The sequence below is a fragment of the Phalacrocorax aristotelis genome, chromosome 1, assembly GCF_949628215.1.
Source record: "Phalacrocorax aristotelis chromosome 1, bGulAri2.1, whole genome shotgun sequence".
Taxonomy (NCBI): Eukaryota; Metazoa; Chordata; class Aves; order Suliformes; family Phalacrocoracidae; genus Phalacrocorax; species Phalacrocorax aristotelis.
In genome coordinates this window covers 31686916-31758441 of record NC_134276.1, presented here as the reverse complement: position 1 = coordinate 31758441, position 71526 = coordinate 31686916, and the positions used below count along the sequence as shown (strand labels likewise).

General features: G+C 42.3%; 2 protein-coding genes across 3 annotated transcripts; one reads left to right on the top strand and one right to left on the bottom strand.

Moving 5' to 3' along the window:
* Positions 1-1744: 1744 nt before the first annotated feature.
* MED4 (mediator complex subunit 4) lies at positions 1745-10845 on the bottom strand. Its single transcript, XM_075086944.1, has 8 exons — positions 10692-10845; positions 8268-8334; positions 7752-7922; positions 7333-7390; positions 6290-6376; positions 5390-5521; positions 2329-2501; positions 1745-2219 (listed from the first exon to the last, which is right to left on the bottom strand). Exons 1-7 carry the CDS (start codon positions 10778-10780, stop codon positions 2329-2331), a joined length of 777 nt encoding a protein of 258 aa, XP_074943045.1. The 5' UTR covers positions 10781-10845; the 3' UTR covers positions 1745-2219.
* A 32250-nt stretch (positions 10846-43095) lies between these two features.
* ITM2B (integral membrane protein 2B) lies at positions 43096-71160 on the top strand. 2 transcript variants are annotated; one of them, XM_075086935.1, is made up of 6 exons: positions 43096-43565; positions 60707-60835; positions 62953-63159; positions 65185-65295; positions 69005-69155; positions 70430-71160. In XM_075086935.1, exons 1-6 carry the CDS (start codon positions 43470-43472, stop codon positions 70516-70518), a joined length of 783 nt encoding a protein of 260 aa, XP_074943036.1. In that variant the 5' UTR covers positions 43096-43469; the 3' UTR covers positions 70519-71160. The 2 variants fall into 2 exon arrangements, with proteins under 2 accessions (XP_074943036.1, XP_074943037.1); XM_075086936.1 differs by having other exon boundaries at positions 43331-43565; positions 62956-63159.
* The last annotated feature ends 366 nt before the right edge of the window (positions 71161-71526 follow it).

Sequence of the window (71526 nt, the reverse complement as noted above, 5' to 3'; positions counted from 1 at the left end):
CAGTTACAGCTTTGTGGTTTGCTAAATGGCTTATAATAAACAGAATTTACCTAAAATGGCATTAGTTACCCAGCTGTGAGAAAAATACTCCTGAACAGCATATAGTTTGGAGCACTGATGTAAAAAAAATTGTTAGGATGCATCTTACGCCCAGAGTCTGATTTTATGCTAGGTGAACAGTGGGCAGAGCTGTCTTCTGACCTATTTCTTAGATGTAACTCATTGGTCTCATTTAATCCTTTAATACACGAGCAAACTATCCAGAAGAAGCAGCAGTCATTGCTTCTGTTCGCCCTTATTTAAGTCTGGAAACAATCGCCCACCTCCATGATATTTCAGTTAGTGAATCACATGATATACCCACGTAAGAGTTCTGGGCAAACTGTATAGTAGTCACGGAAAGTGTAATAATCATCTCTATTTGTATTTTGTTCTAATAAAAGAATGTCCTTATAAATGAGAAGATGAAAGACTAGTAAGCTGTGGCTGCATTGTAAAATGCATTAAGAGAGGGTCCTTTAGAGAAGAAAATACTAATCCTGTGTTACAAAGCATTAAGAAACTGCACTTTGCAATATTGTGTATGATTCTGATCACACATGTTTAAGAAAAAACAATGTGAGCTAGAACAGGCCGGCAAGGTTAACTAGGACGATTGAAAGAGGCCGGGTGTATTGGGATTAACAAGAATTGAAGAGGAAAGAGTTTTCTGTGAAGACATTGGGGGTAAGCAACAAAGAGGAAAAGATGATACTGAATAAAGGTTAAAATATAAAGGTATATGAATCACTTCAGACTGCAAAATAGAGGTGAAATTTTAAATAACTCTGAAGATACTTCCAAAAGGAACAGCTGAGACAAACCCAAATTTCCCATTTCTCTTTTAAAACAAAAAAAACCACTGCCCCATATTATGTGATTGAACCTGACTGCAGAGGTCCTTTTCACTTCTGTATCCTCATGGGATTTATATATATTATTGGTCATATGTGGCAGCATTACTTACAGCAATATTTGAAAGATTGTCTGAGCAAATGAGGAAGTACCCAATTTATCAAATACTTCCTGCAAGGAATGTACGAAATGGAGAAGTGGAGAGAATTGGGATCTGTGCTTCAGGAAACTGGTTGTAGGGCAGAAACATGTAACTGCTACGAACAACAATTCACATAAGTCACCCTTTGATGGTACCAGAAAACTAAAGAGAGAAGTAGCCATCATAAAATGACTACTTAAGCAAAACAGAACAAGGAAAGGAAAGCCAAGGGAAGTGCCTTTGGAAAGATGAAAGAACTTTGTAGCTGAGGCAAGAAATGCAAGGGATGAAATAAACAAATTAGCAGGTTCAAAGAACTGAAAAAAAATATAGATGGCAATAATAAAGAATCTGTGAGCACTGTGAACTGAAAGGAGTTGAACCTGCAGCGTGCCCTGAAGTGTGCCATCCCCCAGGTTGCTTAATCAAAGTACTGGTGAAATCATGCGAATGGGCACTCTACATCACTGCCTCAGGGTCTGCCCAGTTCTGTGTGTACCTGGTAAAGCTCAGCTGAAAAGGACAGACTTCCAGTTCCTGACTGCTCAGCTGCTTCTAAATACTGACTTGGCATTTTGCAGAGGGGAAGATGGAGTACAAATTTCTGAAACTGAATCAGAATTCAACCACATACTAGGATAAAGTGTGCTGAGTACTCAAGTTACGCAATAACTCATCCAAGATTTAAGTTTGCAAAATGAAACAAAGTTACATCAAAGCTGAGTTTATTTATGACAAATCATTATATATTACAATAATTACAAATTAATTTTTTAACACCTTATTGCCATATTTTTGTTCTCGGCATACACAAGATGATCAAGAACATGGATTTAGGCAGTAACAAAAAAAAGATACTAAAATTACAAATTTCATGCCTCATTTCTGTGCCATAGAAAAGGCTATCATCAAAAAAGTAAAGTTACTAACAAACATACGAGGGGATTCCCCTTACACCTTTTTTCCCAGGAACTTTGTCATCTAATGTATAGTAAATATATAGATATATATACACGCGTGTCTCTTGCAAACATACGCATTCACATAATCACTGGAAATTTGACATCTCTCCTCCAGCAGAAAGCTCCCAGTCATTTTACTTGAACATCTAATGGAAAACAAATTCTAATGTCCATGGTTTTAAATTAGTCACCCCATTTCTGAGCCAGCTGTTATCTTCTCCCTACACAGGGACACCAGCAAAACAAAAGGGTGTTGCAGTTTGTGAGGAACAGCATCCAACCTACCTTCACCACAGGAAAGGTCTACTAGGCATACTGTCCCTCTTGTACCTAGTCCGAGTCACTGCTGCTGCTTGAGGAATCTGTTGACATAACTTCTACATCATCTTCATTCTCTTTATTGTGTCCTGGAGGCTCCAACATGAAGTCATTACTATGATTAGGAGGTAGCATGTTCATTGACATATCACTTGACTGCCAAGGATACTGAGGAGCGAGCACATCTGGAAAAAAGGGGCATAATCAAACTATTAGCTTTGTATATCAACAAATTAAACAAGACAGGTCAACCAGAACTCCCTTTTAAAATTAAATCTTAAAATCCTTCCTGAATTTCAGACAGATGAAACCCTCCAGTAACAGCTGGAAAACATACCATGATGGAGCCATTCTATCACTGTGAAAGCCTACTCTGCCAGACAGGCCCATTTATGTAGGTGGCTCTTGATCTGTCATCACTCCACTTCAAAACAGTGTATATTCATACAGAGCTTTTCATCTTCAAAGCACAGTTTGAAGTGGCTTAACATTAACAACCACCACCGGCAGTAATGAAAATGGTCACCCTCTGTCAGTATGCAAGACTACATGAAAAGATTAGATCAAAAAAAAAATACTCAAGGTAGGCCATAGAAATTCAGAGTAAAAGTTTGATCCAAATTTGGTGCTGAAACACCTTGGTTATCATTTTTCCAACAGCAAATACAGTGCATCAAGTGCAAAGGACAAGAGTGTCCTACTACAAAAACCAGGGCCACCGAGATATTCAAGAGGCGGGAATGCCCCACTGTGCCCCAGCCAGGCCAGCCTCAGTTGCCTCTGACTTCTCTCAGCTCTTGCTGTTTCTTCTCTTCTACTTCCAAAGCCATCCCATACTGTACTCCCTACCAACTTGCCCACCCCCTGCAAGACTTCCTAGTCTCTACCTTCCTTGCCCCCAAAATGGCTCCCATTTCAAAGCTGCAGTACACATCTATATGCCATTTCTGCTCAGTTTTAATTTATGCTCCTACTGCTGTGCTTCAGTTATTCTCCACTTATTACCAGGCCCTGTAGCCAAGTCTCCCCCACAGAAGAAAACAGCTATCTCCCACTTGCAGCAAGAATTAAAAATAATTAGGCAGAATCAGAAGTGAACAAAAGCCCACGCACGTGGGACTTTGAGCACAGAAAAAGAGGGCACTGTCTAAGCAGGAGGTCACATAGACTGACTTATTCTCACTCAGGTGCTGACTAACTCTGAAGCACCCAGACTCCACAAACATTGTAGCTCTATATCTAAGTCTGCAGACACCTGACATTCCATGTATGAAATACATCCACAGTCCCCTAACACCAGATGCATTACCTAGCTGTACAAATCCAACCCCCCAGCAGGTGCCAGGACATAATGCAGCCTTTTTGCCAGTTCTGGGCCCACTCTGGAAGACCAGCGATAGTACCAGGTGGTCTCATCCCAGCTGTGGTGAAGTTAACCAACTCTATTTGAATCAGCTGAGAACGTAAGCCAGTGTTTAACATTCTGTGGCAATGCCTCAATGCTGGAACCAGTCCACTATTAAACCAGGTTGAATACATGTGTTGAGCAGCCTCAAAATTTTGGGGCTACCAAGCAGCCCAGCGGCTGCCTTGCAGACTCAGTCAGGACTCAGTAACTGGACATCTCTCTGCAGATGTCTCTAAAAGGACTAGATCCCATAATTAGCATTCTCAGGACATGCCTCCACACGCCAACAGATTCAGGATCTCTACACAAAATGCTGAGGCAGGCTCTACTTTCTTTAAAACAAAGTTTTGATGTTTCCCTGTTACCTGACAGTCTAATAATTAGAGGATTTCCTCTAACATTGGAGGCCCAGATGCAATTAACAACTCTGAGGAGTTTAAATTCCATGCTTTCCAGCTTCTCAAGGAAAAGTCCTAAGGAGTGGGCTTTGAGTTCTTACAGAGACAGCACTCAAAACTAAAAGGAGCAAGTTTGCATCCCCTAAGGCAGGAGCCAGCCAGAACAGGCTCTACTGAAACAAATCCATGAGGAAGACACAACCTTGACATGTCTTGTGACCATATTTCAAAGGAACAGAAAAGATACACAGGCCCACCCTCAGCACTTCCCTGGTGGGTTGCTATGGACAGGTGTCAGGGTCCCACTCTTACTCAGCTCACTGACCCATTCTATCCAAGGCCAGAAGTTTAGAAAGTGAGATGATGCAGAACTTTAAGTCACATCCTAAGAAGTGACAAGAGGATTAGACAGATGATTGGAAACACAAAATCCAAGTTTGCTATTTCTCCAGTGGAGTTGCAATACAGGATTTTTAATATATTCAGTATAATTTTTGAAAACAGTATAATTTTCCCTAACATCTGCAAATGGCTTAACAGACATGTAAGAACTGTTACAAATCCCCTATGAACCCAAACTAAGAATTTTTCCACAATTCAGTCTAGCCATGAGAGATCAATGCTGCACAGGTACAGAACCACAGAATTCTTGATTCAGTGACTGTGATTTACTGCTAAGTTTTATTTTAGCATGAATGAATGAATCCCATTGAAGTCATTGGAAGTGCCCATTTCATTAAGCGATTAAGGGATTAAAGCTCAATTCCTACACTCAAGGTACTACCTCACCAGCTGTCCTTTGCATGTTTTCTCAATTCAGAACTCCTAAGCAAACAGTCTTGCTATATAGAGCATAGACTTAAAAGAAAGGTAGGGAATGACAATAGACCCCTTTTCTTCTGAATACAGCTTTCACAGTTCCATACTTTGTCACCACTGCTAAGAAAAGTTTGCTTTGAAAGTTATTCTTTTCAATATGATTTGATATTACTTAATTTACAGCAATTTCAAGTAAGTTAATTGAGGGGTAACAGTGAGTTTTGTTTATATTGACTTAGTTGTAGTGTCTGCAGTATGATTTAGCATGAATTAAATTTATGCAATTTCCAGTTGTTAACTTTATTTACTAGATCTTCACTGCTAGGGAACAATGTTAGCCATAACTTTCATTATTTTAACTCTGATTTGCCTTTGCTAAGGGAAACACAAAATTGCTATGACTGTACAAAGAATAAAGAAAAGCAAAACAAAACCGAATTTCTCTTACCTGGCAGTCTGCCTGCTGCAAGTGCATCCCCTGGTAAGTGTCCATTAACTCCATTGGTGGATGGGTTGTTCATCTGACCCAAGAGACCACTCCTCATTTCCAGATCAGTAGGATATGGCCTACGTGGATCCCCTTTAAGAAAAAACACCAAAGAAATGTTTTTAAATATTTAACAATTGCCTTGCAGACATTAACTTTTTCTTCAGTGCCTCGCTTCCAGACCAAAAAACCCCCATACCTTGATTGTCTGGATCATCAATGAGCATCACACTTGTTTTGTTAAAATCCAAGTCTGCCTCTTTCACTTAGACTTTCTTTATGCATTCAAACTTGGCAGAAAAAGCACATTAAAAAAAAGAAAGAAAACACAAAGGGAAAAAACCCAGGTTTAGAAGGTATCTTTGCTCTCCCTGCTACCTCACAGCTGAAAAGCATGGACAGGAATTAGAAAAAACACATTCTCGTTTTGGACAAGGAAGATAGTTCCCAAAATTGAAACCTGACATAATGAAAACGCTGTTTCTGACTACACTGATTATAATATTCTTTACAGAGAATGTTAGTAAAGGGCAGGAAGGAACACAACCAAGCATGTGGAAAAGTCTTTAACATACTTGGTTCTAACTTATAATTCGGGCCAACATTCAGGGGAAAGAAAGCAAACAAAGGAGAGCAGAGGAGGCCAGTCAAGTAATGGAAGCATGCAGTTTCATAGCCTCTTGAAGATGTACATAAAGGGCTTTGAATATCTATTTTTCTTGAAAATATTAGATGTAACAGCTGAAAATAATGTTACTCTGATAAACTGCAGTGTTTTTCACTATATAAAAACATTATAAGAACAGACACTAATCATACCTTTTTATTAAAAAGATCTATTGTCACAAACATGATAGTTACCTGGTACCCATGTCAGAGGGGCACAAACAGCATTGCTAGCACTGATCCTATGGGCGTATTTAATTATTTCTTCAGAGGAAATGGCACCTGGAAAAATGGAAATAAATTTACTATATTCTCAAGAGATCGCATCATTCAATTATTTTGGAATATTGGACACTAATATCAAAAAGGTTGGGAATGCCCTTTTGTCAAACATTAAGAGCATGCTTCAAATGCAATGACTGCTTAGAGAATTCTTATATTATGTAAGGATGAGCTTCGCAGTGAACTGATTTTACACCCATGGCTTCAGTACACCTTCAACAGCAACAGTTCTTCAATCTTGTGAAAAACACAAACCAATCTCTTAAGCTGTACACTTGACAAGTACAATTTGTAAAACAACTTCAGCACCCACTATGTTACAGAGTTTTCTGTAGTAAAGAATTTTTGTTTGTTTGTTTAGTAATTGCAGAGCACACATGTAATAGTCCTTCTACATACGTGCCTGTATTACAGTAACAGAAACTTTATTAAATTATTTGATTTTATAGATGAAAGAGGTGTAACAAAAGAAGACATTGTAAAAAAACAAAAAAGAAAAAGAAAATGCCTCCCACAAAAAAAGAGAGTCAGTTTAGCTTGGGAAGTGCCACAGAGTAGCAGAAATTGCTACAAATACAAACGAGTATCACCAGCTAGTCAGTGTTTCAAAAACCATGCATATGCACACAAACATTCTCTCCCATTCCTCCATAGAGCTACTGAAGCAATTTGGTGAGACTTTCAGGTAATCAGATATTGTAGTATCAGTCCAAGAACAGTGTTGAGACACTTGAATTTAATATTAAGATATGTTTGCGAGAAAAAGTAATTCATTCCTGCCTTTATTCTGAGGAAATGGTTACAGGTTCACAATTAAATGGAAATTTGTTCACACACAAAGCATCCAAGATCTGTGACAGTAGAATTAGAAGAAAAACCACCAACCCTAACTTGAGCTCACTAGCAACTTTCTTTACAACTGCATTTATGTGGTATGTACAATCGTGGATACTCACCTTTTCGTGCCTTTTCAATTGATTTCAGTTTTTCCTTTGCTTGATAAACAGCTGTTGCCTAGATGTAAAAAAGCAACAAACCAAACCTTCAATGCATCTTTACTTTGTAAACTTCTACATAAAATCAGCTCTGTGAATAAGCCCTTGCATTTAATTCCATTTTAAGAGAGAATCTATTCAGTGTACATTTCAAAATATACAGAAGTCAAGTAGATTTGGAAGAAAATTAGCATTATAAAACAAAACTGAATACCATGAGAACTAAACAATATTTGACGACTAAAAAAAACCCCAAACCTCCAAGCTCTTATGAAGTTTTAAATACTTAAATCTTCTCAAACTAACACAACACCACTTTCTCCAGAAGCACCTTTTTCACAAGTAGATGCTCAAAAGCAAACGCATCATTACAAACTTACCAGTATGTGCTCTGCTTCTTTTAGTTGCTTCTGCAGCTGCTGAATATCATTATCTCTCTTTTCTACTACTTTTTCTAAAAGCTGCATTTCATGATGGATTTTCCCCTGATCAACTGCCAACTTCATTAGCTCTTGAAACTCTCCATCTCTCTGAATCAGCAGTTCCAGAATCTATTGAACAAGAGTTTTGTAGAACTTTCAGTATAACTAGAATAACAGCACACACTCAAATCATGCTGCAAAGAGCAACTGACATCCATAGAAGTACTTCTGTTTCCATGAGAAACTAAACAAAATTTCTCCCTCTTTTTGCAGAAACAGCCTTAGAAGCATGCAGCAAATGAACAAACAAACAACATGAGGACCACGAATGCCTTTGTAGTGGGGCCAGAACCTCATCATCACCATTAGCCTGAGCATAGGCAATGACAAAGGGAGAAAGAAAAAAAAAACGAAAACATTAGAAGTAAAGCATTGTGCTTTCCCAAAGAAATACAGTTTAGAAAGTCGGCTTACCTGGCTCTCCTCTCCTGGTTGTGGAAGCTTCTGATTTCTTGAAATTGCCAAAATTTCAATTAGTTCCCTGAAAGGGAAACTGTGTTTGCACAATTTTCTAGGGCATTATTTGTAAATCACATCAAGTCATCCCAAAATTGTCAGAGTACTGATATCATTACAAAAGTGTTCATGGGATTCAGTATTTTATAGTTTTATAGTACAATGTTGGCAGGGATTTTTCAACTAAGAGTAATTCTATGAATAGTCTCATGATTGGAGCATGTTTTCTTCCTCGTTCTTTGAGCTCATGAAGTGCTAGTGTTGTATTTGTACTCATGAAATGTGCTAAGCTCCTGCTGAACTACATAAGACAAGCTGAGAGAAGAAACAGCACAATGAAATGCATTCATATCCTACTTCTGCTGCCTTTGTTTGTTGCAGGAAGCATTAAAGTTCTCTTTGCTATTTTACTTCTCTACTTTTCCTCCATGTTTTTCCCCAACAGAGCAACTTTCACACTTGGGTTTAGAGCAATTAAGTCTACGCTTTCAAACTCTTTAAGAGTTTGTTGTGAAACTACTTTTATAACACGTATTTCCACAATCGTGTATCAGTTGTATATCAAACACACACAAATACAAAAAAAGCTAATAATATTCTGATGCTAGGTTAGAAGCTCTTCTCAAAGAAGCCTCTTGATCACACTTCCAGGTACCCATTTACTTTAGCACCATTCTGAAAAGCTGTGAAGAACCTCAGAGGGACTCACTAAACAACCAGATCATGATGCAAAAAGGCATTTTCTGTAAATTCAGCAAATTCATTTGGCTTCTAAGACTATGGATGGCAGTTCAACGCTACGCATGAGTAACTGTCTATCTGAAGATGCTGTCCTTGGAAGAGCGCTGATTCTTTGCTTGGTCCAGTGCAAGCAGCTCAAGTGGGATGTACAACCCATACAACAGCAGGGCCAGAAACTTAAAATGAAAACTGGTACTTTTCAAAATGTCTGAAAAAGCCCCTAGCCAGCAAAGCTCTAAGTAGCACCTTGGTCTACATCTCTTGTCCACTCCTGAACACTAAAATAATTTAAAGCAATTAGAGAATAAAGAAACTTGTCATTATCACTAAAGCATTATTATCCCTGACCAACACTGAGCAGTAGTAGCAAATAAGATCTGTTGCAAATAGGTCAACTACTACCATGAAGGCTGATGTCATGGAGGATGTAATTCTGTCCTGTGATAGCTGGATAACACACAGATGCAGATTCAAAACTATGCAAGGGCTACAGATTAGACATGTTGCTTAATTTTTGCCTTTACCACCAAACCAGCACCACGATTGTGAAAGGCCTAGATCCACAGTGCTGCAAGTTTGCTGATCAACAGGAAGATTCTCTAAACACTGCTGAGGGTTGCTCTGGATTCATTATGGTAGAATATTAGTCCCAAGATTTTTTTTTAAAAAAAGTTTAGATAAAGAGCAAGTCTTTTTTTTTTTCTCCAAAAACACATGCTTTCCAGCAACCCATAAGTCACAATAAAATCTAAAACTTAAATTAAAACCTAACCAGAAGAAACATGAGCAACTGACCAATATATTCCTTGTCCTACCAGTTGTAATCACACAGAGTGAGCCAGCCACATACATAGTATGGGTTATTCCCTCTGAAAAAGTTTTCCTAAACTCCTGTTCTCCTCGAGCCGAGGAAAATAATTAGGAACCAGTTTAACTGCACTAGCAGCTGTGCCTCTACAACATGGTGGACAACTTGGACGAGGGTTATCGCTCCAGCCTCAAGAGCATGGGACGAAGTATCCGAGCGTTTACATCACTCCAAAGTCGAGCTCTGCAGCCAGCTTTGAGTGAGTTTAACACTAATACAGGCAACGACCAGAACGGCTTAAGTCATGCAACACCGTCTACAAATCTCTGACTTAAACATAATTTTAAGCGAATAAAAAAAAGCCTAAAATCGGTGTGTGCGCATTTCACAGGAAATACAGGTGTCAGCCAGGGAAGAAAGGCAAGTGGAAGAATAAGGAAGCTCTCCTTCTGCTCTGGAAATAGGAAATAACGCGCCGCCGCCGCTGCTCTCCTACTCGGGGGAGAGCTGCGGGGCACCGGCAGGACCGGACCCGGCCCCCCGCCGCGGCACCAGCCCCATTCCCGCCGGAGCCGGCCCGGGGGCGGGAAGAGAGACGGGAGACGCGAGTGCCCGGGCCGAGCCGGGCCCTCCTGCCGCCCCGCAGCTCAGCGAGGGCTCGCGTCAGGCCAATCCCGACCCCAGGGCCACCCGCTCCTCTGGCCGCCCCCGCCGGAGGCTCCGCGGACGTGCAGCGCCGAGCACCCTCTCCCCACGCCCCGGATCCCCGCCGCCGCCCGGGGCCGTCCCATCCAGGCACCGAGGGGGGGGAGCAGGGAGGTAGAGCACAGTACCTGGCCAAAAGCTCGAGATCCTCCAGCGCCGCCAGGAGCCGGTCCCGGGTGCTGCTCCGCTCCCCACCTCCCCCGGTCGCCGCCGCCATCACGATGGCGGGCGCGGACCCGAGCGAGAACCACCTCCCGGCGGCGGCGGGGGCGGGGCCAGGCGCGGGCGGGCGGACGGGCAGCAGCGCCCCTGCCGGCGGAGGTGCGAGCTGCGGCCGCCCCGCGCATGCGTAGCTCCGACCCTCCCCTCCCCGTGCGGCGCGCGGCGGGGGCGGGAAGTTGCTGAGGGCTAACGGCCGCTGTGAGGCGCGGGGGGATCAGGCGGCCCTGGCTCGTGGCGGAAAGCTGTGGGTGTGAGGGGAAAGGAGGTCACGTCTGCCTCGGCGAGGCCAGATGGGTGTTTGTAAACGCCTTCTCCTGGAGCTGGGTCGTTACACAAGGATCTGCGCTTGTTGCTTTTCTGAACGCGTTTCCAGTCCCCGGATTTGCATAGAAGAGCCTCTAAATGAGATTTAGATGTATGCTAAAGACACTGAAAACAAGCGGCAGAGAACGGGCTTGCGACTGAATTACGTCTTAACTTCTTTAACTCAATGTCTAAGGGTCCAGATGTCCTAAAATCCTTCAGGTACTTTTTTTATCAGGTCGAGGAAGAAACGTTCCTTTACTAAAGGCTGAAGGAAGTTACGTGGCTGATACTGAAAATGTAACAAAAACCCGAGCTTGAAATCGGGCAGAGCCAAGAGGTCCTTCTACCTGGGCTGTCTGTCCCATAAGTGACAGGACTCAGCAGTGACCTGCCTGACCTGCCGATGCTACCTGTGCAGACACATCTACCCAAGGAGGCTAAGGGCAGCTTTTGCATCCATTACAGAGGTCTGCACATGATGGTTGGGGCAGGTAACAGATGTGCATCCTGCCACCAATCATGCCAGCAGTCGAGCTATAATTTAAAAATATTGGGTTTTTTTTTTAAATGTTGCTGTATACGGGCTGGTGCTGTGAACAGGCCTCTAGCTCTGGGTGGGGTCACAGTGAAGCCAGTGGAATTTTTTATATTCATGAAACTTTCAGTAATGTGAAGAGATTGAGAGAGAGCGGGGGTGGAGGACAGATGAGGGAGCACAGAGTGAAAGCTAATCTGGGGCCAGGGTTTATAAACAGGGCAAGTGCTTCCACAGAAGAGCAGGGAGTCCCCAGACCCCACATCCATCTGCTGTCAGCAAGCAGCTGCAAAACCTGCCAGCACAGTACTTGTCTTCTCTCCTGATTAGAGAAAGCACTAGATGAATGATAACATCCCTGATACTTCTGGTATTTGCTCTGATTATCTTTTTACCTTCAGCAATAAGTGTGTCCCTGAGAAATTTACACTTATAAAAAAGAAGGCAAGAAACTCATTAGTCAGTGATTCTTTGAATTGTGGTTTAAATAAGCAATTCAGCATTACGAGATTTGTGATAAAGCAATGAGATTTGGCAACCCTGAGAAGAAGATAACTCTGCTAACAGGCGTTATTTAAAATTCATTTACAATATGCAACAACCTTCTGCGTTCTGACTGGGAATAGTTTGGGAATTCTCTTTAAACTACATAGCAGATAAAACCTCATCAAATAGTTCTGCCCTTTAAATAACTTTTGGTTGGTTTTTTTCCCCCCAGTATTTCCCTAATTTTGCTCAGGGAAAGATCTAATTAGTGATGCTGTCTAGTTGTGCATCCACTTCACTGATTTGTTAGAGTGTCTGATGGGTGCATAAACAGAAAGAAATAGCAACTTCGAAAACAAAGCAATCCTTCCGCTAAATCATTTTCTTCCTCATATTTATTTTGACATCTGAATTATTTAGACCTGAAGTAGTTTCTGATATATTTCAGAGCCATAATACTAGTTTCACTAGTGCTAAAAGCTTGGAGCATTAAGAGGACACCCAAACTTGACAGGCCAAGGAGTGAATATCGGTTATAGGAGGTTCCTGGAGGCTGATCTTTCCCTCTCCTTGTGTCCAGGAGCTTGTTCCCCCTCTTCCTTTTGACAGCAGTACAACTCCCACCCAATGAGGCCAATACCACCAGTCTTCCACTGGAGCAGCCACCCTTCTCACTTCTCCAGCTGCCACCCCTCTTCCAGGCAACATGGACATCTGCCTGCTTTCTACTGCCCAGTCCTAACCCTCTCCTTGCCCCGGGGATGCAGCAGTGACTGGGAAGTGCAGGTTTGTAGGCAGAGCTCCTTGTGTTCCTGTCTCTACATGGGAGGACAGGGTGCGACTGGAGGTGTCAGGGAATTCCTGTGTGTGCCGGGATGCAGAAGGTCATTCAGACTATGTCAGAGGGGTCATCTCCTTCAGGACAAAGGGAAAGTCTGGGTGAAACGGGCTCGTGCCCCAGACTTGCGCTGTGGGCCCGTTGCTTTAAGACCAAGTGGATAATTTGCTGAATAGACTTCTGAAACACTTGCCCGTAGAAAACAACAGAGCCTCTGTTTCCCCAGTGTTGGTTCCTCTGTTTCCTCAGTTCTTCAGTGCTTTTGGCCTTCTTTCCCCTGAGTAAACTTTTTTTCATAGTTGTGTTGGTTTTGAGCCAGATCTGCTTCTTTACAGCTCATGCCCCTCCTGAATAACTAAGCATTGTTCCCAATTTTTTTCAGTAGTCTGAGAACATTTTAGGTTGAATGGCCATGAACGTATCTTTCTGTCCACAGTGACACTGTTGTTAGACATTTCAGAGCTCTCTCATTTCAGATGGTCTTTTGAATGGCATATGGAATGTATTATGAAGAACCAGTTAGCACAAGCAAAACCAGCTTTTTTTATCCTGTTCAGTTGAGTCTTGTGCCTTCCAGAACGGGCCTTTAAGTGATGATCTGCAGAACAAACTGATTCCTGTAGACAGATCCATGAGTAGCTGAGCTGATCCAATAGTTCACCAATGCTGAGAAGCTGAGATGTTGCTGACTCCTCATCTCCCAGCTGCAGATTTCCACCTTCCCTCAGCTCCCCCTTGGTGTTTGCCATATGCTTCCATGAGCCACTTCAACTCAATAATAAGACTGAGGAATATTTCATTTGGGAGGGGGTGTTCATTTCCTGCTGGGTGAGTGAAAACTAACCTCATCGTATGGAACCATGCCTTCAGAGTGTGGTTTTATGTTACAACCAATTCAGTATGGCTGTGGGCTAATGCTGACAAGTGCAGTCTTCTCCATCTATCTCCAGCCATGTGTTCCGTCTCGCTCCCCCATACGTGAGGTCCAGTGACTCTGAGACTGCAGAACAAATCAGGTGAACAAACGAGTTCAATGGAAAACCATTGTTTTTCTGGTGGATTTCTTTTCTGCCAGATGAGCTCGTTAAAGCAGTTGACTTCAGGCTGACCGTTGCTAGGTCACTAGACACAAGGGAATGTGTGGCCAGGGGTGGGAATGAGGGATGCTGCTCTTATTCCTAGTTAAGTGAAATTCAGGCCTCAGATTCCTCTGGTGCAAAGCCTTTTCTTCCAACTTACTTACCATTGTGATTTCTCAACTCCTGGTGTTCCTATCTTACTTTTTGAAGTCAACTATGGTGATTGCGACTGCTCTATCGAATACCTCTGGGTTAAAGTCAAAGGGGTCATCTCCAAGCAGGACCTCACAGTGGGCATCTGCTATCGACCTCCTAACCACGGTGACAAAGCCGACGAAGCGATATTTGGGGCACTAAAGCAAGCTTCTGGCCAACAGAACCTGGTCCTGATGGGTGACTTCAACTACCCAGACATCTGCTGGAAGAACAATACGGCAGCTTGCATGTCATCCACCAAGTTCCTGGAATGTATAGAGGACTGTTTCCTGATACAAATGCTAGATGTGCCAACCAGGAAGGAGGCACTGCTGGACTTGCTATTCACAAAACAAGAAAGCCTGCTTTGTAATATCTCGGTTAGTGATAGCCTTGGCTGCAGTGACTACAATATTGTGAAGTTCAGGATCCTGCTGAGTGTGCTGAAGGTCAGCTCTAAGACAAGCATTCTGTATTTTAGAGGAGCAAACTTCAGTGCACTCAGGGCTCAGTTGGGAGGGATTTGATGGGAAGCTTCCATGGAATACAAAGGAGCTAGTGAGTGCTGGGAATTCTTCAAGAACTCTATTGGGAGCACAAAGCCAATTTATCCCCTACAAAGGAAAAGGAATTAAGCGGAGCAAGAGGCCCCCATGGCTCAACCATGACCTCCTGGGTCTACTCAAATCCAAAAGGGAAGCACACCAGAAATGGAGAAGTGGCGGATTATCCACCAAGAACTACAAGGGCATAGCCAGAGAGTGCAGAGACGCAGTCAGAAAAGCAAAAGCCCAATTTGAATTGAAACTGGCTGTAGACATAAAAAATAACAAGAAAGGGTTCTTCAGACATGTCAACCACAAGCAGAAAAAGAAGGAAAACATAGGCCCACTGTTAAACAGAAAAGGAGAATCAATCACCAATGATGCAGAAAAGGCAGAGGCCCTCAACACCTTCTTCACCTCGGTCTTTACCAGCACTGTTGGGTCCCAGGCTTTGGGAACAAAATTGCCAATTGAACCAAACACCAACTCACCATCGGTGAAGGAAGAGTTAGTATATGAACTACTACAGGAGCTTGACCCCACAAATCAATGGGCCCTGATGCCATCTACCCAAGGGTGTTGAGAGAGCTTGCTGACATCAGCAAGGCTGCTCTCCATAATCTTTGAGAAGTCATGGAGAACAGGGGATGTCCCAATGGACTGGAGGAAGGCAAATGTTACCCCTATCTACAAGAAGGGCTCGAGGGAGGATCCGGGTAAATATAGGCCCATCAGCCTTACTTCAATCCCTGGGAAAGTTATGGAACGAATCCTCCTGGGGGTGATCACAAGTCAAATGAAGCACGTGATTGGGAAAAGCCAACATGGCTTCACTAAAGGCAGATCATGCTTGACAAACCTGGTGGCCTTCTATGACAAAGTGACTTGCCTGGTTGACATGGGGCAGGCGGTGGACATTGTTTACCTGGACTTCTCCAAGGCCCCCTTGGAGATATGGTCCCCTATAGTCTCCTCCTGGAGAAATTGATGTGTTATGGCCTAGACAAGTGGTCTGTACAGTGGGTGGGGAACTGGCTGACAGGCTGTACCCAAAGGGTGGTGATAAATAGCTCCTTTTCCAAGAGGCAACCTGTCACAAGTGGAGTCCCCCAGGGATCGATATTGGGCCCAATGTTATTCAACATCTTTATAAGTGATCTGGATACCGGCATCAAGTGTAGCCTGATGAAGTTTGCTGATGACACCAAGTTGAGTGGGGAAGTAGACACTCTAGAAGGGAGAACTGCTCTGCAGGGAGATCTGGATATGCTGGAGGAGTGGGCCAGCAAGAACCTTATGAAGTTCAACAAGGAAAAGTATAAGGTCATGCACCTGGGAGAACATAATCCAGGAGTGCAGCACAGACTGGGACCCACCTGACTGGAGAGCAGCTCTGTGGAAAGGGACCTGGGGGTCCTGGTGGACAGAAAGCTCAACATGAGTGAACAGTGTGGTGCTGCAGCCAAGAAGGCCAACAGGGTGCTGGGTTGCATCAAAAAGGGCATCGCCAGCAGAGAGAAAGAAATAAGAAGTAACTATCCCACTCTACTCAGCGCTTGTCAGGCCACACCTGGAGTACTGCATACAGTTCTGGTCCCCACTGTACAAAAAGGATATGGACAGGCTGGAAGGGGTCCAGAGAAGGGCCACCAAGATGATCAAAGGACTGGGAAGCTGCCATATGAGGATAGGCTGGGAGAACTGGGTTTGTTCAGTCTTGAGAAAAGGAGGCTCAGAGGGGATGTCATCATCGTGTACCAGTACTTAAGGGGTAGTTACGAAGAAGATGGAGACTCCCTTTTTACATGGAGTCACATGGAGAGGACAAGGGGGAATGGACACAAGTTGCTCTTGGGGAGATTCCAGCTGGACACCAGAGGGAAATTTTTCACAGTGAGGACAGTCAACCACTGGAATAATCTCCCCAGGGAAGTGGTTGACTCGGCCATGTTGGGCACCTTCAAGAGTCATCTGGACAGGGTGCTGGGCCATCTTGTCTAGACTCTGCTCTTCCTAGAAAGGTTGGACTAGATGATCCCTGAGGTCCCTTCCAACCTGTTATTCTGTGATTCTGTGATTTTCATGAACTAGAGGATCACTTTGGAACTTGGAAGTTTTGCTGTAGAGAACCTCATCTAAGAAGCCCAAAGCAGATACATGTTTCAGTTTCAGCCTGTATCTTTTCCAGGCCACAGTGCTTCTTAGCTATCTCCTTATTTATACATCCCAGACACTAAACATCAAGTGTTCAGTTGGTAAGTGTTCAGTGTACGACGCCTTAAAATAGTAATGGAAAATATGGGCTACGGAAGATACGTAACTCCTGAAGGCTCTCAGGTGTCTGACCATGTGTAATAAAACATTGCAAACAGTACCAATAAAAAAGCAGGAGGATAAGCAAGGAGAACAAGTAGGAAAAAGGACAGAACAAATACTCACTTCCACTTCCCCTAGATAATGTAAAAATAAAATCCTTTCTGTTAAATATCAACTAAAATAGAAATCAAACATCTTGAGCACTGCTTGGAAGGATGCCACAGCTGTACTTTGGCCTGTGGAGATAAGAATAATCATCCCTTATTTGCCAAGCTGTCTTTACACCATTAATATTTTTAAATGACCCTGATAAATCATCCATTTCTTATTGCAATTTAAAAAGAAAAAAAAAATTTATTTCCCACTCGCTTATGTTGGATAGCGATTTTTAACAGATGAGATGAGAAAGAAAAAAAAGGTGGTTTTGCTTAGCTGGTGTAATTCTAGAATAGGTTAAAGATGAGGTAAAAATAGATAATACTATGAGCCAAAACTTATTTTTTATGGAAGAAGTGTGAAACACTAGTACATATGGCCAAAACCAGAGTTTGGTACGCCATTCCAGACTTTTCCAGCCCAAAATTAGCTCTGCTTTGAGCTATATTAAACCTGAGTTACACTGATTTCTGCTGGTGTAAATCTGGGCACAGAGCCCTCCAGACAGGAAGTCACCCAGGCAGAAAGTAGTCGTGGCTTTCAGTCTGCTGGAGGGCTTGTTGGGACCAGTGCTGCCTATGAACTAGGAGGTGTTGAGTGGGAGTGAGAACCAAAACTGGCCCCGGATAGTGAGGGGAGAAATAAAAAAAAAAAAAGTCCTTTGAAAAGGGAAAGCTTGTTTGACAGCTTGGCCACTAGAGATGTTCACAGTCCTGCCAAATGTTCCCAGGAATGAAAGAAAATTTGGAGGCAATTAAATATGAGATCTTTTTCCTCACCAAGTTAAAAGTTAACACTGACTACTTCATGAAATAAAACATCCAATTAGGGATAATGAGGCTCCTGGGGTAGCCCCCCAACACAATAATTTTAAGTCTTCATTAAGTTAAACTTGTTTATTTGGGAAAAAAAAAATCTTATTTTCCTTGTGGCTCCTGTAACTGTTTACCAAACACTATGGGGACACCCACAGAAGATTCTCTAGAAGCCAGGCTGAAATTTTGAGTTGTTTACTTCCCCTAACAAAAAAAAATATCCAAGGGCAGTTATGACAGCAGCAGTCCCAGCTCTCCCACATGCTGAATTCCAGCTAGGCTGATAGAAGTTGTCATTTACTTAGAATGAATCTCTTCCCACACCTCCCTCATCCTTTTATTGTGCCCCTTTGCCTGCTAAAGATAAAGCTGTAATCTCTTCCTGTTTAGACTAGGTCACCTGTCTTTTAACTGGGTGAGTTCATGTGATCGCCAAGATGCTACTCAGATTTTTACCTGCTTCACAGTAACGGCACTTCCAGACAGGTTTGCAGATACCTGCAACTGACATCAGCTCCTGCCCAAGATGCAGAAAGGGTGGAACACCAGCCAGAAAAAGAGGTAGCTGGCTTAAATTAGCTGTGAGGACCAAGTTCTAGGGCGAAAATAAAAAGGAAGACTTATTTAGAAACTTACAAGAGCAAAAATAAAAAAAAGTGGTTTCTCTCCTAGCAGTTGGAGATGAGTAGAGGTAAAACTCCTTGTGAAAGATGAGTCTTGGGAGAAGTGAGGCAAGCTTTTATTGGCAGCTGAGAATACAGTATGATAAACTATTCCAACAGCAATTACAGAATGACTTGTACTCAGCAGCCAAGTAGGACCCTATGGGAGATTCTGAAATCTAACAAAGTACTAATAATGCTGGTTCCATGTGGAATGAGGGGAGAGTTCATAGCTATTAAGCCTGGGAAAGGATATTACGATCAGTAGTGGTCTGTCCCGTGTGAAGCGAGCCGTACAATTACATGCATGGATCCCTACTTCAGCCATTTATTTGGACATTAGCATACCACACAGAAAGAAAGCCCACTCTTCATTTAAGTGCTGGCAGATTTATTATGTCGGTAGATCATAGAATCATAGAATGGTTTAGTAGGTTGGAAGGGATCTTTAAAGGTCATCTAGTCCAACCCCCCTGCAGTGAGAAGGGACATCTCCAACTAGATCAGGTCGCTCAGAGCCCCACCCAACCTGACCTTGAACATTTCCAGGGATGGGGCATCTACCACCTCCCTGGGCAACCTGCGCCAGTGTTTCACCACCCTCATTGTAAAAAATGTCTCCCTTATATCCAGTCTGAATCTACCCTCCTTTCATTTAAAACCATTACCCCTTGTCCTGTCACAGCAGGCCTTGCTAATGAGATTGCCCCCACCCTTCCTATAGTCCCCCTTTAAGTACTGGAAGGCAACAATAAGGTCTCCCTGGAGCCTCCTCTTCTCCAGGCTGAACAACCCCAGCTCTCTCAGCCTGTCCTCATAGGAGAGGTGTTCCAGCCCTCGGATCATTTTTGTGGCCCTCCTCTGGACCTGCTCCAACAGGTCCATATCCTCCCTGTGCTGAGGGCCGTAGAGCTGGATGCAGTACTCCAGGTGGGGTCTTACCAGGGTGGAACAGAGGGGCAAAATCACCTCCTTCGACCTGCTGGCCATGCTGCTTTTGATGCAGCCCAGGATACAGTTGGCCTTTTGCGCTGTGAGCGTACGTTGTTGGCTCATGTCCAGGTTTTTGTCCATCAGTTCACTTATGAACTGATGAGTTCATAGAATCTTAGAATGCCCTGAGTTGGAAGGGACCAGCAAGGATCACTGAGTCCAACTCCTGTCCCAGCATAGGACAACCCCAAAATTCACACCATGTGTGTACTTGATCAAGGCTGAACGTGAGTTGTTAGTGGTAGGGCCAGGTGAAGAATTATTTCCGTAGTTTTGATCATCTGAAAGCACACTGAACAGTCATTCTTCATTAGTGGCTTATGTGGATGCTTTCAGGTGGCCAAGAGCGGCCTTTAGAGAGTCACCTCACCTACTTCCAAAATGGATGAAGCCATTCAGCAGAACCAGAGACCAGATTGTCAATGCAGAACCAGAGACCACCTCTCAAATTCACACCAAACCTCCCTCCAGTAGACAAATCCTAAATACAGTTCAAGTTTACTCATGTCATGTCTCCTTTTTAGCTCAAACTGCAACATAGTATTGACGTGAGGTGATTAAAAGCCATGCAGTCTTACCATGCCACCTTGTGCTAGGTAGGTGGCAGTCAATGAAAATAATCTGCCAAGAATTCATACATAATTAAAATAAATGTATTGCTGATATCCAGGGCATTTTTTAATGATCCTGGGTGGTTTGCCTGTTTAACCTAAGCTCCTTGTGCTGGGAGTTCTCTCTTGTGCCTTGTAAAGACAGAGAATCTCACTCAGATCCAAGCTGTTTCTTGGAATTTCATACATTACATATATGGCAACGCCAGCATTGGGAAATGCTTTAAGAGACACTTTGTAGGCATGAACCTGGGCACATAAAGCATATATGCAAAATGCACTGTAGAATGCAGAATATGAAAAGGATCCAGCACAATCTGTCACGTTTTTACAGACCCTGAAAAGTGTCATGATAGGAGAATAATTTACATGTTGTCATTTCTCTTAACCTCACCAATTTCCTTTCATAATCCTCCACCTGCCCTGCCCCCACCCCCGTAAAAGATATAGTCATTACAATAGGAGGGAAGGTGGCTGGGCTGGTATTGCATGTAATTCTTGTCCCCAGGTGCTTCCTAAATCACACTTAGATTATCTGGTAATAAAGTTGGCAATGAAAAGGATGCCATAGCAGTGAGTTATAGGCATTTGCAGGTAGTGTGGCAAGGAGTTCACCCCAGGGAACCCTCTTAGTCGTCTTTTTCTTCCCCCACAGCATCACTTGTGCTTCCAATTCTCCCTTGTCTCTGGTTACTCAGGGCCTGAGTCATACACCTTGAAATAACAGTCACCCTCATTTCCAAAGTCAAGCCTCAAAGGCATATGAACAATTATGGTACTTGAGAAATTAAGGTTCAATTTTGCCAAGGATTGACCTTGCGAAGTACTGAGCTTTTTTGCCCGCAGTTCAATAGCATGCCTCAGAGCCCTGTGTTTAGCTTTAAGCTTTGGACTGGTTGCTCGCAATTAAGCTTATATTTAAGCTGTTTGGTAGATTGTGGCCTGAGTATACTGTACCTGGCAGATTCCAGCCTTGCAGGACAGAGTACTTGGGGACATATTTGTGCTGGGGCTGCACAAATACAGTTATTCTAGGTGCTGATAACTCTGCCAAGTACTTCTATATACCCTGCCTTCCAAGCTGCAACATTTAGTCCTGTAAAATACAGTATAGTTCTGCTGCTGCTGGAACATTTCCACAAGCATGGAATTGCATCGAGCATGGATGCAGGTGAGATGCTTATAGAATTGTGGGCAGTTGTATGGACTAACTGAGTTGCTTTTGATACGACAACTCCACTGTCACAGGAGAGTATCCTTCCACATTCACCCAACACCTCAAACTCCCTACATAACCAATAAAGATTAGATGTTAGTGCTGGAGGTGGCACTACACTGTACTCTCCCTGACAACACTGACCTTACCTTTCTGTTTTTGGCAGCTGCAAGCAGAATCAAAGAATCCTATGGGGTATGCCTAAACTCCAGGACCCAGGAGTGATTCCATGGTCGGCCCAAGTCCAGACACATGTCTCTGATATGTCAGGGTGAGCCTTGGGTGTGCACCAACCTATCCTGTGCCTCACCCACTTCTTCATGCCTTCGTTTCATGGGTAATAAGCTCAGGCCAAAAGACAAGCGTGACACATTCTTCCAGACCTCCAAGCAAGGAACATACTGTCGGGTACTTCAGACCTGCATTCTGCATGTAGCTGCATGCCCTGTGTTATTTCAGGCGCTTAAGGCCTTCTCTTTCTGTCAACTCACACCACCTGTCCTGGAGTATAGTTTTTAACATTTATTTTTCATGAAACAGATATTTCATAAACAAGCTTGCTTTTGTCTCTGTGAAAGGCTATCCTATCCCTATGGGATTTCTGCTTCTCTCGGGCTACCAGATACAAAGGTATCCCTTGCTCATTAGGGACCCATCTAAAACTTTGGTTCTGTCATCTTCCTAGACAAACAGTTGTCTCTCTCACAAAAACATGCAGTCCAGGTACCAAGGTGCAGCCTCACAAGAGAGGACCATGCCAGGCACTGCAGAGATAAAATCCTAAGTTCATAACCCTCCTTCTCACCCAGCTCCTCTTCCTGGCGTGAACACAGGTGCCAAGAAAACAAGAAATGGAGAATTTGAAGGAAGGAACAGTGCTTTTATATACAATAGCCTAATGCTACAGAGTTGTACATGAGAGCACTCAATACAGGTTTTTGTGATTATGCAAGGAAATAATACAGAAATTCTGTTCTGACAAAAGCAGTTAGAAAAAGGTGTCAGACTTTGATTATTGTGCCCTTAAACTTAACTTAAAAATCTTTAAACCTTAAAACTTTTGCAGAGAGATGTTGGTTTTGCTTTTTTCCATTATTTTAGCGTCTGTTTGTTGCAGTCCTCACACAAGTAGTTGCTGTTAATCCCATGTGCCCGATTACCTCAAGGCTTGTTTTTATCAAAACAAAATGCTGTGGTTTGTTTCAACATCTGAATATCAGAGGCAGGTTAGCTGGAGAAGCTGTGCAATGTCCCTAGTTTCAGACTGACCTCTGGCAATCCTACCTCCTGGTGGAATAACAACATCAGGTGTTCACTTCCAAACGTACACTAATTTTCTCGAAGCAACAGTATGTAGGAAGGGAATCCAACCCTCAGTCAAACCCCATTGCCTCTGTCTTTTGGAGAGATGACAAACTTCTATTAGCAGAAGGAGAATTGAAACAATTCCTTTCCAATTTGAAGTTTCACATGTTTACAGGAATACGCTAACCAAAGTTTGCTGAAAATAAAATGGAAAGTGATGTGGAACTAAAGTAACTGCACGTGCTATATTCAAAGCCAGACTGTGAATGGATTTCTTGAAATATCAAGTTTTAACTGTTAAAAAACTGTCAGAATGCATCACATATGAACACAGAAAGGCATTACAGACTGCAGGGAGATGAATATCTGTGATGAGAAAAACAACCCAACTGGCATGTAGAGGAACGCTTGAAGCCTCCTTTGTTATGACTACAGTAAAAATGCACATCTATTTTCCTAGAATAACAAAGAGTTCATTCTTGCTCCTGCTTGGAGGCGTTTACAATGTGTTATTAGCAAATGTACAAATGTCTTGTGTTTTGAAAAATCAAAGGAATTAATGAGTAAGTAGAATTAATACCTTCCCTATAGCCCTGCCCCTGGATTTGCTTATGCATTTTGCTTTAAGGAGTCACTGGATAAAAAAAAATGTAACTACACTGGAATCAAAGAGCGTCGCCCAAGACTTCCATCTCTCAGAGGAGCACCGCTGTAATTAAGGTATAGAGTTGGGCTTCCTATTATTGCTTGTGTTTTTCCTGGCTTTGTGATTCTTCAGTGCTTTTTTTGTCCAGTGGTCTCTACTGTGGGAGGAAAGGCTCGTGCACCTTAGCCTCCCAGCGCTGGCGTAAGAAGCTCCCCTTTGAGAAGAAGGGATCTGCAGGTTTGAACAATGTCCCTCTGAGAAGAACCCCAACCTATTTTTCCTTTGGGTGGATATTGAAACCATTATGTGTTTCTCCTTGAAGGCCATTGTTCAGCAAGACACATTTCTTCCTCAGCACAAGAGCCAGTTACCTAAATGTAGAAACAAATGAACGGAAGGAGGGCTCAAAATACATTCCATTCTCACACATGAAGAAGTCTAAATCTCAGAAGAGGAAGAGCCTCAGCTCTCCTCTGCCTTCTTATTTCCCACTGGTTTGTTTCAACAGATGCTGCTCTCCCTTATTCATGGATTTTGTTGCTAGGAAAAGGACGCACCGCTGCCTAACTCCCTCTGTTCCCGGAATGGGAGAGAGATGCCTAAATCAGGCTCATGAATTACAGTCCTTGAGTACCTGCCTGGAGATAAAATACTCAGCCTGAGTCCCTTGTGAATCTTCCCCTTTTGTTCCTAGTGCCTAAGCTTGAAAAGATGCCTACCATGCATATTAAAAACCTAAAAGGTTGTTAAAAAGGCAAAGTATCCTCCTCACTTTTGTTTACGCCATCAGCTAAACGTTTGTACCTCTCCCTATGCATGAGATGGACTTGTACAGCAGTCTGATTCAGAAAACAGATTCCTGAGGAAACAAACCACTTTCCGACAGGTTAGATTCTAGCTAGATCAGCTCCCTGAGCTTGGTTCATCTTCTAGTTCCACTGGCACCAATGTCATGCAAGACACGAGGCCAAAACCTGCGGGAAAGGAAGAAACGTGTGAGTGAGAAGGGAGGGGAATCAGGCAGCAGAAGCCCAAATTTAGAGCAGCTTATGCTGTGTTGGAATCATACTCCAAGGTATGGTTTGGGCTGTTATATGCCCAGCGGGTTGCCATCATCCATACCTCCTGTAAAATAAATCTGTTTGAACTGTATACCGAGTCCCAAAATAGATTAGATATCACCCACTGTAGGGTTTTGTGAGTCAAAAAAAAAGAGACTTGGCAATGAACAAGGCCCAAGGGTGGGGTTTCATGTGATGCTGAATGCGATTTAACAGCTTGCTGCTGCTGAAAGGGGGCTGCTTATCTTTTTTAGTCCCGCATTTCCTCCCCCACAGGCACATGCTGTTAATGCTTGCTTTGCACCAACTCCAGCATTCATCTTGCACTTAGGTTGTGAGTGGGTCAGTTTGTCTTGCTAACTGCATCAGAAAACAAAGCCAGCAAAAAAGTGAGTGGTCTGCTGGGCTTAGGAGCTGAGTCAGCTTTCTCGGTCACCTGGTTTGCTCGGATGAGCACCACACCGAGCGATTCCAGGGAAGGGGCAGGAGGCCCAGCCAGGAGCAGGAGGGCGCAGGGGGAGGCGGGAGCAGGATCACAGCCTGTTGGCAACACCAAGCTGCTAGGTTGGCTCAGTTTCCTGCCGAATTGCAGCCCAGCTCTCCTTGGACTTTGCTATCCAAAGTACATTATTAAATGCATGCAACTCCTGCGTCAGAGCCCTGCCAAACTTTTACTGCTACGCATGTTGGGCCAAATGAATTTGCAGGTCCTTGTAGATTCAAGAACCAGCTTTGTTCTTGGCTCTTGCTGGCAGCACAGGCAAGTTGTGGAACAGTGGTGCAATGTGCTTCCCCTCCAGGAAATTCTGCTTATTAAGGGAGCAGTCTAATGAAGCTTTTGGAGAATCTGTAATGCCAGCCCCCTGGAGGGGAGCCGCAGTAATCCAGATGCTAGGCAACAATAGTAGGAAATGCTGTGATGAAGCCTGCATTCAGTAGGGAAGAGTGTCACTTAAATGACAAAATACCTACTTGAGAACTTCCTCTCTTTGAGCAGAGGTCTAGTGATCCTTTTGTTAAGAGGAGTGGACATTTTGTTCGCTGTCGGGTCATAGTTTTTACAGGCAGCTGTCATAATGGGCCCAGCCTCTCTCTGCTGGCATTTATAAGCCATGATATTCACAGATCTGTATCATAGGTCACAGCTCCAGCCCTTCCCTGTTCCTCAAACAAAAATTATTTCGGTTGGCCAATAGTCAGGCAGAAAGGAGAGTTCTTTTGCCCCTGAGGCACAGTGCGATCCAGTTTGAGTGATTACAATCTACAAAGTCATCCACGTTCCTCAGACAGAAAAACAATCAACTCTGGCCATGAACCAAGACACACAGGCAAGAGTATCTACTCAGAGCAGTTAAGACCCACAGATTTTGTAGAAGCTGTGGTGGAGACATGGGAACCTTTCTTCTCCCACACATGAGCAGCATGAGCTTTCCAACATCCTTCACACTGAAGTCAATTGGCCTCAGCAAAAATTCCTCTGTGCAGTATATACGCCGAGTTCCTACCAACAGCACCTTTTGTTGAGCAAAAAGTGTTGAGTATATAACGGAGCCATAGGAACCCCAAACTCCAGATTATTCCTCACAGAATCATTCAACTTATGTGTTTTTATGCTGTCAAGATCTGGAAAGAGGATGTGTGCACTTTCTGACGGAATTTGGGAAATTCATGTGTTTCAGTAAGGTGACCAGGGATTTCTGAAGAGGAGGTGTCCTAGGTTCCTTGGCAGGGATGAAAGAAGCAGGTCTGAGTCACCGGTGGTGCCAGAGGAGCTTCATATTTTCATTTAGGATGGTGGTTGCATTTTCTGCTTTTCCACGCCTATGCCACAGTGTGCATCGTCTTTGCACCCCATTTCAGGATCTAGTTGTGCAAAGGAAGATGACTTGTTGTGGCTGCATTCAGTGCCTGGTGTGGAGCCTACTTTCTGAGAACATGCTTGCCTCAGGCTTGCAGCATGAGTCTTCAGATGTGTTTAGCATTAAGATGTGGTTAACTCAGCTTCTAGCCCAGCTGAACTTTTACAGTTAAGGAAGACATTGTGCAGTGAAATCAGACTTTTGTGTTTATTTATTTTTAGCTTCTATGGAAATCACAATGATGCAGTCATGCCCTGAGCATATGTGTGCTCTTGTCTGTCTGTCCTCCCTTTGCGAATAACTCCTGGCCATTTTCAGCCCAGTTCCACTTAAAGCTAGTGGTTTCAAACATACTGTGTCCCTACATATTTCATAAAAACAGACAGTTGAATATAGCAGAGGGAAAGCCTACAGCCTTATATGGAAGAAAATGCACACCATCAACCCAAGCCATGTTAGGCATAAAAGAATCTACAGAGGAGAGCAATATTATATGTCCCAACCTCATGAATATTTAATCAGAGGAGGCACCACCAGAGGATCCCACCATCAGACGAAAATGACTTGGAAACTGGGTTTCATTTGCTGTGTGGCATATGGAAATACTTGATTCCTTAGGAAAGTAAAAAATAAATACTAATTTTCTCTGCCGCTCTTGCCTGCTCTCTTGCTTTCCTCCCTTTGCTGCAGGCCTGTAATATAGAACCAGATCCTGTGTTACCAGGAAGTGGGGGTTGATAACTATGGATAGAGGGCTTAATTTTAAGAGAATGTTCATGAAACTTACCCTTTGAATCTGAACAAGGAACATTTTACTTCTCATAGTCTCATATGTCTTTTCCTTAACCCCACATTGGTTAGGTCTTAGCAGGGCACTGCATGTTTGGTATGTCCATCACTGAAACTATAAAACATACTACCCCCATAGGTGAATTAAAAGGCTTTATTGGGGAAAAATGCAATAAAACTGTGGTAGCTTTAAAAATCTGATGGGCTTCTAGCTACTTTCAACAATCCACACATCTCCTATCTTGAGGTGAGGTCCTTACCTTCCCAAAGCTGAATGGTTCATACTACCAAATTTCTGAAGCAGGACATAGTAAAGTACTAACAAAAATATAATATAAATTTCAGTTGCCAAAAGAAATAAACTAAATGTTTTTATGTGCATTCCTGGTGGCTTTTACTGTCTCTGTTTGTCTGGGTCACAGTATGTCAAACCCTTAAGTATGCAAGTAACTCTACGCATATAAATAGCCATGAGATCTTCTCAAGTGTTTGGAGGTCTGTGGCTTCACAGAACGAATACATATGAGTATGCAGAGACTGATGTCGTAATAATTACTAATCATATTGTAGTTTTACATATATAGTACAACATACTAACACTATACCTTCATTATTTTCAGCATATGTATTTGTTTTAGTAGACAAATGTGCTGTCCTCCCTATACTGGTGAAGTAAACAGTGAACATTCCTTAGAACTGGAAGTTGAGCACCCAAACTTCTAAACTGGAGAAGGATCCCTGGAAAGGGATCCTGTCAGAAGGATCTTCTGACACTTGACCTAGGGTGTGCAACCCCTCCCCACACAGTTCCTAGCTACTGTGCGGTATTCAGTCAGGGACCCCTATCAATAAGCGATTTGGAAGTAGCCACCCTGTTTTGGGACATAAAAGAGTTTAACAAAACAGGCATTCACAGTGCACCTCAGTGAGACCATGAGCACATTTAGTTTACTAGCACAGGCATAGCCTCAGTGTCTTGCAATTGCTATCATGGATACAGCTGTGAGGTCTGCAGTATAGAAAGAATCTCCTTTAAAGTCTGACTAATTATTTGCTACTCTTGCTTATCCATTTTGTTCTTTTAAAGGTGATTTTAACACCAGTTCCTCCTTCACCTTTGAGGCTCATCCGTCAGGATTTCCTGTTTCCACAGCTCACCCTTAAACTAAGGTAGACTCCTTAAGCTCCCCTAAGTAGCAGCAATGTCAGCAAGTATTGCAGAAGCAATGCAGAGCCAGAAAGAAAGGCCTGAAGTAATCTTTGACAGATTTAAAAACTTGTCATCTCTCAGTGCAAGAACAAGCCTGTGTAAGAGAGGATTAGCTCAGAATGCATTTTGTATTAAAATTCAGACACTGTCATAGGAGAAAGATGCTTTTCTTCCTTCTTTTTTTCCCCCTGAAGGAAAACATTCCAGTGCATATTTTGATCATTGTTTATTCTTCTTCTGATAAAAGTCTATGCCCTTAGTTTTTCTTAGTCATAGATGCATATTAGTCAACAGTTTTAAACATGTTAAAACCTGCTGTTTAGTCCTCAATTACTTCCCCTTCCCTTTCCTTACTGATACTTTTTTTATATTGTCAAAGCATCTATCAGCCCAGTCCTGACTGAGGACTAGGCCCCTTATTTTGCTCACACAAAGAACTTATGTTTAATGGGTTTATTTTTCTTTCAAATTGCTTGTTCAACTATGATTATTCAAATGATGTAATACTGGGAATATATACTTATAATTACCATGGCCAGATGGTCTCAAATCAGTTCACTGTGTTTTGTTTTCTTTTGTTTTAATAAATTACCTGCTTTAATTAACAGAAATCTCAGGCCAGACATTTACGTATACATTTTCTATAGGCTTCCATTGCCCTTTTAATTTTAACAGCAGCCATTTAACATTTGGGTGTGCAGAATATCTATAATAACACAACATTTTGTTGATAATTTTGAAGCCACCTGCGAATCAAATGCTTACAGACAAATAATTACTCTCTCACTGCACTCGTCTGATCATGAAAAGAGCTGAAGTTGTCAGCATTCCTTGATTTGCTGTAAAGTATTATTCCTATTTTACAGAGGAGGGCAGTAAGAAACACAGTTTAATCCCTATTTTTTGAAAGCTATTATCAGGCAACTTGTACCCTCTGGATGTGTCTAAAATTGTGGGACCAGAGACTTTTCAGTTCCCAAAAGGTACCCTGGCCACATTGTAACTGCACATGGGGATAAGGTTCTGATGTACAATTTTTTTCCCCTTCCTGCATCCTGGTTTCCACTGGAAGAAAATTTGGGTATATGGGAAAAGAAGCATCTACAGTGTGCTCCAACTGACCTCTGCCTGGACGGGCACAGGATCACAACAGGAGTGAGGACAGGAAAGGGGAAGGACAGAGGAGGGACACACCGTGAAACCCAGAGTACCCACATGTTGCCTGTTACCAACGATAGTAGAGAAGTAGGGTGAAAAACTCCCATTAGCATTGGGGTCCATATAAAGGAACTTCCAGGCAAATATGGGACTAGGGCACATCTCTTTGATTCAGGGTTTTTATCTTATTCCAGGATGATTCTTTCCCTCATTTCTGTTGGTTTGCTGCTACAGAACCACTCTGGATACTATGATATTATATATTAATACTACAGTTGCAAAATAATACTCTGTGCAATTTAAATTCTCCTTTTCAGAAAGCAACTTGTGAGAGTAAATCTGAGAAGCCAACAAATTTCCTTCCTGTGATCAGTTCATCTATAACCTCTCTCTACAGCCACATTTTTTCTGTCCCTCATACTCACCTATAGATCACAGTTTTTTCCCATTTGTACTTCCATTATTACTCTTCATCCATGAGAAGTATTTCAATTTCCCTGCAGCAGACTGGCATTTTTTCTTGGATGTTTCAAGGGGAGCTAATTTACATCAGGAAATTGCTTCAGGGTGATCCATCTGGGACAGTCAAAAAGTTTGCATAGTCTTTATGTACTATGTAGACCTCATTTGTTGTTTCTTTTGTACTTTACATATCACCCCTGGCTCACAAGCATCTCCCCACCATGACCAGTGTTTGTCCTTTTCATAGTGAGTGAGCAATAAACATGTGGTTACCAATCTTGGCATCCCAAGAAAACTGGGAGGGAAGAGTCCATCCAAGCTTAATCAACAGCTGGAGACTACAAGGGTCTCCCATAGGTCAAGACTGGCTTCCAGCTCTGAGGGGAAAATTGCTAAGGGACAAAAATGGGTCCCTTCTTTGCCTGGAGATATTGTGAAAGGACTGCTCAGAATGTCCTTCTTTCCTGCAAAAGGTTACTTTTTTTTTCTAAGTAGAAAACCTGTTTATTTTCTGCCATGTCCCAAGTTGGAAATGCGAAATGCTTAATTTACCACAGAGCCACTCAGCATCAAGTCAATGGGTGCCATGCAAGAACTTGAACAGGACTGAATAAAAGCAGTTCCAGGGGGAATTTGCTGACACATCGTACTTTATTGACTGACACTATTCTGATTCAGAGCTACATATGTGCCTGGTCTCAGGACAGACAAAACACTGCATCTCTGCAAAGGTCCATTTCCCTCTCCCCATCCAGCCTTGATCTCAGCCAGAGAGGAAAAAAATGGGATTGCTTCAAAGCGGGGAGTAGCGTGGACTTGCAATCCACTGCCACAATTCCAAACAGCCCATGGCATGGCTTTCATTACACAGCAGATGTAGCTTTTCTTCTTTCTCTTTCCTCCCTCTCCCCTCCATCCAACAGCTTTTTTTATCAGTTGAACTGATTAGGCCAACAAAAAGCTAGTTGAGGTGTCCTTCAAAAAGGCTACACAGCCATAACAAACGTATGCACTGAATCTGCTAATGCCATGGCTCAGTTAGACAGAGATCTCTGTGCTTTCTGCCTGCCTTATCTTTCTCCAAGGAAGGCTTTCTCCAGGAACATCAGTAAGCTTGACATCTCACACTGTCCCTCAAGTACTTCATGACATTCCTCAAAACCATTCTTTTTGAGAAGAGCTGACAACAGTGTTTAGACTGTCATGCAGGTCTGTCATGATGCCTGAGTTGTTGTCCTGTCTGGATTGTCTATTGTCTCCAGTTTTAAACTTAACTGCTCAGTCCTGAGAGGTAAGGACCTTCTGTCTTGTGACTGTACAGCACACTGCACTACCATGTCCTGTGTCCATCGCTTCAGGTTTCTAAAAATGCATGCAATCTGATTAATCCTAATTGCTATTCTCCATTCCTAACGTTCAATCATATTTTGTGTAATCCTACTCCCCCTGCCTAAATGAGTATGAAATTATACTCAGAGCAGCAAAATCTGCAGGGATGGGGAATGAAAGCTCTTTCCTTGACTTCTCATTAATTTTGAGGGCTATAGTGTGTCTCCTTCTCAAGGGCTCCTACACAGGACTTTTGTGCCCTAGGCCTATGAAAGTGCCACACCGTAACAGGCTGCTCAAACCTACCACCCCTAAAGATTTCTACCACTTCACCCCCAAACGAGCAGCCTCTGCCTGTAGCACATACAGGTAGTAAAAGTTCTCAGCCAGATCTGCCTTTCCTATGTGTCTCCCCATGCACAAAACAGCCAGCTTGAGACCATACTGAGAGCATAGCCTTGCCTTTGTGCTGGTACTTCCTGAGGCAGATATGAACCTGTTAGATGAAGTCAGTGGTTAGAACCACAGCATTAAAAAAAGATCCCGTGTCGCTGAGTGTTTGGTGGTTGCTCTGTGGTGGAGAGAAAGCTGTATAAAGCCGTGCAGTTCAGGATGTGTTCTAGTAACAGTGAAAGTATATACCAAAATTGAATGTGGATTAGAAAAATATACAAATGGTTGTGTGACAGTAATGTAACATTGCAAAAGAAACTTGAAAAGATACTAATGCCTCTACATTGTCAGAGAGATAAAAATGGGGCATACTGGAGTATGGAGGGACAGGCCATATGTGCAAGCTTACTGGTTTGGCAGAGTACTGAGAAATTGCTCCCTGTAAACTGTCTTTTCAGCACCTGTTTGTTCTGTTGTTGTGTGAATGCACTCCCAAAGTGCTGGACAGACTGAACACAACTTGCCATCACTCATAAAAAATTTCTGTTCAGGCCATCAAGATGCACTCCCCCAGCAGAGCACATCCTTGCCCACCCTCTTCCAAAGTGACACATCGTTTCCTGGAGGAGATGTACAGCCAGGAGGGAAGTTCATGTTTGTGGTGGCTGTGGAAGTGGCTAGGGTTAACCATCTTCCACAAGGGTCTGCCTGAAAACTCTTCCCACCGCAGCGACTAAAGAGCCCTTTGAGGGCAGCAGGTTCCTGTCCCCAGTCACCTTAAGGTTATGTGGGGGAATTTATGACAAAGCAAAGGGGCCTCAGAGGAGCAGGTTCCTGGAAACACCCAGCTCAGCTGGAATCCCCCATACGTTTTGCCTCATTTTATGAACCTGTAAGATTTGTTCTTTTTAAAGCCACCTTTCATACTGTACACAAAAAAAAAAAAACGGTCCTATGTGACACCTCCCATTTCAGTTTCAGGGTTCCCTCAGGCCCATGTTTCATACCTAAGACATAACGCAGTCATTATTTTACTACCTTGCTGGTGGCTTAGTGTCCCTCTTTACCTGCTCCCTACTTAAAAAGTACTGTAATGATGCCCGCCTCCCATCCTCCACAGATACAAACACACCAGCATACCCCAATTTTTCTACTAGGATCTCAATTCTCTTCCCACACCAAAAGCTCTCTGTCCATACCATTTCCCTATCTACCATTTTCCCTTTTCCCTGTCTACCCTCCTACTCTGTGCAAGGATATTGCCTTCCTCTCATTTTTCCTACTCATGGCTCAGTTGACCCTAATTTCCTTATGCTAAGGACTTCATGCTCTTTTTTTCTTTTCAGTTCAGGCTCCCTCACCTCCTTCCGTCCCTGCCTCCAGGGCAGGGTTCTTACACATTCCCCCACTATTGTTACAGGGGTTTTCTTCTGTCTGGGAGAGGAATTACGGAGCGTGGGTGTGCCCCGGCTGTACTGAAAGGACAGAGAGGATGGAATGGCACTATTGTCTTGGAAGGTGTTAATGTGTGTCCTTAATGGATTTTTGGTTCAGTATACACCTAGAAAAGTGCCTGAGGCTGTAGTTCTGGTAAATGTAGGGAAAAGGCTCTGCACCTTCTTCATGTTTTCTTCCTTCTTCACTATTCAATATTTACCGAAATCAAGAGAGTTCTGCACACTCGTGCCAAGAAAACTCCCTGAAACTAGAGAAATAATGGAAACTGTGTTCAGAAGTTACTGCTTTAGAGAAGACAGAGGCATGTCATGAGGCTGATTGTAGGGCTCACAAACTCAGCCCATAACTTGTACAAAACAGGAGGAAACACAGAGTCTAGCAAATATGATAATGTGATTCATTCAAAGATGTTTTCGTACTGAAGAACATCTCTTTCAGCCTCCTAAACCAAAACAAGGTGGTAGCCCCCATACGTACTGAGGAAAGCATGAATTGCCAAAACATGTCTACCCATTTCTTTTATAAAATACTTATCACTTTCTTTTTAATTTGGGTTTAAAACTAGCTGAAAATTGTCTTCATCTTCCCAGTCCCAGTCTTATTAAACTGTCTATTTCTCTTGCTCTTTTTTCCTCCAGTTTATCTATTTTTGGCTCCTTTGCTGTCATTCCTGGTTTGTATTTATTTGTGTTTGTTCTTGTTTTTCAAATATGGGACCTGCTTCTATTGTCTTTACTCAGACGATTCTTTATTGAAAGCAAATGGCAGCCTTACTGGAGAAAAGGCAATGGAAACAATCCATGGTTTTCATATTAGGATCTTGCTTCTGTGTCAAACTGCATGTTGGTAGAAATACTCACCAATACACAAGTAGCCTCAGATTTGATGGCAGATGGCTGGTTAAATACTATGTTTCCATTTAAAATCTATATAAGGAATTTATTGTTCATAAAGTTTTATATTTTTACCCTATTTTAAAAAAGGTTTCCACTTAGAAGGGGCAGTATCATTTAGGAACCTAATTCTTGTGCTATGAATTATTTAAGACTGAAGAAAAACTAACTGGCTTGCTGGCAAGGTACATATGTAAAAACATTGACCCATGCCTTTGACTTCTTGTCAAATCATTTGAGTGATGCAATCTGTGCAAAACCCTTTCTATTCTCTGTTGCTTCCAGAGATGGCCAGGTGTTTCTGGGTACATAAATTTTATTAATCTTGAAAGGGCATTTTAAGCTCCTTTTTTAGGATAGTGAAGATGGATGATTTATCTCTAAGGCAGTCAAGGCTCATAATTGCACATCTTCAGTCAATGGGAATATTGCTCTTGACTTCAGTAACTACAGAACAAAGTCATAGGCAGGAAGACAGATATTTTTTTTTTCTGTCTAACCGTCCCTGGAGGAGGAGGAGATAGCTGAGAATTGTTCTTAGATTGAGACTACAGTTTTCTCTCTGAACCTTGGCATTTCCTTACAAATTACCATCACCTTTATTTTTTTCTGCATAATTTTTCTCCCTAGTGCAGAGCCTGAGCCATCCTGAACAAGTAGGTAGTCACCTTGCCACAGCTTGTTTTACCCTGTGCTGGTGCAACCAGTGCTGTATTATGTTGGATACAGAGAAGTTCATAACAGACCACAGGGATTTCCTGAGAAACTAGGAAATATTTCTTAGATTTCTTTCAGCTTCTTCAGTGTTTCATCCTCATAATCACATCACTACCCCACTAACCAGCCTCAAAAACATAAAGGAAACTCAGTTTGTTAGCTCTATAGCTTTAAATAATCCTGAAGAGAAAAATGTTGGGGAGGGACTGCATGTTATTGATTTTTTGTAAAAAAAAAAATTGTAAAAAAAAATTGGGCATATTATAACCCATGGTTTGAAATTTTTTCTTCTCTTCTCTTCTCTTCTCTTCTCTTCTCTTCTCTTCTCTTCTCTTCTCCTTTCATTTCCTTTCTTTTATTTTCTTGAAATTGTGAGCAATACTGGAAAGCCCAGACTCTATGATGCGAACAAGTCATAGGCTGGGGGCACATGCTTACTGCTCTGCTTTACTAGAATTACCATATCACGAAGGAAACCTCCCTCACACCAGAGCATTCCTGGAGAAATCTTTCCTTGATCTTATTAAGCCAGATGATCTTATTGAACTTAGAGATGTTTTTAAAAATATATAAAATGGGGTGGGCTATTTTACAAGTCTGTAAATTGAGTAGAAAGGTAACTAAATGTCCAAGCATCTTAAAAACATATTTTATCTTAAATGCAAATGTAGGGATAGCTCTGACTACTGCCACGGGACAACTGGTGGATCCCATCCTCTGTTACCAGTATTCTCCTGCAGCCCCTCTTAATTTATGTTGCTGCTCCTTCTGTCTTTCCAGGATGCCCTGCCTGTCAGGAAAGGAAGGGAGAAAAAGAACTGATGAACACAGAGACCTCAGCATGTGGGCCATTTTAGACCTCCCCCCGAATACCTTTATTACCAGGATGACAATGTCAGTTGTTCCAACGTTTTTTCATATTACATCTAAAGCAAAGCAACTGTGGGCTGCTGCCTACAAGGAGCCCTTTCACTGCTCCTTCCCCTTCCTCCCCTACCAGCGAGCTCTGGCTGTTTCCCTGGAGGCAACTCTAGGGATTGCGCAGCTGAACCGCGAGCAGCTCAGAGCTGATCCAGCGCAAGCTCATCTGCCAAGCGAGTGCAGTAATAAAAAAAAATAATTTTACTCTTGGATCCAGTTTATCTATGACCACACCAAGGCCTGACTCATAGGAAGCAATGAGGGTGCCACTGTAGCAGATACATGCAGTTGTCCAAAATTTGGTGTAACATAAAACTTCTGAATATATCAGGTGATGCTTTAAACAGGCACATCTGGGTGCAGCCTCTGACTCCTGTTGTTTGGGAAGGTTTGTCTTAGGTGTGGCAGAGCAGCTAGCAGAGAAATTAACCCTTCAACACAAGATATGTCGTTTGCTGTTCTCTGAGCAGTGTTGTGAGCCAACCACACTGAAACCTGTTTAAACAGGATAGAGCCTTGCATGCTTTCTATCGTATAACTCCTGGAGCTTTGCAGAAGTTTAGCCTAAAAACCAACAGCTGCTAGGTAGAATTAATCTTACAGCATCAGGATGGAAAGGTCAGTTCCTTACTTTTTTGCCAAATGCTGGTAAGCATATAAGAGATCTGAAAATCAACAAAATCAACAAAAGCTTTAGGTAAGAAAAAAAAAAAGAACAAGAATTTGACTAATAGAAATTTTCACAGATTCAGTAAATGATAATTTTGTTCCAATGCCACACCCCTGATATTTTCCCCCCCTGCTTACTTCAAACCCTCAAAGGCATGGAGAGGATGCTATCTGAATGGTATGTATCACAAGAGTGCCGAGGGGCACTGGGCTGGTTAGGTAGTTGCAGAAAGCACTGTGTACATGCTCACACTTACACAGGGTTGATGAAAAGACACTTGCAGGTCCAGAAGAGCCATGGGAAGACAGCGATATACAACAAATGGGGGGAAAGGGGGTGAAAACAAGGGTGCGGAGCAATGGTAAGATGATTTGGCCTAGTGAGGTCAGTGGCCTATCGCTTCGCCTTGGCAGACCTCTCATCTTCTCTGCACATTGGTGCACGGGACTGAGTCTCAGGACTGCGGAGGAGTAGGACCTCACAGAGTGTGGGTCCATCCAGCAGACTCAGTGCTTCTGGTGTGGCCTCACCTTCTCTGTATAGATACTGTTTGTCCCACGGAAGAAATAAACTGTAGTGTTAAGTGCAAATGTAAAAGATCTTCGTGACCTGGCTGGGAAGTGCAAGATAAGGGCAACTTTACAAATCTGCGGTGACCCAGCTGCCACAGATGTGATTCTTCTGTTGGGCTATGAATACACATAATTTTAACAATATTATGATTTTTGATGGACAGGACAGTTCCTTCCATGTGTGGGTGACCCAGGACCAAAGAAAAGAAAGTGTGTACTACTAATTATCTGAAGGACGAGCCATGAGATCTGACAACCAATATGGACTGGGACACATGCAAGCCAGGGAAGGCCTGGAAGGCCAAGTGAGGAAGTTTGCATACGATGCAGCAGAAAAGGAGACAAAAGGACAGGTACAAAAATCTCCTGAGGCCCAAACTGAAAATTGAGACTATGACACTCTGTGCTAGGATATATTGTAATGGAGCAAGATGAATTTCTCTTTAACCTCCTAAAGCAGGTGTCCTGGGGTAAATTAACCACCTGCACCTGACAGTTCTGGCAGTCTTGGATGCTAATGGACAAAGCAAAAAGGAGTGATAAAGCTCAATAAAGCCTAAAAGACAAAAGATATTTTCAGTGTGTATTTAATGTATAAAAAGGAGGAAAACAGCATTTGTTGGGCCAGTAAGGAGAAGGCAGCAGCTGCTAGGATAATAGAGGACAGGGGCTTGCACACAATTTTTATTACTGTGAACAGAAATGAGAGAAGGAAAAGAGCTTAAGGGGAAAGAGAGTGATCCTTCAAAGTTATTCTGTGTCCTTAGCTTCCCTGAGAATTTTTTCTTTCTGTATCCGATTTAGATTATAAAATCCCTGGGGCAGCAATAGTCTTTAATTTGAGTCTTCTTCAGTACTGGCCAAATCATTGATGCTTAATGAGCAAATAAAATGTTGATAAATTAATATAAAGGTTGCCTTCCTGTAGTCTGGCCCTTAAAAGATGACACCCAGCTAGAATTGAAGTAAAAGCATTTGTATTGAACCTAAGCACAGGATCAGCTCTAAGAGAAGAGCATGAGTGTCTTTCCACTGCCTTCAAACAAGGGAAGATCTGGCTCATGTTGCAAACAATTCTTTGAAATTAAGAGTGTGCGACTGGGTACTGTACATGCAGGCAAGTTTCTGCATATTGCATATGGTAATTTCCCACCAGACAACCTACAGACCCAGCCAGGCAAGCTGCTGTGTCTTGGTGGACCCTGGGGTTCCACGTGGGTGCAGAAGCCAGCCATGCAAAGCAGCTTGCTGGATTATGGCATCATTCATTGCTGTAGTGCCACTTACTCGCTCTAATGGGCTTTATTCACACAGCAGGGATGACTGTGGTGCCGGGAGGCACAAGCCAAGTTGAAATAGATTTGTTAAGCTTATTTTGTGCTTTGTTGTAACGGCTACATTTTAGACAGATTGTGAAAATTATGTTACTTTTAAGATTCGGATTACAATACTGCCTAGAGACTAATAAAAATTGGGGATTCTGCTGTAATGGTTGGGTCCCAAAATATGTGAGAACACCAACAGTCTGCAAGCCCAACCATCTGCAAGCGAAGGAACAGCAAAGATTTATGTACCATTTGGTTTGCTGACTTCAGCGGGCTCTGGGATATTAATAGGAATATAGAGGCTGATAAACAGACTAATATGCCTTTTGATATGTTTTCTTTATTCTATTCTATCCTATCATATCCGATCCTATCCAATCCAATGCTGTCCTATTTACAGTAGTAAGTGCCGTCTTTTCCCTTCGGCTTTAATCATCAGGAATTTACATTGGTCTGTTTTGAGTTATTACAGGAAAGGTAGATTTGGAGGTGGTAGGAGGTTTAACTCAGGACAAAACTAAAAAAATACTGCCATGGCCATATTCCCCCATGTAACCAAAACAAACAATCTGGAAAAAACCTCCCAGATCAACATGTCAAGCAATGGCAAAAAATATTCCTTTTGCTGATAAAGTGGCATTCCCAGTACAGGGTTTTGTCACTGGAACTATACAAGTAAAAATACTAGTCTTACGAATACTGTGTACTAACGTAACTAAGATTAAGTCTATTCTTAGTACAAGTCCTTGTGACTTAATTCAGGGATTGTGCAAAAGGGACAGTGCAATAACAAGTTTTTTGCAGGCCATTTGGGTAAAAATCTGGCAGATGAGACTTCTCTCAGGTGGAGCTGAAGTGGGTGTGTGGAGAAGAAGGCGGGTGGAAAGCAGAATAGGGCAGAGCAGAAGAGCCTTGGTGTGAAAAGCCTTGAAACAATGCAAAAGGATTTCAACTTCTGGCTAAGAAAGCAAGCGGAAGAAATGTCTGTCACAGAAACAATTTCTGCTTGTCTCCTCCCTCCCTCTGCCCCAAGAAATGAGAATGATATGCATAGTTAGACAGAGAGAGAGAGATATGATAGATATAGACCTAAAGCTGGGAAGAGTGGTTGAGGGAAAAGTAAGACACACCACATCTAAATGTCATGCATTTAACGAGAAACGAGGAGCAGAAGAAACAATTAAAAAATACCGTGACACCATATGGAACTTTCCACGTTCAGTTGCATTTAAAAGCTATAAAAAAGAAACTTTAAAAACAACTACATTCTCTTCACCTCAAAATAGCATCCTTTGTTGGAAGACAATATCGTTATTTAAAACCCCCGCAGTTTTACATGTCTGAATCCACAGATTGTCTAGTACAGGCATCAGAAACTTATGATCCTGGTGTAAGAGATAGCATGTAGGCTGATTTTGAATTGCAGATGGGCAGAGGTATGGCTTGGAGCATCATGGCATTTTAAGAGAGGCATCGGAAAGAGAAAGCGACTCCCCATCCTGATGGATGTAAGAGCCATTTTCCACTCAGGGTAAACAAGGAATCAATGAGATGCCCCCTTTTTAGAGTCAGCTGAAACAATGGAAAACCTTTGCCCAAGGACACAAACACACAGGTCTAAGCAGCATAGGTCATCTGTTCCTAGGAGGGGTCCTGAGATCCAATAAATGACGGGGCAGAGGACTGAAGGAACTACAGCCTTGTACATGAGAGAGAAGGTGTAGAAATGTGAGACAGAACAACAAAGTCATCTGGATATAAGCTGAGATACACCTACTTGCCTGAGAAAAAACAAGGCTGTGGTTTTGAGAGATGTAATACTTGTATCTATGCAGAAGTGTGGAGGTCTTCCTCCCCACTTACCCACCCCCCAATGCCATGCTAGGCCTCGCAGGCCCACTGTTTACACTGGTGCTGATCCTTACATCTCTCTGAACGGACATTACTCACCAACCCAGCAGGAAACTAACCCAGAAAAACTGGGATAGATTTTTGCTGGATTTATGAATTGAATTGGCACATGCATGGGTCACACATGTAGCACAGGCACTGAGGGGATTGCTGGTGGAAGGAGGGGTGTATGAAGGGTGAGATGAGGCGGAAGATGAAGGGCAAGAGGGATGTCATCCAGAGGGACCCTGACAGGCTTAAGAGGTGGGCCCATGCAAATCTCATGAAGTTCAAGGCCAAGGGTAAGGTCCTGCACATGAGTCGGGCAGTCCCAAACACAAATATTGGGAGAGAACAGATGGAGAGCAGCCCTGAGGAGAAGGACTTGGGGGTGTTGATGGATGAGAAGCTCAACATGACCCAGCAATGTGTGCCACAGCCAAGAAGACCAACCATATCCTGGGCTGCGTCAAAAGCAGTGTGGCCAGCAGGTCGAGGGAGGTGATTCTGCTCCTCTGCTCCACTCTGGTAAGACCCACCTGGACTACTGCATCCAGTTCTGGGACCCCTTGTATAAGAAGGACATGGACCTGTTGGAGTGAGTCCAGAGGAGGGCCATGAAAATGATCCAAGGGATGGAACACGTCTCCTGTGAAGAAAGGCTGAGAGAGTTGGGGTTGTTCAGCCTGGAGAAGAGAAGGCTCCAGGGAGACCTTATAGCCGCCTTCTAGTATCTGAAGGGGGCCTACAAGAAAGCAGGAAAGGGACTTTTTACAAGGACATAGGACAAGGGGTGATGGCTTTAAACTGAAAAAGGGTAGATTTAGATTAGATATAAGGAAGAAATTCTTCACTATGAGGGTGGTGAGGCACTGGAACAGGTTGGCCAGAGAATTTGTGGATGCCCCATCACTGGAAGTGTTCAAGGTGAAGTTGGACAGGATTTTGAGCAACCTGATCTAGTGGGAGCTGTCCCCAACCATGGCAGGGGGGTTGGAACTAGATGATCTTTAAGGTCCCTTCGATCCCAAACAATTCTGTGATTCTGTGAAGAAGATGAGGCAAGATTTCCTTTCAGATGAACAGAGCCATCTGATTGGCTCAGCTGTCTGCGAAACCACAGCCTGAACGCAAGCATGTAGAAGCAAAGCATAGTATGGAAGTAAGCTGAAAGGTTCCCCTGGTGGTTTATTCTTGTTCTATTCCCTAACAGAAAGACCCCCAAATATTCTAAACTCACTAATCAAAAGGTCAGAAGTGGCAACACCATAAGGGTGCTGCTCTAATCCAGCTGTGGTACACTGCCATGATTTGTAAACATGATTCAAAAAGCAGACAGGGTATATTTGATCTGGAAAGATAAGAGTGTAGGCTGCCTGGGGAAAGAATTAGATATACTTTGACATAGATAATAAAATGCCATGCCTTAGCCTTGACTGCCTTTTGCATACCCATCTTTCTGTGAGGAATATCTGAAGATGTCATTACGGAGAACAAAGCAAAGCAAAACTAAGACCTTCAGCCTTTGCATGCGAAATATTGTCCTGAATGCACAATGCGCCTGCATGGATTCCCATGGAAATGGGAGAAGAGGTGTCAGCCGGTGCATTTCTTAATCTGGGAGTGGGATAATAAAGTCCCATTTATTAAAAAAAAAAATATTAAAAATCCATAGTAGTAGCCTGGGAAACTGTATCTTATAATAGCCTTATTAAAGTACTTTATAGTTTTCGTAGAATGCTCAAATACTTGTTATAAAGGAAAAACTCCAGGATCATACCAAATATGGTCAGAAAGTGCCTAGAGAAATCTCTGTATTCTGTCTTCCTTGGCACCCATGGCTTTTTATACTTCAGTGAAACATCTGCAAATGATTCAGTTAACCTCTGTTGAATTTTAAGGTAGTTAGACTGAATTCTTGGAATACCTGGGGCAATTTGCAGTCTTGGGTGCAAGCTGTACCATCAGCTGTTTTTATCTTGAGATTATGTAAAATTATCATGGTTTGCTTTGTGGATTTTCAATCTTTACCAGCAAAGAAGATCCTTAAATTATCAGTAGATCTTTAGGTAAAAATACTTCAGGATGATAGCACGAACCAGGTTAAGTTAGCTTTTCTGTCGGACATTTTAGGTCAACAGTTTTAAAGGGCACAGATGACCAGGTACATACCATAAGGACAATTCGGTCATGGTGCCATCTAATGCCCTAGAGAGAAAGGCCAGATTTTGCCAAAGTCAGCAGCAGAGCACCCGCTGAGCTCAAGGGCTGCGTTTTGCTTGCCAGGTATCTTACCGCGAGCGCCAGAAACCGTTCTATGATTCTATGATCACTCTGCCAAGCTCTTGCCAGGAAAGCAACTATACCCAGGAGAGCCACCAAAATTAAATCCTTCTCCGAGCAGGCTGTAACCAAATCCACAACACAACTGCGTGCATTGCATGGTTTTACAGAAGAGCACGCTACTGGGGATAGTGTGTTGGATTTGCTTGACTTCTTACACCCACTGTGTTGGAGAGGAAGGGGTACGGTCACACCTCCATTTTCCCAGTACTCCTCGTATCCTTCCTGAGGGATTTAACAACTGGTGGATGTTACCTTCATGCTGCCTATATAGCTTTTTTTTTTGTTTCCAACTGTGACACCCATAAATGTTCTTTTAATAAAAATCTATGTAAAATGGCACCCTGAGAAATCCAGACCCTGCACCGGGTGAACCAAACCCCTTGCCCCCCGGGCAAGGCGGCACCCCCACGCGAGGCCGCAGCCCGAGCGGGGCCAGCAGCGTGCCGGTGCCCGCCCGAGGGCCCTGCAGAGGAGCCGGGCCCGGGGCTGAGGGGAACGGGCCGCCGCCGCGGGGCTCCCCGCCGGGGCCAGGGTGGGGGCATCAGGCCGCCGCGGGCGAAGCCACCCGGGGGCACAGCCACCCACCGGCAGAGAAGCGGCCGGCGGAGCCCTCGGCCGCCGGGAGGGGAGCTGCGGGGCCCACCGACGCAACCCCGCACCCCCTCACCGCGCCGCCCCGGGCCGTACAGCCTCCCCCATTCCCGCCCGCCCCGTGAGGCACCGCCTCCTCCTCTCCCCGCCCCGCCGCAGGCCGCGGCCCGCCTCTCCTCCTCCTCCTCCGCCGCCGCCTGACAAGGGGACGGGGGCGGCAGTCGCGGCAGCGAGGGGCAGGGGGGTGACAAGGAAGGAGACAGCCCTCGAAGCTCCGCCGGCCCGGAGCTCTTCTCGTCCTCCCCTCTCCTGCGTGCGGGACGTTAAGCAGCGGCCATGGTGAAGGTGTCGTTCAACTCTGCGTTGGCGCAGAAGGAGGCGGCGAAGAAGGAGGAGAACAGCCAGGTGCTGATCCTGCCGGCGGACGCCAAGGTGAGGGCGGTGGCGGGGGGCCGACCCGACGGGGCCGGCCCGGCTGCGGGGCGGTGGGCGATCCGCTCAGCTCCGGCTCTGCTCCGCGGCGAGGTGCTGCCGAGGGGAGGGGAACGCGCCGGGGACGGGTTTGTTCTTTATGTGCTCTTTCCATCCCTTCCCCCCCCCGCCCCCCCCCCCCGCCAGCGGTAAACCGCGGGCGGGCCGGCGGGGAGAGCTGCGCAGCGGTTGCCCCGCCGCCCCTCTCAGCTCACGCTTCTAAAATGGCTGACAGGAGAACGAGCTTGAAAGCATCGCTTCTCCCTACTTTGGGGGATTTTTATAGTGGTTTGGGTTGTTGCTTTGTTTGTTTTTGGGTTGGTTTTTTTTTTTTTTTTTAAGCCTGACGGCGCTTGGGCCGCGTCCAACTCGGCTTTTAAGTCGCTTTCGTCTCCTTTACGGTGTCCCGTCCGCGGACCCGCGGCGAGCTGAGGGGACGGCCCGGCAAAAGGGGCTGCCCTTCGCCGGCCCACCGCGCTTAGGCGGGGGTGAGGGGCCGGGCCCGGCTCCCTTAAGCCCGGCTTCCCTAAGCTCGGCCGCCCCGAGCCCGGTCCCGCAGCCCGTCCCCAGCCTCCGCCTGCGGTGCGGAGGTCGGGACGTCCCTGCGGTGTGTTGGGGTCGGTCGCGCAAGTTGTTTTGCGTGGAAAAGGCGGATCGTCTGTGGTCTTCACACCGCCTTTAATCCCGTCGGGCCGCACGGGTAAGTCCGACAAGCTGCTTGCCGGCTGGCAAACCTAAAATGCTTGAAGGTAGGGAGCGCTTGGCGAGGGTGAAGTTGGCCGTGCTTGTGCCGCAGCGTGTTTGCAGAGCCGGGTGGTGGTGTGTTACAGCGAACTTCGCCTTGAAACTTGGGCTAGTTTAAATAAAGGAACAAAGAGCTGCCTCCCCCCGCCCCGAAACAGCACCCAAACTCCAGTCGCTGTCGCCTTCCCTCCGCGTCTCCAAACAGCAACAAAGAACAAAACACCAACGGCCTTTGAAGTTTTTGAAGTGCAAAACTGCCCAGAATATAAAGGTTTTTGGTTGCAATTTCTGTGCTCCCGTAATCAAAACCAGTTTTTAATTAGGGGTAGCGTAATTTGCTCTAAGCTTTTTGAAGAGAGTGAAGACTTGAAAAAAGGCCAGCTGCACATAAACAGCATGCCTTGCTGTTTTCATTTGCTTTCACAATCTTTTGTGCATCAGGCCTCTGAATTACCAGATTGGATCTGCAAAAGAGATAGGGTTTATTAATTTCCTAAATCTTTGTGATGAAATTCTGCCTGGGAAGACAGTATCTGTTCAATTTTTATCATGTAGCTGTGCCCCGGTGTAGGACTTGCTGTGATTTTGATGGGGCCAGGTTCTTCACTAGCAGAGTCAGCTGTCATTTCAAAGCTAAGGGGGACTGTAAGATGTTTCCTAGTGACATCTTCCTGGTACAGCAAGTCGTGAAGTTTCACACTTCTACTGAAGGTACTGCATTTATAATACTCGGACCAAAGTATTTAAGTCCGTAGAATATGTGCCGCAGCAAATGAGATGGTATTGTTACTCAGATTGCCTGCAGTTATGGGAAATCTGTTACATGATCTGTGTGCCTGGTTGTTCCTCGCAGGAGTGCCATTCTCTAGAAGGTAATGGATTCCCTAAGTTCAGCTTGAACTGTGGAGTTCCTTCCTGACCTCAGGTCTGGTGATCGCTTTGACACTGAGCACATAAGCAAGACACAAACTACAAGTTCCAGAAAATGAGTTTTTCATACTACCTTGGAATCTAGATCGCCCTGCCCCGGATGATGTTTGTTTCCAGATAGCCTACCAATTTGGGCTTGTCGTTCCTACTGCTAAACAAACAAAATACATCTGGCTAATTGTACCCTGGGGAGCAAATCCTCCTGACCCAGTCCAGATACTGATGGAAGCCTGTTATTTGACTATGATTTCCATAATGCAGAGCTGTAAATTCTTGCAGCTGAGGATGAGATACAGGATCTGCCTTAACTTTGCCCAGGTCTTAGTGTGCATTGCTTGCCTAGAAGTGAGACTTGCAAACATTTACTAACAAGGTCAAAAGGTGGTCTGGTCTCACAGTAGCTACTTCTAAGTTCTTGCGCTGTTATCAGGGGATGAACATGCCTGAACAAGGCTTAAAACAGTCCTAAAATAGCATGCTAGGAATGGATGTTCTGTACAGATGACAATTCCAAAATCAAATAAGCACTCTGAAGGGACATCAAGCCTTTGACATTCTCCTTGACACATTTCCATATTTTCTCAGCAGAACTGCAGACCTACACCTACAAAATTCTCTTGAATAAGCTTTTTCTGAGCTTGCGTGTTCTAGAGCATAAATAAAAGCATTTCTGAGTACAGTAGCATCATCTGTAGCTTTAGTAGAAAAGGCTATGCAATCGATGCAGGATTAACAATACTGAAACAGATTATGTGATGTAGCTGTAGAGGTATTTGGATCTTCGAGTCTGGGAGTTTATTCTCAGATTTGGGACAGAAAAAGGAACGGAGGGCCATTGTAAAACTTGATACCTTTGAGGTAAATGCAAGATGCGGTCTTTGAACTTTGCCTTCTCTAATACAAATGCGTAAGAAACAAATCTTCCGCCCCCCGCAAGGAACTTCTACGGCCTAAGGAGTTCTTTGAAGGGAAGGGGAAAAATAAACCACATCTGACAAATGTGTTGTTCATATCACTTCATTGCTGGAAAACCCTTAGCTTCAAGTGGGGTTTGAAGGCAATATGAGAATGTATTAGAAGAGTGAATTCTGGTAGACTGAAAAAGGGTCACATCTCCAAAACTGCTTATATGGGGCATTTGTTTTCCCCTCTCCAGTATCTTGAACAGACATTGTTTCTGTAGGACAATAAGTAGATCTGGATCAGAAGTGTGAGCATGAAAAATATTACATTTTATGAAGCTTTCTTTTGCAAAGAAAGTCCTGGGAGGCATTCTGGACTGAAGTAAAAAAACATTAAGAATGGAAGAGAATCAGCAGAATCACACATTCAGAATTCTATTATCAAGGACTTGCAAAGATTTGAGCAAGAGATTAGTAAGCCAGTTGATATTAATGAATAAAGCCAAATACTCTGAAATGTCCAGAAAATAAAGATTTTTGGAATGAGCTTTTCGCCTAGTTCTTTGACAGTCTTGTTCTGCTGCTTTTCCCAGCACAGTGACATGAAGACTGTCACTCTTGTCTGCCATCGCAGGATTAGTCTCAAGTAGATAATCTTCCTAGGGCTTATTAAAGAGTGTTTGCGGCTAAAATATGCTGATGAGGTGGCATAGAAATACTCTGATCTCACCAAAATTTGCCCATTAACCCCTGATGCAGACACCAATAGGAAAGTAATTAGGGAAAGGAGGAGAGGAAGATGCAAGAAGAGTAGGGGGATGTATCACGGGAACAGCAGCTTAAAAAAAAGCTTTTGTAGAATGCAATGGTCTTATGCATTGGAGTACACTATTTAAAAAGGAGTTTAAAAATCAAGAGTGCTGATCCTGGCTGTGCATAAGTCACCCCTCAGTATTATTCCATGTTGTGAAAGTGGCTCCATACTGTAGGCAACAGTTACAAAGCTCTGCTACTAAGGTTGGGGTGATACTTCTATGCGGTAATTATTGGCCAAAATGCAGAATACTCTTAGTGAAGGTTCTCAGGCAACATTTAATTTTCCACTTTGCTCATTGTCAGTACAATAGAGTATTTTATGACCCAGTTTCCCAACAAACAAACAATGTGTGGTATTTTAACATTTCTCCCTACAATAGATCTTTGGAGAGCCAGAGACGGTTCTGAGCATAGTTGAAGACTTCAGACATTTTGCAGAGTCCATTCAATAGATTAAGTCCTCCCCAAAGCTCTTCCAGCTTTTAGAAACTCTCAGGCAGTTGCTCCCTTCTACCGAGGTAGGTGGGTAGGTGACAATTTTTTTTTGGTTTTCCCCCTCTTCCTTGGTGTGCTCAACTCAGATAATCTCTACCAAATACAGCTTTGTGTGCAGAAGCTGTGGACTACACATGCATATTGTAGCTGAGTTTTGGACAGCTGCATCAGCAGAGAGAGTTCAACGTGAAAGTGTAAATGTTAAGAATTTTAAAAGCAGCAGCTTTCTGCATTTATCCCTTATGAGAACATTATTACTCCGCACTCTGAAGTTAATCTTTTTTTTCAGTTTAGCTTAATCTTTTCTAAGGCATACTAAAATAGGCACTTCTAACACAGAGTAAGAGGGTCCACCTGGGAAATACTGTTAAACAACTAATGAGCACTATTTTTCCATGTAGAAAAACCCTTAAATTTTGTGTAATTCGTGTTAGATGTTGCTGAAATAAAAGCGTTAGCTTTACAGTTGCTATACTCTGTGTGTGTAAATATATGTAAATACTATATAACATCATTTATATATGTTAGTATACACACTAATAAATAGTCATTTGCTTACAGTTTTGCTGTCAGGAAAGCAGGTTTATGGGACATGTCTGTAGATGGGGTGTTTTGGGGTTGTTCTGTTTGCTTTTGGTTTCTTATTTCATGGATGAGCTTTCTTATTGACTTCATAGCCTTCCTCCAGCCAAATTTTCTATAGGCCTTTCACTAGTCACCACTGGGGAGATGCAACTAGGTCATTAAACCAACCAGCTTCTGCTGTCTGTCAGAGCATTCTGGATTAAGGCACAATTGTTTAAAAGATGGCCAGAGGTAAAAAACCCTAGCAAACTGAATCCTCTCCCCCTTCTCCTCCCTGACTTTGCTAAGATTTTAATGACAAGCCACCAAACCTCCGATGAAAACCCTCCAGTTTCAGGCACAGAGGGTACCCAAGATTCTGTTATTTATTTGGTTTTATGGGTACCTGCAAGCATAAATTCAGGGAAATTGTGTTCATGTAAACAAAATCTGTGGCAGGGGTTGTTCATGAGGAACTCTTCCAAAGAAAAGAAGCCTTGCAGCTGATGTCATTCCCTGCATCCTTTTACATGGTGAATCTGTGCTACTGGTTAAGTAGTGCAGCTTCCTGGAAACAAGATCAGTGTGGTCTTGAGATGTTTGGCTCCTAAAGCTGTTCCATAGTGGTTGCCATCAACTGAGAGAAAATACTAAGAAACAAACTTCTTTAAAAGTTTGTGGTGCTCCTCTGAAAATCTCTTGCTATTTTGAAGTGAGTTTAGGCATTTGGAATTAGGTTAGGAAGTTCAAAAAGGGATCTGGAAGAGCTTGTGTCATCCCCATCTCCTCCGCGACAGAAATGAACCTGTGGGACAGAGGGGTTCTTCTGTCAGTGGTCCGGATCTCGCTTCCTTTTCTGTTTCTCATCACTTCCTGACCTGAATAACAAATACAAAGCTTTGATTTGGAAATACAACCATTTCCCAGAAGAATGACATTTAATATTTCAAACAGGATGTATTCTACCAGACCTTTGTGATAACTGCTTCGTCAGTTGTTTGTACCATTAACATTTTTGGCTGGCTGAGCGAGAGCTGATGTCCGTACATTTCATTACAGCTTATATGGATTCAGTGCAGGGATGAGCGTAGAGACAATGCAAATACTTTACATTGTTCTAAATAGTTTCTCTTTTCAGATTAACAAACTTATACTTGGCTGAGGCCTCTTGCTCTAAAACTGTATTCAGAGAACCTTTTTTTTTTGCTTAACGTTGTCATGTGGCAAAGTCTGTAATTAGATGAAGCTTTATGTAATGCAATATCTAGAAAAACTACTCTGCGCTGTAATGTATTGTTAGAGTTAATGTCATAAATACTTCTCTTAGGTTCACTTCTGTCTTTTTGTGATGCAATACTCTCTCCTTTCTGGTAAGCTTCAAGAAACTAGTTTGGATATTAACATTGCATAGTGGTATGAAAAATCCCACTTAAACAAACCAAAAGTTCTGCTCAGTGGGAAAAGCTACAGTTAAATTAGTTAATTTCTGAAGGTATGGATCAGGATGAAATGATGAACTTCCCTATATAAACAGACATTTGAAAGAAAATGTTCTTGGAATCAACAGTATTTTCAAGGGAAATGGTTTTGACTCCTTCCATTATAATGAATATTTAATTCAACATATGAATGTCTATTTCAAGAAAAGTTTAATTTAAAAATATAATGTGTATATGTGGGTTTTTTCCTGTTAATTATTTTAATAAAATATTTACAGTTGTAAATGTAGTCTAAGACTTGTGTTTTTATAGACTCAAATAAATAAATTTTCATTGTTATTTGTACGGTGTTTGCCATTTTTTTCTTACCAGTATTTTAATAAATGTTGATGCTAATGGTTATTTGAGGGCGGGGGTTATAAGAATGGTAAGCATACTTGCCTCCAGTAATGTTTTCAGTTAACACTTCTGCAGTTGAAATTTTGGCATATTTGTAAGCATTATATATATTTTCTATCCAGTAGCCACTAGCTACAGGCACCAAATAGCTTACATACAAAAAAATAGTTCTGTCTGTGACTCTCAGGAAATATCTTTGAAAGCAAATACCGCATTTTTAAGCCCTAGTAATTTTAAATGTTCTTTATTCTGTGCTTCCAAAAACATTATGACGTATTTCAAACATAAGAACTACAGCTGGGATAGGTAATGGTGTGTTCTGTTAGCTAGTGCATAGATTCTTTTTTTTTTTCCTGCTTTTCTCCCCACCACCCCATTTATGCTATGATTGACAAAAGTTAGCATTATCTCCTTTTGTCTCCTGATCCATATGAATAATACAATGTTAATTTTCGTACTATTTATGTACTGCTTTTTATCCTCAGTGGAAATTACTTCGGATCTACAGATGAAAAGCATGCTAATTTATAAAAACTCAGATATCTGTCCTAATTTTACAGATGTAGTAAACCAAAGAAATTAGATAATTAATAAAATTGAGCTCTGCAATGAAGTCAGAAATGGTTTTGCAGCAGACATCACGTGGCCTAGGTTTTGGACCACAACGGACATAGAGAGAGACTCCAGCTTCTATTGGAGTGATCCACACATCATCTACAAGCAAGGATCCTTTGTGCAACAGCCATACAGGATTTACCAGAAGAGAAAAGGGCAAAGTAATATTTGCCCAACAGTTACTATAGAGGTCATGGAAAAATAAGTTGATATCTTGTTTGCCCTTTCTATGTAGTGTTGGGGTGTGTGTATAGAAATATTTTTATAAAGTTTATATATTACTAAGAATATATTTTTTATATATATATACACACAAAAAAAAAAAACAAACCCAGAGGCATTTTAAGAGTAGAGTTCCTTGAATGCAAATCCTTGGGTAATTTGTGGTTGTCTTCCTCCTCGGGTTCGGCAAACTCCTGCTTTTGATGACAGATTTCTGCTGGTTTGAGGGTAGAATGAGACTGGAATGACTGTAGAAAAAGAGCTATGCTGGGGAGATGATGTTGGGAGGGGACAGTGACCTCTGGGGTGGATCTTCCATGATTGCTGAATCATGAAGGTCTATTTATTTATTTATTTTGAAAGATGTAGTCTGCATAGAAAATCATTGCATTTACACATTTGAAAATGCAGCACCCTTTGCAGGGTGGGAGAATGAACATGACTTTTTAAGGCTGCTGCACAGTGCAGTGAGTTGTCTTGCCTAAGATTTGCAGTTTTTGGGAAGTTCTCTTGCTGCCTGGTGAGGTGTTTGAACACTGTCCGCTGTCTGTGTTTCTGCAGGGTATAATGCAGCCAGGTGCTGGGTACTGGAGTGTGCGCTCCACTTCGGGCTTTGGATAGTGTAATTGTTGTGAAGCCCTTCAGATTGTTAGAACAGTTTCTTCTAGGAAGAGGGCATACATAAATGTAAGCCTTTCAAGGTCAGCTCTTCTGACTGATACTTGTAAGTGCTACAATTAAATGCTATTCTGTATTTGCATGTAGAATGGCTTCCACTCGGAGAACTCTGATTGCTCTACAGGTACTGTGCATCTTAGTTCATAATACATGTATAGCAAGGTTTGTTTGTTTGAGGACAGGGCTGCTGTTCAGAGGGAGCCCAACAGGCTACAGTAATGGGCTGAACAAAACCTCATGAGTTTCAGAAATAACAAAATGCGAAGTCCCATACCCAGAACAGACTCACCCCTCCATCAGGACAGGCTGGGGACCAGCTGGCTGGGAAGCCGCTCTGCTTGCGAAAGACCTAGGGCTCCTGGTAGGCAGTCAGCTGGGGGCAAGTCACTGACATTACTGAAGGCCGAGAGCTTTCTGATCCAAAAAAAAAAAAAGACCGACAGGCTGGCATGAGTCCAGCAGGGGCCACTGTGATGGTCAGGGGCTGGAGCATGTGGCCAAGGGAGAGGGGCTTGTTCAGTGTGGAGATGAGACAGCTGCAGGGGGACTTCACAGCAGCCTCCCAGCACCTGGAGAGGTGACTGAAAAGACAGCAGCCATAAACTGAAAAAGGAGAGCTTCCAACTGGATATAAGCAAAATATTTTTCAGTCTGAGGAGAAATGAATGCTGAGCAAGTTGCTCAGAGAAGCTTTGAAGTATCAGTCCTTGGAGGTTTTCAACACCTGACTGGACAAGAGCCCTGAGCAACCTGATCAGGCTTCAGAGTCCACTTTCCTTTTGAGCAAGAGGTTGGACTAGACACCTCCCGAGTGCTTCTGTGATGTTAGATTCTACTTCTGAGAGAAACTGAGACACAGTGTTTGTAGCTTGCTTGAGATGACATGCCATCTGTGGCTGAACTGGGAATAGAGTTATTAAATTCTGAGGCTCAGCGGTGCATATGTGCATGCTAATGAGATCTCTTGGGTGAGAGAGCCATCACCGCTTGGGAAAATAGCCTTGAGAGAAATCTAGGTTAAATTCGCATAGCATTCCATCATACTGATGTCTGAGATTCAGGCAGTCGTAGGGAGAAAGCAGAGAAATTTCAGACTTAAGAAGCGAGCAGGATAAGGAAGAGACAGGAACTGGAACAATCAAGGTCAAAAAGGTAATTTGGTATTGATCCATTTAAAGTGGAATAGGAACCTTCTCAGTTCCTGTTTTCAAACATTGATCTAATTCAGGACGAAGCTGAGAGAAATACTGCATTTAAAGTTATAGATTTATTTAGTGTAGTTTTAGAAGTATGGTAAATGCAAGTCAATTATAAGTCAAAGAATGCAGGTGGGGGAAAGGTTTTATTTAATCAATGTGTAAAAATGAAGTATTTTTCAAAATTGGACAGTTTAATGAAATGCCATGTTTGACATGCGGTAACCATAAAGGGGGTAGTGATACTGTTTTGTGAAAGCAAAGTGTATTCTGAAAAAGGTCCCATATAACCTCTTAGGTTTGGGGTTTCTCATTTTAAAAAAATAAGCATCCCTCTGGCACCTCTTGCCAGCTATCTGTGCAAGCTTTCATCTGTGTGTTTTGGTGTATGGCTTGCAAACTGTTGCACCAGAACACTTCTCTCCTTAAAATACTTGAGAAAAATAGGTGTGGAATGCAGAACAAATTTCTGTCATTCTAATTTATGAAAATGTATAGTGAATTCATCAACATTTATGTATAATATAAAAAAACCTGGTTCCCACCACCTCTTCACTAGTCAAGCTTATGAAAACTTCTTGTGTTCAGTATGATACGGTTGCAATTGTGGATCTCTGTGGCTGTCAGCGGCACAAGAACTTCTGAATTCAGTGTCCAGACGTTTAAAGAAGGAAATAAAGGATGCGTGGAGCACAGCCCCAGCGCTCCTGTATGTACTGTTTTTTAAATGATATAAATCCTCTCCCTGCATAGTGTAAGTGTTACAGACAGTAGGTGTTTTTAAATAGGTGTCACAGAATCACAGAATGGTTGAGGTTGGCAGGCACCTCTGGAGGTCATCTGGTCCAAGCCTCCTGCTCAAGCAGAGCCATCTAAAGCCAGTTGCCCAGGACCATGGACGGATGAGTTTTGAATACCTCCGAGGATGGAGACTCTGCAACCTCCCAGGGTAACTTGTGTCAGTGCTCAGTCACCCTCACAGTAAAAAACTATTTCCTGATGGTCAGAAGGAATGTAAGATGGTATAAAGATCCTGCTGTACTAATTGCAATACAGAAAAAGAAAGGAGGGCAGTCCTTAGCTCTGAGTTTCACTTACAGTGAAAATGCAGGACAAGAGGCACCGGAGTGTTGGTGAGGCAGGCTAAAGATACAGCACTTCTGCCCAGTACCTCTTCCCAAAAGTGTAGCACACTGATGCACTGAACAGATTATCTTGTAGCAGTAATGAAGGGAGGAAATGGAAATAAGGTGTGCTCAGTGCTCTGCATATAGCAGAGACCAGAGAACTGGGGTTTGTGATGGGGAAAGATGCAGGGGGCATAGACACAGGATAAGAAGGGAGTTACAGGAAGCCTTGAAAGCACTGGGTTGGTGGTGAGAGAAGGGAGTTGGGGAGATCTTGGATATGGACAGAGAAAAGAGGAACAATTTGGGGAATGCAATATGAAGAATAAAATACAGTGTCTGGTTAGTTGTGTAATTGCTGCAGACAGCCTGGGCTGAGGGTATAGCCAAAATCTGCATGTGAATCATCTGAAGAAAGTCCTTGCCTGGTCTACAAAGATTGAACTTTCAGGCCGTTTAAATAAGTGTGTTTGGGTTTGTTTTGTTTTGCTTTAGTTTGTTTTTTTCCTTTCTTCCACTCTCTAGTTCACGTAAAAGTAAAGCTAACAATAAAAATATTTTATTGTTATTGGTAGTATATACCACTTGGTAATATATTACCACCTGTTACAACACTGCTCCCAACTTTAATCAAAGCAGCAGACTAAATAGTTACAGGCTTCTTCCTTCTTTACCGTCCTCTTTAATTGTTGGCTACTATCAAGTTTTGTAATCTCTTCAGAAGTTGAAGGCAGTGTTTAGGTAAATCAGGATTACTCACATCAGTTAAGAGTTAGAGGATTACGCTTCCAAGACACGCTTCTTTTATTGTCCCTCTATCGTGTAGCTGTGGGTGAACTGCTGATTCACATCCTTCACATTGACTTTACAGTTTTAATTTTCCTTGACTTCCTCAAGAGAAATTAAACTCTTCATATTCCACCATGTTTATCTCAAGTTTTATTTCCTGCTCGTCTTTTCTCACCTGTTTTCTGATTTTTGTAATCCCTTCATCTCCATCTTTCCCAATATATGCAGCTACCTTCCTACCCACCAGCACTGATTCCCTTTTTAAGGTGATCTTGAGCTGGCTGCTTATATTAATGTTTTTATTCCATGATGGTTATAACATTTGAATCATGAAATGAGTCATTTGACAGACACCTAGTTTTTTAATAAAATGCCCCCATTATTTGGTGAAAGGTATCATTCAACTAGTATCAAAATGACCTTGTACTTTGAACTTTGGAAAGTTCTTGGAATGTATTTTGTTCTTGCTGCTGGATTTCCTAGTGCTGTACAACAGACCTTGTATTTACAATATTCTTTTATAGAACATACACAGATATATTAGAAATACAGGAAGAGGTTAATAGTACCAACTGCCTAATAGGTAATTCTAATTAATTAATCTCCTCGGTTATCCAGGCTACGTGACTACAGCAAGCAACACCAGAACTAAGGTCTGGTTTTTATGCTCGTCTTTAGGCAGAGAGCCTTTGGCCAGATGGATAAGTCCCTGTCCATCATGACAGAAGAGGAACTGGCAGTGCTGCCACAGAAGGGTAGCAGTGTTCAGATATCAACTGCACATAAACAACCATAGCTTGTTTTCAGGCTTCATCATCTGGGTAGAAAGAACACGTCACTCCTTGTGATAAGCGAGAGGTCTCAGAAGCATCTATTGTATAGACTCTGTTTTTCCAACTAGCAAGTTAAAAGATCATTGTACTTAAAATTTAAATTTAATTTTATTAGGAAGCATAAAATCGCTGCTTGAGAGGCAGATCAGTACAATGGCCTTCCAGATTCACAGCATCTGCCAAGTGAGGAGTCTTGCAAAGGCCTGCCTGAATTTCCCATCTGCAACAAGTAATAAATAGAATACCAGGCTTGGAGCAGTCTTCAGGCAGGAATACCATGGGAGGAATGCAGAGCTCTTTCTAAATTAAGTTCATTTTAAATTGACTGTCTTTTGGGAGGATTTTCTACAGATGTCAGATTTACAAGTCAGAGCAGGCGAGCCTGACCAACAGAACTCCGTTTATACAACCATTGGTCAGTATTTTATTTCAAGACTTTTTAGCCTCCCTCATTAAAAAAACCTTTTAGGGAGTCGTCATTAACTTCTCACTCCACTAATTGAAGCTGCAGTTGGTCAATATTTGCCTTTAGGAAGCTCAGTCTGTCCCACTGCATTCTGTCCATCCATGTGATCTAACTGGCACTGAAAGGACCTTGGACGAAAACTCTTCTGAACAGCTTCCAGCCAGTTCTACCCACATGAATTGGAAGCTTTTATGTGTTTGTGTGTGTGTGTGTATATGTGTGTATATATATGTGTGTGTGTGTATATATATATAAAAAGATGTTATTCTCAGATGCATAATTATGGATGGTTTGTATATTATGCTGCGGACATTTTTAGTAATATTTGTAATACTTATTAATACTCTGCATCTGGTTTCTCTGTGGATCAAAGGCTGTGTGTTGGTTCTGAAAGAGACTTCCCCCTCCCAAAGTTATTTTTATTGCTGTTGTATCTATTTTAAAATTTGGGCCATTATCTTTTGCATAGGTGCACAACGATCATACAATATTCTGGACTCCTCACAGCATATCCATCATATCTGGCTTAGGTGCATTCTTATCTGATGAATTCATATGATTTTTAAAAAAATCATATTAATTGTTGTGTCCTTAATTCCTGCAAAGAAACAAGGTTTGATGATCTTCACACCCATTTTAATATGAACTAGACCTATGCCTTGTAAGTTTTTAGACTGCTTCACTTTTATAATGTTAAAGCAATTTTAGTCTACTATGTACAGCAAGCCACAAGGGGAAAATCTAAGTAATTACCAAGTCTAATTATACGCATTTGTGGCTCAGTATTGGAGTTTCTTAGAAGAATTTTGTGATGTTATGCCAAATGTGAGTTTGGTCCTTCTGAAATTCAGCATTTATTTAAAGGGAAAAAAAAAAAAGTAGCATTAAAATTAAACTGAAAAGAGTGAGAAAATATGTGGCCAGTAGCCATTAATAACTGCTAATGGTTGCAGGTTTAGGGGTTATTACCTTTTTTTTTTTTAGATCCACTCCAGAACAGTTAATGCTAATTGTTATAAATATGTTCTTGGGAAGATCTCTGTAACTGAGAGTTGCTTTGGTAAATAATTTGAGGTATCATTTGTCCATCTCCAAAGTGTTTCATGGTTCCAGTAGCAAGACACCACAGGTTTCATTAGCTGCTGCGGTCACTGATGAAGGGATCTTTACTCAAAACTGCAGTCATCTTGCAACATCTTTGTGAGAAGACGACTGGTGTTTAATTTTAACACTGTAGGATTTAGTATACAAGTGGCAGAGAAATGTTTCTGTTTCATGTCTTGTCCATGGGAAACAGGCTAATCAAATGTTTTCCAGTTAGAACAATCAGCTCATCAAGGGAAACAAGCGAGTATTGGGTTTGCATCCAGTTTCTCCTAAGGCATTTTGCATCAGAGAAGATTAGTTCTGTGGCATCATCTTAAGGTTCAGGATTCACCAGGGAGTTGGAAGTACACGGGCAGGCATGAAGTAGAAGAGGGGAAGAAAACGACCAGAACAGCAGTGATGAATTATTGCTGCTCACAAAAGTAGAGAGACCTATTTTTAGAGGTCAATCTATACCTCAAGTACATGATGCTTTCTTTTGTCAGATACCTCTGGCAGTGGAAAGCTGACCTAGAGAAAAATTAGTCAGCAAGGCTGCAATCTCTTGTTGTGCTCTGGCTTCAGAAGCCGGCGCCACTATCTGGGAACAGTGTGTGGTGGTAACTATGTGGGGAGAGGTGCTAATTCAGCGCTGTCCCTCTTAGTGGGGATCTGCTTTCACTTAACATTTTTTCTTTCGGAACATGTGTCACCTGGAAGGAGGGTGGGCATCCGTGGTACTGTCTTCTCTTGCAGTGCAGAGGGTCAGATTTATATAGCAAGGGATGAATTATTCTTTTGGGTTGATTCAGCCCGGACTAAGGTGTCATGGCAACACTACAAAAGCTTGGACAGCTACTAATAAGAGTATAATTTAGCATCAGTAGGTTATTTATAATAATTTGATTTAAGGTCATTTCAAACTGCTTGATGGTGTACTTGTACTTAGTTTTCAGATTCAGAAGAGGAAATCGATTCTGTGTTCTGCAACGGCATAAAGGTTTGCAGTGTTACCTAATGCTTGTGGTTCCTCTGTACTGAGATGCAATACTTCCATGCACTGTCCTAAGCAAGAGGGTAAACAGGGCCTGAACTCTTGCTCTAAATTTGGTGTGCTGTTTTCAGTAGGCTATGGACAAATCAATGCAATAGGCAACTACAAATACAGAATGTCTTAGTGTGCCACCAGAAGGGATGCCTTCAGAAATAATAATGATAAAATTTAGCTACTGGTAGAGGATAAAAGAGTTGTATTAAATATACTATATACATCTGTCATCTCATATATCAAAGCAAAATTATTTAGGGTGGAATACTGATAAACTTCTCCTTCAGGTAAAAGTTACTTTCCTTTTTCTGATTATTTTTGTGGCCTATGTAGAATTAATTTGACATCAGTCCTCATTTCCAGGTAGGTGTTCATGCAGTGTATGCCTTCCACACCATTTCCCAGGTGCATATTTTGTAAGTCTTTCTGATGTGAAAGTGGAAGAGGCAGTTATTTCACTAATGGATAATTCTGCTTGGAGTTAAAGAAAAGGGAGGAAATAAAAGCAACTCTGGGAAGGAATAAAGATACTCTTTACATTCTTCACTAGGGAATATTTTGGCATTGCATCCCCGAGCCAGTTTGCTATCTGTTTTTCCGACATTAACCTAAACCAGTTTAAGTGACAGCTATTTTAAGAAATTTCAATTGGGTGTCCTTTATGTGTTGAAGTATCTAGGGAAATAGTTACCTAACAATACGGGGCAACATAAAAATCCTTGTTTTACCTGATTCAGGTTTATAATTGAGATGATTTATAGAAGAATCCACACTGATTCTTAACCTGACCTGGAAGTTAATTAGATTACCATGGGTATTATGTTCTATTCTCAGTCTTTGCAAACAGCCAGGTTAAAAACCACGCAGCTAGTAATCCTGTAATTCTTCATGCTGAATTCCTTAAATAATTAGTAAGGTAAAAACTTAGAAGTTGTTGGTTGTCTTTTCATTCTGCTTTTTCAGTCCACAGCAACTGTTTTCTAGCCACTCCCACTTTGCCTTATAATATATCCCAGAAATGTTGGTTGGAAGGGGTCTCTGGAGGTCATGTGGTCCATCCTCCCTTTAGAAAGAGGATGGTTGCCAAAGCAAGATCAGCCATGGCTTTGCCTAGTTGAGTCTTGAAAACCTCCAAAGAGGAGATTTCACAACCTGATTTACTGGGGCAGTTTGCAAGGTAACATAAAACAAAATTTGTGAAATACCTTTGGAATTCAACTCTAAATATTTTTGAATCAGATTTTGGCAACTGTTTCCTGGCAAAGAAGCTGCATTGCCACTTCTGTATGAAAGATAATTATAGTGTACCGTAAAGGTGGGTTTCACATCACCTAATTTTAGCTCATATGAATTAGGTACCTCGTTTGTTAACCAGGGAATCTCCCTCTATAATCAGTGTAAAGAAGTCCCTCCAAAAGACTACTTCTCCCTCTCAGAGATGGCTGGGGTGAATCATTCTCAGGAAGAGCCTCTTTTTCTCCACCATTTACAGGTTGGGTCCCGTTTCCATTTAGTGTCGGACTTTCTTAGATGGCTTTGGCCACATGAGGGGCATTCCTTCACTACTGGACCAAGGCAGCATGCAGACGACACCCACAACTTTGTTCAGTGGGAAATCGTTTAATTAGTAAATACTGCAAAAAACCCTACGAGGCAGAACACTGACTGACAACCATAGCTATCAGTGGCTTCTCAAGTGCTTCTTTCATGCTCCTCCTCCACTTTCTGGTTTGGGGTTTCTTGTTTATTTGGCCGTAATATTTTCATCTTGGTCGTCATGCTACCCTGTTGGGGTTTTTTTTTGGGTTTGGTTGCAAAGGGGTAACGAATTGCTTTGTATTTATTTGAATTCTGATATTTTCCCAGGATTATCATGGCTTGGAAGAAGGTGACTCAAGGGTGGGGGGTTTTTTTGGTTGGTTCTTTTTGGGGTTGGCTTTTTTTTGGGGGGATTTGAGTTATGCAAACACTTGGGGGAGGAAAGAGCATTGTGATGCGGCTGATAAAGAAGGGATTTTGCAAGAAGTAGTTTATTGCTTAGGATGCCTGTGGGGACTGCATGGTTATGCAAACTAGTGCCCCAAAGGGGAAACATCCTGTCATTCCTTGAGCATAACATGCACAGCAGATAGAGTGAGGCATTGCCAACACTGTCTTAGAGCAGAAAACTTGCTTAACTACAACTTACAAAGCATCTTTTTTTCATTCTCACTCTTATTTTTCTGCCAGCGAAGAGGTGGTAAAGCCTCTTTCTTCCTGATGGAACAACATGGAAAATTATATATTTTGCTGTTCTTACTGCCTTTGATCTTTTGTTGATGCTTCAGGTTCACTTAAGTTGCATATACCAAGATAAAAAAGAATCTGACCTTTATGAATTGACTTCCTGACTCTGCTTTTGTTGCATGGAGGTTGCCTGAGAACGGATATTTTTCTGTCTGCAATCTGTAAAGTGGCTTACTGTGTGTTATTAGGTATCTCGGGAGATTTTGTTATAATTTTGTCTTCCTTGAGGCTTAAGTCTGCTGATTTAGTCAGTTAACAGTGATCGTTAGTACAAGTTTTCCTAAACCTCAACTGAAATAGATCTGTTTTAAACTTTACCAAATAAAATACGTTTCCAAACAAGTGCGGTAAAGTGCGTATAGCCTTTTCTGATGGATGCAGTGTTTGTACTTGCTGGGCCTGAACTCTCTGCTCTCATATATGTCTTTGGAACAGTGTGTTGAAGGTCTTTCTCCGATGCATTGCAGGACCCTGAGGATGCTGTGCCTGTCGGGCAGAGGAGGGCCTGGTGTTGGTGCATGTGCTTTGGATTGGCCTTTATGCTGGCTGGTGTGATCCTGGGCGGTGCCTATCTCTACAAATATTTTGCATTCCAGGTAAGTCAAATACATTTTGTTGTGGGAGAGTTGTGTTTCTCTCTGTTACACCTTACATTTAGAAGAGGGAAGAGGAGCAACAGACTAAATCAAATAGCCTTTCTACTTTTTTTCTTTCCAAAACTTCAGCTTTTCTAAAGACAAAGTGTATGGCCTGCCCTGAAGTTACCTTGCAGCAGAGGAGGGCAGGAGCAAAGCTGGCAAATGAAAGGGAGCAGCACTTTTTGAAAACCTTACTTTGCAGAGAAAGGATTATATCTAAATAGGACTTGAGTTTAGGAACCCCAGTGGTGCCCCAGATTTTCACCTGCTCTCTCTCCTGTTTTGCAGTGCCAAATACTGGAGGTGCCTTAACCCCTTGAATGCCTCCTTGTTTGACCCCAGATTTCCTAGATGCACGCAGTACTGCTAAAGCACAGGGAAGGGACTGCTTGTCAAAGCAGCGCAGTGACTCTCCTCCTTCCTAACCTCCACAGGGATAAGAAATACAGGCCTGCAGGGGACTTGAGTAAAGCACAGTCAACGTGGGTAAACATGCTCTGTCAAGTCTAATCCACGCTGACAAGATTAGACTTCTGACAAAATGTATTTTCAGTCTTTAACAAATGGCACCGCTGCAAGAGGAGCCCTGTGAAGGCAGTGGTGCCAGGGAAGCACAGTGTTTACCTGAAACATGGGAGATTCAAGTTAAATATTGTCTTCCTCGGGGGGAATTGTCACTGGGCAATGCTGGATGTGCTGGGCTGTTGCCCATGTGGTGCGAGCACACCCTTCCGCCGTCAGAAACTGCCGGGGTTGCAAGATTCACAGGGTCAGAAAGGGAGAGTATAACCAAAATGTGAATCCTTCTAGCCCACTGGTTAGTGCGTATAATTATAAGGTAGAAATTCTGTGTTCTTGCCCCTGCTACCAGGATTATTCCACCACCCCCACCACCCCCATTTTAGTAGCTGCTAATGTAGAAGGCAAAGTGATTAAACATGAGAAATTCTAGCTAAACTTGCAGTTTATAGTTTCTGGTTACCACGTTAACCTAATTTACAAGGGAGTAGTAGTGTTGCAAATGATGTTTAAACAGCATAGCATATCTTGGTGGATTAACAAGCTCAGAGTAGCAGAAGGCCTGCTATATTACTAACGCATGCTTCATCTGTGCTTAGCACTGCGGTGCTCCACCTTTCACATGCCAGCTAGCTGAAATGGAAAGTGTTTTAACTGAAACCTGTGGTACTTTTTTATGAGTCAGATCTGGGTTGAAGGAAACACTCAGGGATTGAGCTAACGTTGCACTGAAGACATGTTTTCAAGGTAAAACTGTAAAATTGATGACCTGTGCATATGCATAAGTTGTATGTTTCTAAAACTATCTGACCTATAAATTTGGTATATGACCATCTCTGATTCAGGACTTTATTTTACACTTCTCTTAGGTAACCTACCATGTGTACTGTGATGGGCGCAGATTGGTTGTTTTAAATTCTTCTTATTATCTTTTTGTCTTTTACAACTTTTCAAAACAAAAAATAATTTATTTTAGAAATGGACTTTCAAAACTTCTGAAGCCTTGCAAAACTAAGCAACTTCACAGAATAACTGAGGTTGGATGGAAACTCTTGAAGTCACCTGGTCCAAGCCTCTGCTGCAAGCAGGACCAAACACAGAGTTAGATTTGTTTTTCAAAGGTGGTTTGGATGATCAGATTCAATGTCTGAAATTGTAATTACTGACTGCAGTTAAATAATAATTTAATAAAAATAATAATAATATGCATGCATATAGATGTAGGAACTTCATTGTCTTTCTAAAAATAAGATGCAATGTGCCACAGATAATGGATGCAAAATAGCAGACTAGAATTTAAGAACCTGCTTTTGGGATCCTGTTTTCCTTGAATTCAAGGGAAGGGCTCCCTCTGGGTTCAGTACAATCAAGGTTTTACCCATGGTCCTGCTGCAGATAGCAACTGGCTCCTACTCTGGTGTATGAATCAAATTAAAGGGAAAATATTTCACCTAGTCTAATGAGTTTTTCTTCTTCACAGTGCTTTGAGAATACTAGTTTTAAACTTCTAACAAGGCTACTGACGTTTTTGTTGCTGGGTTGTTTTCTGTTTTTAGCAGGGTGGCGTGTATTTCTGTGGAATAAAGTACATTGAAGACGGCTTAAGTTTACCTGAGCCTGGGGCAGAGGCTCAGAGTGCCCGCTACCACACGATTGAGCAAAATATTCAGATCCTGGAGGAGGAAGATGTTGAGTTTATCAGTGTGCCAGTCCCTGAGTTTGCTGATAGTGATCCTGCTGATATCGTCCATGACTTCCACCGGGTAAGAAATATTTCTGAGGAAGTTGAAAGCATTTAAAACTTGAAAAATGTTCCCCCTCAGTCATCCTGATAAATGTACTCCCCAATTATTGTGGTGGGGAACGTGGAGGGTGGAGGAGGCAGCAGAAACATTTTGATCAGCAGCAGGCTGCAAGCAATTATTAACCGGGCATACAAAGTACAGCGTTATACAATCATCATGAGGTAGTTTGTAAACCACCATTTGCAAATACGGTTCTGTTTTTAGAAATGGAAAAAATCTTAGAGCTATTTCCTTTCCTTAGTATGAGAAGTAAAGAGAATATAGTCCTTGCTGTGTTAAGTCCACCGAGCCAGAATTTGACCAACTGCTGTGGTGCCGAGGGAAGTTTAGAAAGGGCTGTCATGGCTTTGACCTCGGCTTGCAGTGGTTGGTTGTGTCTGATGACACTAGGTATGTTCAAGCACCCCCAGAGGTTGCATAGCTGAAAAACCCCAAAGCAGCAGCAGAAAGGGAAGGAAGCGACCAGCTGACCAGCTGTGGAAGAGAACTCGTTTTCCAGATGCTGTAGGAAGCCAAGCAGAAGCTCAGTTTTCCTTGTGCACCACAGGCTACTGTGATTCCTAAAGGCAGTGAACCAGGGTACCAAGGCACTTTTAGCTGTTTCTTCCTTTTTTTGTAGAAACAACTTTGATTGATAAGAATCGTGGTAATAAATTTTTAGTAAGGCAGTTGACAGGCCTGCAGCTCTCGGTGTTAATGACAGAGCTGTAAAACAATTAGAAGCCCTTCTTTTCTGTATCAGCCTGATGGAAGCTGTCTGATGGCAATGAAATGTTCTGCAGCTGGTTTTCAGGAAGCTAAATTTCTGTGAACATTTGAAGACTACTTTGAACAGCTTTTTTAAGCAAGGCTGAAAAAGAAGAATAGGGAAGCGTCCTATTTTTTTATGCAAACTTTAGAGTTTCAAGTTTTCCAGGGAAACTGAGTGCTATCTATCAAATATTCATAACCAGATTTGGAGGAAAACATGGCTTGCTAGAGCTATGTAATTTAAAAATATTCCTGAATATATTTAGGGAACTTCTGTTAAGAGTTAGAGCAAAGCCTCTAAAGAGGGAAAACCAGGGAAAAAAAGGCAGTATGTAAGAAGTGAATAAGAACAATATAGTATTAGAAATTTACTTTTTCATTTAATGGGTTAAAGGCTTTGCTGTAAAGGTCAGTGCAAAGATCATCTGCCACAGGCACAGCACTACTCACGTGTAATGAGATTAGTTGCACTGATGATTGTTGTCCTGGTACTATTTGGACTGTTGAGCTCTTGGAGCCCAGTATTTTATATAGGTCCGCAGCCTTAGAGCTTTCAGCAGTTTGAGATAATGTCTTCTTTAGCAAGAACATATGCAGTAAAACACAGCTCAGTGAACAGAGCTATAGGATATATCAGGATAATTCCCTGGGGTTTTATATCTCTTGTTTTATCAAATACTGGCAAATATTGCATTTCAGGTACTGTAAAGATAATAATTCAGCTGTGAATAATCATTAACACTTCAAGTCAGTAGTATTTTTGAAAGTAAAAGGATTTTTGTTGTGTTCTCTGTAACAGTATTTTTTTCCTTCTATATTTTGTTCTTACCAGCAGCTTTTTGCCTTTACACTATAATGAAATATAAAAGCATGGAGATCAGAGCAAGATTTTTGCCCTGTTGTTTCAAAATGCAGGCACTAGGAATAAATGAATACTGTTCTTGATTCCCTAGCAGCTCAGATGCACCTTTGTAATTTCATTACTGTAGTGCATTTGAGCTACTTATCGCCTGCTGCCTTGCACAAATCCCTGTCATATATTTCAACTGTCATCAAGGCTGCCTTTTATTTCTGCATCTACCTACCCTCAAATTGGAGTTTGTTGGCCAGACTTTATAGTGAATAAAACAATAATTTGAAGTACAACACGAGGCAATAGGAGTTTAGCAAAGTCTGTATGTGAACTTCCTGATGTTCTTGTTATTTTGACTAAAATAAATATTTCCTCAACAGAGACTCACTGCCTATCTTGACCTTAGCCTGGATAAGTGCTATGTGATTCCTCTGAACACTTCAGTTGTTATGCCACCTAAAAATTTCCTGGAGCTGCTCATCAACATCAAGGTATGGTTAAATCATTAAGTAATTTGTTCTTAAGACAGGGAAAAAGGAGAATTTCCCTCCCTGCCCACTCAGAACTCTGACATTCCCACAGGTGCATGTGTTAGAAAGTTAACTGGTCACTGGAGATCTTTGTGAAGAGAGAAGAGAGTCTATAACCTTCTTAGTTAATCAGCTACAATCACAAAGGAATTATTAATTCAGAAGGCGGCAAACAAACCTGATTTTGTTCTTCGATGTTACAAATTTGGCTGACGAAATAGCGTGAATGTAGTGTACCTACAGTCTTTGATAGTAGTCTATGTGTTTTTTAATTTATAATCCATTGTGACTAAACTTTCCATAAAGCATGTATGCACTGGACTAAAACTGGTTAGCTGAGAGGCTCGAAGCAGATACACTGGGAAATCCTTTTAACACGGGCACTGTTTAAAGCATAGGTCCCTAGGGTTGGCCCCTACTTTGAACTGAGCCAGTGGCCTGGGGGGTATGTACGTGAGGTATGTCGGATCTGCTGTGTGTCCTCAGGCAAATCAGATGTGGCAGTACCTATGATGGACTAGTGCTGCATGCGAGTTCATGAGGCTTCCAGCAGCAATATCAATGGATCTTCCTACTTCCAGGCAGGTTTTGTAGGAGTGATCAGCATTCAGATTGTATGATTAGCAAAGGCCATTTAAGCAAGAGGGTTTTTAGTATAGCCAGATTCCTGGTTCTGCGAGCACCAGACCTTCAGAACAAGATTCGTTGCCCTTAACAGCAAGGACCATGGAAAGGACTGAGATACCACAATCGCTGATTGAACATGAGTTTTCAGGGTAATGTTGTGGGAGCTCCTAATCACTTCCCAGCAGGGTTTGATAATTGAACGCTACTGCCGGGCTTGTGGTGCTGGTGCTGTCTGGCTTGTTGCCACCACGGGGACACGCTGTTCTGTTAGTAGTAGTAACTGGGTGAAACGTAATGGCCTGTGAAATTGAGGAGGCCAAAGTAGATAATCTTACTAATTTAATATGAATCATCTTTATCTTTTTTGGTAACTCTTACATATGTATGCTTTTAATGCAGATCTAAATAATATTTACCTTGTTTTCCAGCTTTCTGGTTTCTTTGCAGAACAGCAAAACACTCTGGGTGGGAGAGAGGTGATAAGCTAACTTATGTCTAGGATTTGGGGAGAGTTTTAAATTTTATTTTTACTGGGCTTCGTAACTTTAGAATTGTTGATATAATCTTTGGGTTTGCATCTTTCAAACAAGGCTTTGGAATTAGGACTCCAGGAACAATTTTAGCCATTTCTGAGTGGTTCATGTATATAAAAAAATTTAATGCGAAAAACGACTTCACAAGTAAGTCCTTTGCTGCTTTTTTGCTGCCTATTTTGAGACTGGCTATTTAACCACACTTTCATTTCCTGTACATAAGGATGAGGTGGTGTTTGTAAAACTCAGTGACCCCATATTTTTTTACTTTGTGTATACTGTTTTGTTTCCATTTTTAGTTCACACAAATTCCATTATTAAAATCTGCAAATTTCCTAGTTTGTCATTAGTACTAAATCAAATATGCTTGGTTTACAAGTAAGAGGATAACCAGGCATCACACATTTAATTGAAAGTCTGTGCAAAAGCAAACCATTTTGGTCATTGTCCCCAACAGTGAGTGCCCTAATTTTATGAGACATCTGTTTAATTCTCCTTGTATTAAAAAAAAGCTGTGGGCATTTGTTGTCTCAGAAAATCAGGCTAAACATTTTGTAACTGAAATTTGGGAAACTATTCTGCGGATGCACAAAGTGAGTAAATTTCTGGTCATTCTGCAGTCGCGCTGGTTGCTCAAGGGAAAAAATGTGTGAAATTAAAGTGCTTGTTTTGTTAAAATGAGCTCCAAATACATGCAGAGGGGGTTTTATGAAAATGAAAGTGCTCTGGGCTGTTTTTTTTTTTTTTTTTTAAAAAACCCATAACTTTAGCCTAAAACCCCACATTTCTATATATTGATACTGCTTGCTTGAATATGCAGGCAGTGAAAGGCCTCCTTTCCTTGGGAAACAAGGCTGAAACCCAGGTATATATGTTGGTCCACCTCATTCCCGTTGTTGAGCCAACTGGCCAATTTTAACCAAATCCGATGCACAAGACGTCTCAAAAGATGAGGATAAGTGCGTCTATGCTGGATACCAGTGCTGGGTAATTGCTCCTGCAGCAGCTGGGCAGAGGAGATTCCTGCTCTGAGCTCCCCCTCCTCTTGTGACCCCAAGGAGGGCTAAGAAGGCCAGGTCCAGGGGGTGGTCCGGGAGGTCCCAGGAGGTCCTGCGGTTTGGACGTCATGAGCCCAGGAGTGACCTTGCAGGCTGCCCCAGGTCCTCAGCACCAGTGCTCACTCTGCCAGTGCCCTGCACTGCAGCTTTGCTCTGGGGCTCCCTTTGGGCTCTCCCCTGAAATTTGAGAGACCAGGGTTAAGATACAGTAATTTACAGTAATTTAATTTCTAAATAATGAGTGGGATAATTTGGGAGTGTGAAGTCTTCCAAATTCTTACTTAATGAAAACAAACTTGCTGTTGTTTTCCTCATAGTACACGCTGAAGAATATTTTCTTAATTTTAAGTGAGTTTTACACAGTCGTTTCTTTACTGAAAAGAATAGCATTTAATCAGCTTCTCAACATGTCGCTTGGACTGAAAAGACAGTCTTGTTTTGCAACGGAAATGTCAAGTTGTTCATTGTCAATAAAAAATATACTGGTCTTTCACCACAGAAGCTGAATTTGTTTCCATAATAAGTGATCATTTTATTTTTAGAAAGCAAGCAACACTTTCTCTACTGCCCACACTAACAGGATTTCATAAATGAAGTAATATTTCAAAAAAGTTGATGATTATTTACCAGTGGCAGTATTAGGAAATTGGCTGATAGCTAAGTATGTGCATCTTCAGCTGTGTACAGTGAGGTGTGCATGGAGCTGGATTCCTTCATCATTTCAGCTGTGGCAAAGTAGCACTGAAGGGACTAGAAAAGGCTTGGGAAGCCTTCGCGTGTCGTCACGGCTCTTCCCTTTCTCAGTGTATTGCCTTAAAACACCCGATATAACACTATGGCTTTCTAATACCTTTCCATATAAACATCTGTGGGAGTTGCCTAATAACTTATGGGGCTAGATGGTCTTGTCTTGCATTTGGCTTGAGAGTTGCGACCCGCGCTGTGAATGTGTTCAAGGCTTCCCAAACCCCACGGGCTGCAGCTGGGGTATAGTGCAGCTAGTGTGCTACATCAGCAAGAGTATCTCCATGTAGAGCATGCTTCTGCCAGCTCCTATTCGGGAGGAGTTCCCACTGAGGTCTGTCGGGCTGTTGTTAATTAAGTGAAAACTCTGAATGATAAGCGCAGGACTGATCTGTGACAGTGGGTGTTCCTGGAAGGAAACACTTCTACTCTGCTAAAGATTGACGTTACTGTAGCAGGAGTGCGGTGGACGTATGCATCAGTGGAAGTTTCGTGACCCTTTTGAATATAATTGTTACATGTTTCTGTAGTGCAATGCAGTCCTCTTTGCACATGTAGAATAAAATTCTATGGGTACTACATATTTCAAAATAATTCAAAGAAGATATGTTGCACCCGTGTTAAAGAAACACATTGCAAAGTGTTTCATGTGTGCTTAGACCGGGAAGAGATGGCTTTTGACGGAGCTGTTACATTTTTGTTCGACAGGCTGGAACATATTTGCCACAGTCCTATTTGATTCATGAACAGATGATTGTTACTGATCGCATTGAAAATGTGGATCAGCTGGGATTCTTTATTTACCGCCTCTGCCGTGGCAAGGAAACCTATAAACTACAGCGCAAAGAAGCCATGAAAGGTAAACGTTCCTCCTGCGATCTTTTGTGTTGGCAGAAAGTTCAGTGCTGCTTGAGTTCAATAAATAGGCTTGATTGTGTTGAAAGGAATGACTCTTATTGAAGTCAAGGGTTGCTTATTGCAGTAACTGTCTCTGTGGGCTTAAGGACGTCTGGTATTTTCTGTGTAGGTATGGAAATAAGTAATTTTGTTTTGAAAAAGTCCTCAAGGCCACAGTGTGCTAGGAGCTGCTGGAGTGTGCGTGTATGCATGGGTATGTTTTCTGGAGTTCAGGCTTTTACTGATGCTTTTCTTTAATCTTGTTTCTTGGCCCACCCCCCCACCCCCCCCAAGCAAAAAAAACCCTTCAATATATGAGAAGCCATAGCCTTCTAGTCCAGGTACGGAATTGCAGGTTCTTCTTGTCATCAACGCCCTCTACAAATTAGTCCGTGTCTTCCTATTTGCATCAGTGACTTGTGGATAAAGGGTTGTTTTCATAGGAGAGTTGTAGCACTTGGTACTCCTTCATGGACATTATTTTAAAAAAACCATTTGGAAGAGTCTTGACAAGCTATTAAATACTGCTGTAAGATTTTCACTCAGATCTTACTCAGGGTTGCTTTTTTTTTTATTTAAAAACTGATGTGCAAGTGCACGCTGAAGCGGTTTAATTGCTTTAGTTATATTGTTGGACCTGACTGCTTGGGAAAACAAGGAAAAGAAGTGCATTTTATCAAAATAATTTAGAACAGTGTTTAAAAATGAAAAGGTCTTAATAGCAAAATCCAATTCAAAATTCAGTACGTTGGACCTGTGGTAATGAATGACTATAGGGTGGCAGTGAGCATTAGTTTGGCTCAAATTGGGTTAAATTTTTTCTCTGATTCCAATATGTTGTTGTTTAAACACTACTAGTCCACTCTTTTTGCCTACAGCAGTTTATTCCTTTGCTGTTCCCTCTCTCACGTCCCCACAAGCGTTTTTACAGACCCACAGGGAGGGAGATCGGGAACTGATCTGGGTTAAAACTAGCCAGTGGGAGGTTTTGGCAGGTTGGTTTTAACTAAACCAGTACTAAGATTTGGTTAACCACACCTTCAGAATCATTGCCCGCTTATTGGTTTTCTAAATACGATGTGTGCCTATGTGTGTTTCCTCTGAGAGGGGGATCGAAGAGGGGTAGTTCTGATTGCTGGTGACATCTTACTATAACAAATGTAAAACTGTTAAGTCTCTGATGTACCTCATCCCCTCTTCTGTTTACCCTCCGTTGTTCTTTACCAACACAAACAGGAATTCAGAAGCGTGAAGCCGCCAATTGCCGAAAGATTCGACACTTTGAGAACAGGTTTGCTATGGAGACGCTCATCTGTGAACAGTAATGAGGAATATTACCGTTACAGGAGACTTAAAAAATACAGTATGACCCCACCCTTTGTATTGTGTGCAGTGATTATTTTTTAAAATCTTCTTTTATGTAAGTAGTGGACAGGGCTTTATTGCTGAACACCTTCCATGCTTTTCATCTCATGATACGTGTAAAATCAGTATGTTTTAGGTTTTTTTTCCTTATTTTCAGGTGTGGTGTTCTTCTTATATTTGAATAGCAATTGTATAAAGACTTAGTTGTTAGTGCATTTCATGTGATGAATATTGAATACTAGGAAGAAGAGCAAGTCTTTGAAATATCCACCGGTTTTTAATGAAGTAAAATTGAAAAGAATTATTAATGTACAAATGGACTGCAAGAGCTACTTCTAACTGTAATATTACCTGCTATATAGTTTGTTACAGCATATAGACAAACCTGTATTTGACTGTTCCTAATAAAGTGCAATTTGTTTTGTTTTTAAAATATTGTCATATTTACCTTTTTAGATTGATTTCTGACTTGATGCTTTAAAATGGCAAGTGTTTGCTGTAACAATCTTTTAGAAAATTGAGAAGTAACTTATGTTACTAACTTGTATATAATCCATGTATGTGCAATGGAAAATAAACCTTATAAACCTGTTTGTCTAAAAGTCTTGTGTTTTCTTTTGCTGTTACTAGGTTTTTTTAGAGGAGGGGACTACAGTTGAGATTAATGCTTTTTACTTGCAGTGTTATTTTTAAAAGTGAGAAGATAAAATGGAATAGGTGATGGCTGAGAAATGAAATATGAACCGAGAAGCATGTTTTTCTCTTCCTTTTCCTTTTAAAGGCAATATTGTGCTGCTTGCTTGAAGCCTGGGTTGGTATTTCTACAATATGTAGAGAGTGGAGATCCAAAGCTGACTTAACATGGTGTTGATGTCTGAAGTCCCTGTCCTGAGTATTTGTCAAATGATGTACAGAACCTAGAGCGTGCTGGGAGCCAGGCTGACCCAGCTGAGAGCCAGGAGTGTTCA

What these genes read in the sequence shown, in the direction of transcription:
- MED4 (XM_075086944.1), bottom strand. Translation starts at nt 10,780, where the DNA reads ATGGCGGCGGCGACCGGGGGAGGTGGGGAGCGGAGCAGCACCCGGGAC. An exon ending in AAGAAGCAGAGCACATACTG is followed by an intron (nt 7,391 to 7,751) that starts GTAAGTTTGTAA and finishes TTTTACATCTAG; the next exon opens with GCAACAGCTGTTTATCAAGC. An exon ending in AATTGAAAAGGCACGAAAAG is followed by an intron (nt 6,377 to 7,332) that starts GTGAGTATCCAC and finishes CCATTTTTCCAG; the next exon opens with GTGCCATTTCCTCTGAAGAA.
- ITM2B (XM_075086935.1), top strand. Translation starts at nt 43,470, where the DNA reads ATGGTGAAGGTGTCGTTCAACTCTGCGTTGGCGCAGAAGGAGGCGGCG. An exon ending in TCCTGCCGGCGGACGCCAAG is followed by an intron (nt 43,566 to 60,706) that starts GTGAGGGCGGTG and finishes GATGCATTGCAG; the next exon opens with GACCCTGAGGATGCTGTGCC. An exon ending in GCGCAAAGAAGCCATGAAAG is followed by an intron (nt 69,156 to 70,429) that starts GTAAACGTTCCT and finishes CAACACAAACAG; the next exon opens with GAATTCAGAAGCGTGAAGCC.